This window comes from Bos grunniens, chromosome 3 (genome assembly GCF_055505025.1).
Source record: "Bos grunniens cultivar Pamir isolate PY7600 chromosome 3, Bosgru_T2T1.0, whole genome shotgun sequence".
Classification (NCBI taxonomy): Eukaryota; Metazoa; Chordata; class Mammalia; order Artiodactyla; family Bovidae; genus Bos; species Bos grunniens.
The window spans coordinates 76,658,234-76,730,322 of NC_141167.1; the positions used below are offsets into that span (position 1 = coordinate 76,658,234).

The 72,089-nt window shown below is 37.3% G+C and overlaps 1 long non-coding RNA gene across 1 annotated transcript; it reads left to right on the top strand.

Annotated features, from left to right (window-relative positions):
• The first annotated feature begins 41,014 nt into the window (after positions 1-41,014).
• Positions 41,015-59,250, top strand: LOC147375871 (uncharacterized). Its single transcript, XR_015160554.1, has 3 exons — positions 41,015-41,443; positions 41,540-41,626; positions 58,734-59,250. It is a non-coding gene; the product is annotated as an uncharacterized LOC147375871 (long non-coding RNA).
• The last annotated feature ends 12,839 nt before the right edge of the window (positions 59,251-72,089 follow it).

The following is a 72,089-nucleotide window of genomic DNA, read 5'->3' on the forward strand; positions in this document are numbered from 1 at the left end:
TGCTGTCATGTCCAACTCTGTGCGACCCCATAGATGGCAGCCCTCTAGGTTCCTCTGTCCCTGGGATTCTCCAGGCAAGAATACTGGAGTGGGTTGCCATTTCCTTCTCCAATGCAGGAAAGTGAAAAGTGAAAGTGAAGTCGCTCAGTCGTGTCGGACCCTCAGCGACCCCAAGGACTGCAGCCTACCAGGCTCCTCTGTCCATGGGATTTTCCAGGCAAGAGTACTGGAGTGGTTTGCCATTGCCTTCTCCGCAAGAGTGGTATAAAAGTTATTAAATAATTGAAGTGCTATAGTAGAGAAAAATTCAGTTACATTCAAGTACATTAAAAGCATTTGCTTAGACTGATAAAACATGGCAAAAATAAATAAGAGCTTTAAACATAGACAAATTGGTATTACATGCTGATGTAATCTCAGTTTTTGACAATACATCTCAAGTTGCTTTATTAGATAATCCCACTGGTAATGTTTTAGCTGTTTAAGCTCACTTTTTATACCTTTGTGTGGCATAAGTCTATTTAGACACAAAGAATTCTTATACTATTTTCAACTCTTTACAACCAATGTTGCAAAAAAATAAAAGCTGTAAAAATACATCAAGTTTTTATAGCAATAAAAGGTTTCCCAGGAGAGCTGAAACTTTCTGTATGTTAAGCAGAAATTATTAACTAGAAATCATAAATTTATTTTTTTATTAGAAAATAATGGACAAAGACGGTGGATCTTTAGATGTACAGAAAATACAATCATTTCTAAACTTCAAGAAATATTCAAATGACTTGTCTCACGCAAGTGGGATAGGAAAATATCACAGCTTGCCGTCTGGTTCTGTCTGATGGCCATCCTTGATTCTGTGCAGATAATCTCTCAATAACGTAACATGAATGTAGTAGAGAAATTCTTGATTCCTTCCTGGTAGGAATCTAGAAATGAATTTTAAAAGAGAAAAAAATATTTTCTTTAAGAAATCAAAAAATAAGCTTTCTATTTATTTAGAATTTCCTCTCTCCACCCCCTCCTTTTTTAATTTAAGATCAGAGCTTACAGGTTTAACTCTCTTCTTTTAAAATAGGAATTGCTTTTTAAATAAAAACAATAAGTTTAATTTTCCATTAGAAAAGAACAGTCAGTTCTATGTACATTCTCATGTTATTAATGAATAAATACATTTCTCCACCTTCCTTTCCAATCTGTATGCCTCTTTTTTGTTTTCTTGTATGTGGTACTGACTAGATAACTTGGTAAAACCTGCAGTAAACTTTGTAAGTAATGAAAAAACTTTTAGTATGTTCTCTTTAAGATAGAAACTAGACAAGAAGATCTACTAATCCTGCTGTGTTTGTCTTACTATTGGAAATTCTGACAAAGACTACAAAGAAGCAAAAAGAAATGAATAAAAAGCATTATAAGGTAAGACACGACACTGCCATAATTTGCAGATAATGTGAACATCTACTTATTAGAGATTTGACTTTCTACTATGACAATAACAAAATAGAAATGAACCTTAAGAGGGTAACTTTCACAATAGTAACAAAGACAATAAAATGCTTAGGAATTCCTTTGCTGTGCTGTGGTTAGTCCCTCAGTCGTGTCTGACTGTTTGTGACCCCATGGACTGTAGCCTGCCTGGCTCCTCTGTACATGGGGATTCTCCAGGCAAGAATACTGGAGTGGGTTACGATGCCCCCCTGCCTGGAATCTTCCCAACCCAGGGATGGAACCCAGGTCTCCCACATTGCAGATGGATTCTTTACTGCCTGAGCTACCAAAGAAGCCCAAGAATACTAGAGTGGGCAATGTATGCCTTCTCCAGGGGATCTTCCCAACCTAGGAATTGAACCAGGGTCTCTTGCATTCCAGGTGGATTCTTTACCAGCTGAGCTACCAAGGAAGGCTTAGAATGACACAAGATTTCTCTATAGACAAAACTTAGATATCTCAGATCAACACAGAAGGTGATCTGAATAAAGAGAGAGGCATCACTTGTTCCTGGATAATATGTCTCAATTCTGTAAACACTCACTACTTTCTAAATTAACATAAATGGTCAAGAAAGCCACAAACAAAAATTCTTATGTTTTTTGAGAAATAATTTTGAAAAAAAAAAAAAGACCAGCAAATAGTAAAGTCAATCTTTAAAAACAAAAGAGGGAAACTTGTTCTACCAGATATGTTAAGATAATCTACAAAATATACTGTACATTAAATGTAACATGCTATTGGTGTGATAACAGATAAATGAACCAATGACTATTCCAATGAGTCCTGACTGATCCATACATACTGATAACTTCACATATATTGAAGGTGCATGTGTGTGTGCTAAGTCGCTTCAGTTGTGACCGACTCTTTGCGACCCCATGAACTGTAGCTTACTGGGCTCCTATGTCCATGGGATTCTCCAAGCAAGAATACTGGAGTGGATTTCCTCCAGGGGATCTTCCTGACCCAGGAATCAAACCTGTGTCTCTTACATCTCCTGCACTGGCAGGAGGGTTCTTTACCACTAGCACCACCTGGGGCACCCCCATATTGAAGTTAGTACCATGAAACAATGAAGAAATCTATTAAGGCCAAATGTGACAGAGAATTTGATTCAATAGAAATTTTTATACCAGAGGAAGTATAAGGTGCTACAACAACTTTGGAATATAATTTGGAATAAACATTCTCATGTATTCTGATACAATAATTTTTGCACAAGTTCCCTAAGAGTCTTGCACAACTCATTGTGGAAAGAATATGGAAGCAACCCAAATGTCCATCAGTGGGAGAATGAATTTTTAAAAATTATGCTGACTCAAGTTGTAGTCACAAAACAGTATACATAGTCATAAAATGAATGAACTATAGGTATATACAGAACAAATGAATTTCAGAAACATGACGCTGAATGTAAAAAGCAGGTCCCAGAAAACTACATAATGTGTGATATCACATTTATGATAATACAAAACTAAACAATATATGACTTAGAGGTGTGTCTGTGTATGTGTGTGTGTGTTAAATATTTTTAAAGAATGAAAATTAAGTTCTATACAACACCTAGCCTGCCTTCTCCACTCCAGAAAAGCCCTCTAGGCAGAGAGTTGCAGACACTGGCAGTAAGACTTCATCTGCATTCACAAGACTGGTGAGTGCCAAGAGGATGTATGTAGGGCACAGACAATGTCTGCAACACACAAGAAAATAAAAACAAATTGAAGAGAATGATTACTTCTAGAGTGAGAACAGTTAGTAGGAAATATTTGTCACCTCCCTTCCTGTAACACAGGAGACCCAGGTTAGATCCCTGGGTTGGGAAGATTCCCTGGAGAAGGGAATGGCACCCACTCCAGTATTCTTGCCTGGAGACCTCCATGGACAGAGGAGCCTGGCGGGCTACAGTCCATAGGATTGCAAGGAGTTGGACAGGACTGAATAACTCACACACAGCGCTTAAGTTGCAGCTTACTTTGTGGTGTTCTTTTTATTATTATGCTTCCTATCCTACATATATTCTTTTAACACTTCATTAAAATGAAGAGAGGAAAAGTAAACATTTTTCTTGACATGAAAAAGTAAGTTAAAAAAAAAAAAAGTGTTCCCAATTAAGAAAAAATTTTTCCCAGCTACAAAAACCTGTTAATTGCACAGTCTGTTTTCTGTACAGTACAAATATGAAAATGTTTTATTTTTTCTTCCAAAATTGTTCTGTTTCATTTTCTTAGGCAGAATATGCAGCTCTGCATACATTTTCAGATATTAAAAATCTAGTTGATCAATTGTATCTCATAAATAATTCAGTTTCACCTCCTCACTGCCAGTACCTTCAAGGTATCAGGTGGAAAGAAAGTGCCAGGTAGAGGACATTTTCTGTCCTCTTGCCCCACAATATCTCTCTTCCTTCCAGCATCTGCAGGATTGGGAAAGGAGAAGACACTTTAGTCTTTCTAGCAAAAGTCTTCCTACTAGGATACCTTTATATTATAGAAGGTGTAAGTCTTCATAGCTATTATAGTCCATTCTTGGTTGATGATGTCCTAGGCACAAATAGGTACCTACTTGCGTCTTTTTGAGTACCTGGGAAGCCCCATGAGAAGAGTCTAATTGCCACTGCTCAGTTCTCTCATGTGGAAGATGCACTCTTATCTCCATCCCCCTCTGCTCCCATAGCCTTTAGTACACTCCATTATCACTGGCTGCCAGGCTCTCTCATCTAGCCATCTTCTTGAGAGGGCTGTTAGTTTGGTGTGCCAGTAAGAGCAGTGGAAACTCGGCTATCTGTCATGTCCATTTTATATGCCCAGGTTAGCATACTACATTGTATTATCTAATTTAATTTTCAAATCTATCCTAGGAAGTAAGTATTATTCTTTGCTTCATTTTACAAATGAGGAAAATGGAGCTCAAAGATATTGAAAAACCTGCACCTAACTATTGAATGCTGGGGCTGGATAGAACCAAAGCCCTCGGACTTTAGAACCTGAAACCAAATAATAATCAATAAGATGCTTGGAGGAAATGAAGTCCGACAAATGGAGGTAGTTTCAGCCAGGCCACATTCACATATGATGAAGCATTCCTGTCTACATCAGAAACTTTACTCATTGTCCTTAAGATTCAGTGTCCATCTTCCCTGAAATCTGCTGACAGTTAACTACTCATCTATAAATGTCACCACTCTGCTCTCTCAGTTTATTTCTTTTCTAAATGCCGTATCTATTAACGTTTTCTTCAGATATATTTAAAGACATCAGTTAGGTTACAGTTTTATCATGATTAGAATTTTGATTGTATTTTACTTTTTAATAGGGTAATCTCTTTTCCAACTCTAAAATTATTTGGAAGACAGCACCGTTTCTTACTTTTTTAACTACCCAAACAGTTGCAATGTTAAAATACATGATAATACATGTAGGAAAATAGAAAAAGTATACACAACATATTCTGGAACTAACGAGCATTTTTAAAGAATGATCTTGGGATACAAGGTCAATATATGAAAGTCAATCATATTCTTAATTACCAACAAAATTGGAATTAAAAAACTTTTAAATATCATTTATAATATTACTCTAAAATTCAAACTCACTGGGAATAAAGCTATAAAAGTTCATACTAAATCTATATGCTGAAAACTAAAAAGCCATTTGTGAAAGAAATCAAAGAAGACCTAAAATAAATGGAGAAACATCTTCTGTTTATGGATTGAGGATTCAGTATTGCTATGATGTAAATCCTTCTCAATTTAAAATATAGGTTCAATGTAATGCTTATCAAAACCACAGTTTTAAAATATTTACAAGTTGGATATAAAATTTAAACAGAAAGAAAAAGCAACAGAATAGTCAAAACAATTCTGAAAAGGATCAAAATAGATTAGATGACTTATACCACCTGACTTCAAGACTACATGTAAACTAGAGTGATGAAGAAAAGAACGTAGTATTGGTGAAAGAACAGAACAGATCACTGGATCAATGATCAATGGAACAGAATGGAAAGACTAGAAATAGATCCCGCACAAAATAGTCAAATAATTTTTGACATAGTGCAAAGGCAATTCAAAAGATAAAGCATAGTCTTTTCACCAAAAGGTGCTGTAACAATTGGATGACCACATTAAAAAAAAAAAGTTAAATTGACCTGTCACATCTAACACAAAATTATCTAAAATGGAATTATAGTTGTAACTGTGAACGGTAAAACTACAAAATTTCTAGGAAAAGTCTATATGATCTTGGGTTTTGCAAATAGTTTTTAGATATTACACTAAAATCACAATCCACAAAAATAATATTTTGGACTTAATCAAAATTAAAAATGATATAATAGTTTCTTGTAAAGCTAAACATATACTTAGCATAAAACCCCAACTATTCTGTTGCTAGATATATACCCAAGGAGTTAAAATTTTTTGTTCACACAAAATCTGTATGTGAATGTTTATAGCAGCTTTATTCATAATCACAAAAACTTGAAAACATGCAATTGTCCTTCAGTGGGTGAGTGGTTAAACAGTTATATCTATACAATGGAATTCTACTCAGCAAACAAAATTAATAAACTTCTGCTTCACATAACAAAATGGACAAACCTTAAGTGCATTTTGCTAAGTGAGATAAACCAGCTAAATAGTCTACATGTACATATGACATTGTCTGAAAGACTGTGAAAACAGAGGCAGGACAAAAGGAAGGGTTGATTAGAAGGAGCACACAATAAAATTCTGAGGGTGATAGAAATATTCTGTATGGTAGATAACATGATTATACATTTGTCAAAACCCATAGAACTGTACACCAAGAGGACATTTATGTTATAGGATTAAAAAATAATCAGAAGTGATGTTGAAAAGGACCCCAAACAGAATGCAGTTGGTGATACATGAATCTAACTGTAAGACAATTGTAGACACAATTACACCAAAGAGGATGTGAAAGAAAGGGGCTGACCTTTGTAATGTTGTCAAACAGTATTTTAAGTACATATTGTAAGGTTACAGACAAAAAGAACTACACAAACACTTTGGCTGGTAAAACTGTTTCTCAAAGAATATGACTTAAGTAAATCTGAATCTATGTTACATGTATAATAGGACTGAAGAAGTAAGATATTGTAGATAATGACAGCCAGGTTTCTCACCATTAAAAAGTAACATATAAGCAAGGTGTCAGGCTATAAGGAACCTTTTAGTATTTCTCCAATATAAATACACAAATATAATATCTCGAATATAATGTTACATTAGGGATAGCAGTACATTGATTTAATTTTATGATTTTGATTTCTAAGCACCATTTAAAAAAATAAAAGGTAGTACAACTTCTTGTGAAGTGGCTGAATATTGGCCTTGACCTGGGAAAAAATAAGAAGGGAGGTTGGAGCATTGTGCAGTGTCAAAAAGGAAAGAACTCCAAAGTGAAAAAAAAAATAGATTAAAAGGGAACAAGGAAGGAAGGAGCAGAGGGAAAGAGGAAGGGAGAAAAGGAAAGAGGAAGAAAAAGAAAGGATGGAGGAGGGAGGGAGGAACAGAGACATGCCAACCAAAAAGAGCCCCTCTGTGTCCAAAGCTGAACAATTTGAGCAACAATAACAAAAAATAACAATATCGGGTTATAACCCAACTTATAAAATAGGTATTCATGAGTTCATGTTAAAATAAATAAACTATTGACTGACTAAGTGAGAAGAGACAGCTTCTCTTTTCAGAGAAATTCTAGTTAATAAATGTAGACAATATCTTGCTAAACTGATGCATTACTTCTATTTATATTTTATAGATTCCATAGAACCTTGTGCATACATGATCATGTTGTCTGTGGATAAAGACTGATTTACTTATTTTGTTACAACCTGGATGCCTGTTATTTCTTTTATTGCCTACTTCATAGCCTAGAACCTCCAGAACAGTGCTTATTTAGGAGTAATGAGAGCAGAAATTCTTGCTTCATTACATGACAAGGGGAAAATAGCTTAGTCTTTAAACATTTAGTATGATGTTATCTGTAAGTTTTTTGAAGATACCTGTCTTAGTCTGCTCAGGTGTCTTCAAAACAGATAGTATGCTTAGTTTGCCATAACAAAATACCATAGATTGGGGGCCTGTCCTTTTTCTCTCTTTTTCTTTGTTGCTTATTAATTATTACTTAATATTTTGTTATTTTATTGTTTGAGTCAACATTTATGGAGTACATTTTTTACTTATCTACCTCTAAGGAATATTCTGCTTTACCTTGAGCATGTATTTCTTGCAACAATATCCTTTCATTTTTCCCTTCCAGCCTTTGTGTTGTTCAACATTTCCTTCTACATGTCATAAACCCCAACACACAAACAACCGTGGCTCTCATATGCTGTTGTTAATCTGGAAGCTGAAGATAAACGTATAACCCTATTTGATACTACACGTAAAAATAAATTCCAAATTTTGCAAATATTAAAAAATAAAGTAACAAAGTATGAAGAATACCATAGGTAAGTATATTTATAATATGGAATGAGGAAGATATTTCTAAGCATTTAGAGGAAATCAGGAGGCACAGAGAAAAACAATGCCTGATTTAATACATAAAAATGAACATTTTATTATGACAAGAAATCACTAGCAAAGTTAAAAAAAAAAGCCAGAGGGAAAAGAAGTAGCACAAAAGGAAGGAAATATTGTTATTTTAAAAATTAATTTTAAGACCAATAAGATAAAAAATGGGCAATGATTATGAACAGGCATTTGATGAACAAGAATATATAAAGGGCAATTAACATAAAAAATGCTCTATCTATTCATGTTCAGAGAAGGAAAACAGAATCACTGTAATTATTTCTAACAGGAAGAGCTTTATTACAGGGATTAAGTGCTTACATACTCACTGAAAGAGCCACAGGAAAAAGTCAGGAAATGCTACTCTGGCTCTGAGGTTCATCACCATGCTTCAGAAAACTAAGAAGTCACTCCTGTCACCAAGGCCAGGAACCATGGTAATCTATGTCCCTGATAATCACAGTTGCTGCAGGCAGAGGTGGGAGGTTTGAACTTTGGTTAAGGCTTGTGCATTTGCCTAACATTGACAGAATCAACTTCTGCATGACAGAATTTTAACTAGGATGCCTCTGGCAAAAGATTGTGACAAAGATCATCCTCAGAATTCCAGTCCAGTCTTACAGGGAGAAGACAGAGATGCTCAACTTTATGAATGCTAGATGAATCTGCATGGCAAAATGGGTGAGATATTTAAATAGTTTCTTGGTAAATTCCTTTTAAAAGCTTATATACACTATTGTTCATATACTCTCAGCCCAGACTGATGGCATAATCAAAGAAACAGCAAGCAAAAAACACTTGCAAAATAATTCTTTTCCTTTTTCGCCTTTCTTGAAAACTGTGAAGGTTACACATAGATCAAAGTTACATTCCTTAAAATCCTTTATGCTCCATTTCCTCAAATGCCGATGGTTCCATGCTTCTTTAAAACTCTTTCAAAACAAGCCTATGTGCAAAAATCTTGATTTTTTTATTTTTTTTTTTACTCAAACAGCCATGCCATGTCACAGTTATACATGACCAAATCTCAACCAATTTTGCAAGTGGTGGTTTTATAATAGTTCCAAAATATTCACTCTTTACCCCAGTCTTTATATGGGAAGTATATGGAAATATATGTATTTCCATAACCTACTGAAGTTGTGCTTGGCCATATGACTTGTTTTGGCCGATAGAATATATGATACATCTAGGGCTGAAGAGGCATCCCAGTGTTTATATTAATATGTGTGCTCTGAAGTAATTCCTTCCTTGACCATACTAAGAACATCACTGTGACAACTGCTGTCCTCAATCTGGGTCCCGATTGACCCAGAATCCTGCTATGTTACAGTATTATTCTAATTGCTTTACATGAGTTAAGCGAATTTTATACTCATAACAAACCTTTGAGCTAAGTAAGACTGTTGCCTCTATTTTACAGATGAGGAAGCTGAGGCCAAAATAAATAAAAACAAATAAAACTTTATTACCCAAGTTTATTGCAATAGATTGTCACCCTGCTTGTTTAACTTACATGGAGAGTACATCATGTGAAATGCCAGGCAGGATGAAGCCCAAGCTGGAATCAAGACTGTTAGGAGAAATATCAGTAACCTCAGATATGCAGATGACACCACCCTTATGGCAGAAAGTGAAGAGGAACTAAAGAGTCTCTTGATGAAAGTAAAAGAGAGAGTGAAAAAGCTGGCTTGAAACTCAACATTCAAAAAATGAAGATCATGGCATCTGGTCCCACCACTTCACAGCAAATAGATGGGAAACAATAGAAACAGTGAAAGACGATTTTCTTGGGCTCCAAATAGTGAAAGACTATTTACAGATGGTGACTGCAGCCATGAAATTAAAATATGTTTGCACCTTGAAAGAAAAGTTATGACAAACCTAGATAGCATATTAAAAGCAGAGATATTATTTTGCTGATAAAGGTCCGTATAGTTAAAGGTATGGTTTTTCCAGTAGTCATGTGTGGATGTGAGAGGTGGACCATAAAGAAATCTGAGTGCCAAAGAAATGATGTTTTTGAACTGTGGTGTTGGAGAAGACTCTTGAGAGTCCCTTGGACTGCAAGATCAAACCAATCAATCCTAAAGGAAATCAGTCCTGAATATTCATTGGAAGGACTGATGCTGAAGCTGAAGCTGAAGCTCCAATACTTTGGCCACCTGATGTGAAGAGCTGACTCATTAGAAAAGACCCTGATGCTGGGAAAGATTGAAGGTGGGAGGAGAAAGGGATGACAGAGGATCAGATGGTTGGATGGCATCACTGACTTGATGGACATGAGTTTGAGCAAGCTCCAGGAGTTGGTTATGGACAGGGAAGCTTGGCATGCTGCAGTCCATGGGGTCTCAAAGAGTCAAATATGACTGAGCGACTGAACTGAACTGAAATATAATCTAGCTTTATAACTGTTCTCTATGTGACATATTTAATACTGCTTTCATTTCCCAAAACATTTCAAATATCTTCTATATTTTATTCTAAAATATTTTAATAGTTTTATATTTCAGTTTAAAATTTTTCAGCTATCTAAGGAAAATTTGCTTAAGGAGTACGTCAAGGCTGTATATTGTCACCCTGCTTATTTAACTTATATGCAGAGTACATCATGAGAAATGCTGGACTGGAAGAAACACAAGCTGGAATCAAGATTGCTGGGAGAAATATCAATAACCTCAGACATGCAAATGACACCACCCTTATGGCAGAAAGTGAAGAGGAACGAAAAAGCCTCTTGATGAAAGTGGAGAGTGGAAAAAGTTGGCTTAAAGCTCAACATTCAGAAAACGAAGATCATGGCATCCGGTCCCATCACTTCATGGGAAATAGATGGGGAAACAGTGGAAACAGTGTCAGACTTTATTTTTTGGGGCTCCGAAATCACTGCAGATGGTGACTGCAGCCATGAAATTAAAAGACGCTTACTCCTTGGAAGGAAGGTTATGACCAACCTAGATAGCATATTCAAAAGCAGAGACCTTACTTTGCCAACAAAGGTTCATCTAGTCAAGGCTATGGTTTTTTCCTGTGGTCATGTGTGGATGTGAGAGTTGGACTGTGAAGAAGACTGAGCACCGAAGAATTGATGCTTTTGAACTGTGGTGTTGGAGAAGACTCTTGCGAGTCCCTTGGACTGCAAGGAGATCCAACCAGTCCATTCTGAAGGAGATCAGCCCTGGGATTTCTTTGGAAGGAATGATGCTAAAACTGAAACTCCAGTACTTTGGCCACCTCATGTGAAGAGTTGACTCACTGGAAAAGACTCTGATGCTGGGAGAGATTGGGGGCAGGAGGAGAAGGGGATGACAGAGGATGAGATGGCTGGATGGCATCACTGACTCGATGGACGTGAGTCTGAGTGAACTCCGGGAGTTGGTGATGGACAGGGAGGCCTGGCGTGCTGTGATTCATGGGGTCGTAAAGAGTCAGACACGACTGAGCGACTGAACTGAACTGAACTGATGATATGATGTAGAATTCTCTTTTAACATGGAATGCTAAAACTCCCCAAGTACGTGGTACTTCTTTTTCTATAGAAGGCAATCAAAAAAATCTATGGGGAATTAGAAGAGTATTTTCTTTGATGCTTGCATTTTTTGTATTTTAACACCATCATTTACAATTTAAGTAAAAACATATTGGCAAGTGTCCACTCCTGATTTTCTAGGGCACCATTGTCTTAATGTTTATCTACATAAGTAAATAAATGGATGATAATATTTATAGTATAGAAACAGAAACATATTGATACCTAATGCAGAAAATTTTTCCAGCTTTACTGCCCTAAAGTCACCCAATAATCTCCATCCTCAAATTCATCATATAAACCAGACCACAGAGGTTTTTTCCATGTGCTTGAAAGAATCCCAGCAAGGAAAACTAATGAGTAAATGCATCCATAAGTTATAATTGAACATCATTAAGAACTTGGAATGAAGTAGAGAAAGTAAAAGAGAGTAACTGAAATTGCTGACATGACGATTGTTCTTTATAAAACCCATTTACTAAAAGCTTATGCTTACTATTTTACTTCTGGATGACAATATAAAAGAAAAGTTTGATATATATTAGATCAGAGTGGGTTCAGCTGTCACTCAGTTACATTAAACTAATACTTGATTATAATACAAGAAAAATAATTGATCTTTTGCACTTACCATCACTTTTTTAATATGAAAAGATGAGCTGAAATATAATTTAGGTAATTTTTTAAAATCTTATTTTAAGAAGTACTTTATATGCAATATATCAGTGATTTTCATTGTGTCTGCTCTATATAAAAGATTAATGGAATTGTTCATGGAATATTCAAGGTTTGAGGGAACACAGCTTTATAATAAAAGTATAAACTCCATACTCTTAATTGATTATTTATTGTTTTGAGCTTGTCATAGCATTTACGTAAGTTACATGTTTAAGGAACTATGCAATTATTTCTAAATTTGCTCATCACTTGCTAATAATCTAGCTCAATATTTTCTTTATTTTATTTTATTTTTTTATTTTTCTTTTTTTAAATTTTATTTTATTTTTAAACTTTACAATATTGTATTGGTTTTGCCAAATATTGAAATGCTCATCTCCATTTAATATGAGGAAAATGTGAGGTTGGAGATTAAGTAAAGTACTTCTCACACAAAGTTAGAAGTTGTGGTAGGTTTATTATTTTTAGATTTCATAAGCTAAGAACTTCCTTCACTGAATTATAATTTACTAAAGTATAATGTGCTCTTCCTACTAAAGTCTGAGTGTTTCTAATGTTGGCATAGTATAGTCTCAAAAAAAAAAAAAAAAGATGTATTTTAGGAAGAAATGTTAACAAGTAAAGACCAAATTATGCCTTTAAATTTTTATATCTGTGCATGTGTTTGTATATGTGTGTATTACATCAACTATCCATTCCCAAGGATTCTTCCTCTTATAGCTCCATCAATACCACTATTCTAATAAGACTGCATGTTCCAGAACACAATGCAGAACATAATGTACAACCCTTCTAGTACTTCTAGCATTGTATCCTGGAAATCATACTCTCCTAATATACAGACAAATGTAGTGGATACTAGTGCAGATGTTGATGTGGTAAAGGGGTAAAGGCTAGGGAAGGAAACATTTATGTATGAAGTATCATCTGATGTTTTGATCAGAATGACCTTTGCAACCAAATGTTAAATGCTGCCTCTAGAAGTCATTCAAAGTCGTTATATCTTCTTTTGGCCCCTAATACTTTTCTGTTTCAGAAGACAGAGCATACATACTACTAGCTTATTCTTATGAAAACAAAATCCACAATGAAAATGCTGCTAGTAAAAAATATCTCCCAGGAAGGTCTATTTTTACTTTCTTTTCAAGCATACATGCAGGATTCCTGTGTGTGTATGCATGCATGTGTATGTGTGTATGTTTTCTGAAGGCCGTTCCTTTGAAAAGTCAAGGAAAATGTTATAGATCTCTCAGTCTGCTGCTTCAATAGTCCTTGTCCTACGTATTTTGAAATTGGAAATTTAGCTAAGGCTGAATATCAGCCTAATTTCTGGGACTAGATCTAAGGTGAAGTGTGCCAGTGAACAAGTAGAATATAAGGAGTTACCTTGTCTGACAGCAAATTGAAGGACCCGCATGGATCTCTTCCATTTGAAAATGAATAATGAGAAAACAAAACAAACAAACAAAAAAACCCAAAAACAATATTGAGTCTTTGAAAAGCATTTTGATGCCAAGAGAAAGGAAAAATCATTTAAAACATCCCAAGTCTGCAAGTGACTAGAAACAGAAGAAAAATTTTGAAACTTATCTTATATCTTCTATAAGCTTGAATAGGCATCTTCACAAGGTACCATAAGTAAGGGACCCTCTGCTAAGTCACTTCAGTCGTGTCCGACTCTGTGCGACCCCGTAGACGGAAGCCCACCAGGCTCCCCCGTCCCTGGGATTCTCCAGGCAAGAACACTGGAGTGGGTTGCCATTTCCTTCTCCAATGCACGAAAGTGAAAAGTGAAAGCGAAGTCGCTCAGTCGTGTCCTACTCTTAGCGACCCCATGGACTGCAGCCTCCCAGGCTCCTCCATCCATGGGATTTTCCAGGCAAGAGTACTGGAGTGGGGTGCCATTGCCTTCTCCAAAGTAAGGGACAGTTAAAGATAATAGCAGAAGTGAAAAATATATATGACTGAATGTGAAAACTGTTCAAGGAAATGCTAATGGGTTTACAGAACTAGGTCTGCACTTAAATAAGTAACAACATGTGCATGTGTGCATGCTCAGCCACTCAGTTTTTTCTGACTCTTTGTGACCCCATGGACTCATAGCCTGCCAGGCTCCTCTGCCCATGGGATTTATCAGGAAAGAATACTGGAGTGGGTTGCCATGTCCTCCTCCAGGGAATCTTCCTGACCTAGGGATCGAAACCACATCTCCTGCATTGGCAGACAGATTCTTTACTACTGAGCCACCTGGGAAGTCCAAGTAACAACATAGACACACCATAAAAATAAACAGCTGATATTGGGGGAGGTGAGAAAGACAAAGTAATTGAGAAAATGCAAGGAGCCATCATGTTCATCAGAAAGAGACTAGCAGAATGGGTGGGAGGAGGTGAAATCATATGTAGCAAGGTGACTCTTGCTACCTACCGGCACCTTCTTTTTTTTTTTTAATTAATTTTTTTCTTTACAATATTCTACTGGTTTTGCCATACATTGACATGAATCCATCATGGGTGTACATGTGTTCCCCATCCTGAACCCCCCTCCCACCTCCCTCCCCATCCCATCCCTCTGGGTCATCCCAGTGCACCAGCCCTGAGCACCCTGTCTCATGCATTGAACCTGGACTGGCGATTCGTTTCACGTGTGATAATTTACATGTTTCAATGCCATTCTCCCATATTATCCCACCCTCGCCCTCTCCCACAGAGTCCAAAAGACTGTTCTATATATCTGTGTCTCTTCTGCTGTCTCACATACAGGGTTATCGTTACCGTCTTTCTAAATTCCATATATATGCATTAGTATACTGTATTGGTGTTTTTCTTTCTGGCTTACTTCACTCTGTATAATAGGTTCCAGTTTCATCCACCTCATTAGAACTGATTCAAATGTGTTCTTTTTAATGGCTGAGTAATACTCCATTGTGTATATGTACCACTGCTTTCTTATCCATTCATCTGCTGATGGACATCTAGATTGCTTCCATGTCCTGGCTATTATAAACAGTGCTGTGATGAACATTGGGGTACACGTGTCTCTTTCCCTTCTGGTTTCCTCAGTGTGTATGCCCAGCAGTGGGATTGCTGGGTCATACAGCAGTTCTATTTCTAGGTTTTTAAGGAATCTCCACACTGTTCTCCATAGTGGCTGTACTAGTTTGCATTCCCACCAACAGGGTAAGAGGGTTCCCTTTTGTCCACATCCTCTCCAGCATTTATTACTTGTAGGCTTTTGGATCACAGCCATTCTGACTGGCATGAAATGGTACCTCATTGTGGTTTTGATTTGCATTTCTCTGATAATGAGTGATGTTGAACGTCTTTTCATATGTTTGTTAGCCACCTGTATGTCTTCTTTGGAGAAATGTCTGTTTAGTTCTTTGGCCCATTTTTTGATTGGGTCGTTTATTCTTCTGGAATTGAGCTGCAGGAGTTGCTTGTATCTTTTTGAGATTAATTCTTTGTCCGTTGCTTTGTTTGCTATTATTTTCTCCCATTCTGAAGGCTGTCTTTTCACCTTGCTTATAGTTTCCTTTGTTGTGCAGAAGCTTTTAATTTTAATTAGTCCCATTTGTTTATTTTTGCTTTTATTTCTAATATTCTGGAAGGTGGGTCATAGAGGATCCTGCTGTGGTTTATGTTGGAGAGTGTTTTGCCTGTTTTCCTCTGGAGTTTTATAGTTTCTTGTCTTACGTTTAGACCTTTAATCCATTTTGAGTTTATTTTTGTGTATGGTGTTAGAAAGTGATGTTGATTTTATATCCTGCAACTTTACTATATTTATTGATTAGCTCTAGTAATTTTCTGGTGGTGTCTTTAGGGTTTTCTATGTAGAGGATCATGTCATCTGCAAACAGTGAGAGTTTTACTTCTTCTTTTCCAATTTGGATTCCTTTTATTTCCTTTTCTGCTCTGATTGCTGTGGCTAAAACTTCCAAAACTATGTTGAATAGTAGTGGTGAGAGTGGGCACCCTTGTCTTGTTCCTGACTTTAGGGAAATGCTTTCAATTTTGAGGATAATGTTTGCTGTGGGTTTGCCATATATAGCTTTTATTATACTGAGGTATGTTCCTTCTACTCCTTCTTTCTGGAGGGTTTTTGTCATAAATGGATGTTGAATTTTGTCAAAGGCTTTCTCTTCATCTATTGAGATAATCATATGGTTTTTATTTTTCAATTTGTTAATGTGGTGTATTACATTGATTGATTTGTGGATGTTGAAGAATCCTTGCATCCCTGGGATAAAGCCCACTTGGTCATGATGTATGATCTTTTTAATATGTTGTTGGATTCTGTTTGCTAGAATTTTGTTAAGGATTTTTGCATCTATGTTCATCAGTGATATTGGCCTGTAGTTTTCTTTTTTTGTGACATCTTTGTATGGTTTTGGTGTTAGGGTAATGGTGGCCTCATAGAATGAGTTTAGAAGTTTACCTTCCTCTGCAATTTTCTGAAAGTGTTTGCGTAGGATAGGCATTAGCTCTTCTCAAAATTTTTGGTAGAATTCAGCTGTGAAGCCGTCTGGTCCTGGGCTTTTGCTTGTTGAAAGATTTCTGATTACAGTTTCAATATCTGTGCTTGTGATGGGTCTGTTAAGACTTTCTATTTCTTACTGGTTCAGATTTGGAAAGTTGTACTTTTCTAAGAATTTGTCCATTTCTTCCAAGTTGTCCATTTTATTGGCATATAGTTGCTGATAATAGTCTCTTACGATCCTTTGTATTTCTGTGTTGTCTGTTGTGATCTCTCCATTTTCATTTCTAATTTTGTTGATTTGATTCTTCTCCCTTTGTTTCTTGATGAGACTGGCTAATGATTTGTCAGTTTTATTTAACTTCTCAGAGAACTAGCTTTTGGCTTTGTTGATTTTTGCTGTGGTCTCTTTTGTTTCTTTTGCATTTATTTATGAGCTAATTTTTAAGATTTATTTCCTTCTACTAACCCTGGGGTTCTTCATTTCTTCCTTTTCTAGTTGCTATAGGTGTAGAGTTAGGTTATTTATTTGGCTTTTTTCTTGTTTATTGAGGTCAGCCTGTATTGCTATGAACCTTCCCCTTAGCACAGTTTTTACAGTGTCCCATAGGTTTTGGGTTGTTGTGTTTTCATTTTCATTCATTTGTATGCATATTTTAATTTCCTTTTTAATTTCTTCTGTGATTGGTTGGTTATTCAGCAGCGTGTTGTTCAGCCTCCATATTTTGGCATTTTTAATAGTTTTTCCCCTATAATTGACATCTAATCTTACTGCATTGTGGTCAGAAAAGATGCTTGGAATGATTTCAATTTTTTTGAATTTACCAAGGCTACATTTATGGCCTAGGATGTGATCTATCCTGCAGAATGTTCTGTGTGCACTTGAGAAAAAGGTGAAATTCATTGTTTGGGGGTTAAATGTCCTATAGATATAAATTAGGTCTAACTGGTCTATTGTATCATTTAAAGTTTGTGTTTCCTTGTTAATTTTCTGTTTAGTTGATCTATCCATAGGTGTGAGTGGGGTATTAGAGTCTCTCAGTATTATTGTGTTATTGTTAATTTCCCCTTTCATACTTGTTAGCATTTGTCTTACATATTGCAGTGCTCCTATATTGGGTGCATATATATTTATAATTGTTATATCTTCTTCTTGGATTGATCCTTTGATCATTATGTAGTGCCCATCTTTGCTTCTTTTCACAGCCTTTGTTTTAAAGTCTATTTTATCTGATATGAGTATTGCTACTATTGCTTTCTTTTGGTCTCTATTTGCATGGAATATCTTTTTCCAGCCTTTCACTTTCAGTCTGTATGTGTCTCTTGTTTCGAGGTGGGTCTCTTGTAGACAACATATGTAGGGGTCTTGTTTTTGTATCCATTCAGCAAGTCTTTGTCCTTTGGTTGGAGCATTCAACCCATTTACATTTAAGGTAATTATTGATAAATATGATCCCGTTGCCATTTACTTTATTGTTTTGGGTTCGAGTTTATACACTCTTTCTGTGTTTCCTGTCTAGAGAAGATCCTTTAGAATTGGTTGAAGAGCTGGTTTGGTGGTGCTGAATTCTTTCAGCTTTTGCTTGTCTGTAAAGATTTTGATTTCTCCTTCATGTTTGAATGAGATCCTTGCTGGGTACAGTAATCTTGGCTGTAGGTTATTTTCTTTCATCACTTTAAGTATGTCCTGCCATTCCCTTCTGGCCTGAAGAGTTTCTATTAAAAGATCAACTGTTATCCTTATGGGAATCCCCTTTACCCACACCTTCTTAAAGGAAACAAAAGCTGAAGAGCAAACTGAGTCACACAAAAACCAACTGCTGTACCAGACTTCTTTGTGAGTTAGAACTCCATCAAATAGGAAGGGGAAATGCTCTTTTTTGTTATTGTTCAACCCAGGTTAGCACAGTAAATGTAAGGATCAACAGTCCAGTTGGATATCAATGCAAAAAATTCTAAATAAAGTAGTAGCAAACAGAATTCAAAGTATATATTTTCCATGATAAAAAGTTAGTGCTAAGAATAGATGATTTAACATAAAGCAATCTATTATTATGATTTACTGTTTGATATATGCAAGGGGAAGAGAAATGACTATCTTCATAAAACTAAAAGGTATTAGATAAAATTCAAAACCATCATTTAAAAGATGCCCATTAGGGCTTTCCTGATAGTTCAGTAGTAAAGAATCTGCCTTCCAAAGCTGGAAACATTGGTTCAATCCCTGGTCTGGGAAGATCCCACATGCCATGGAGCAATAAAGTCCATGTGCCACAACTATTGAGCCTGTGCTCTAGAGCCCGGGAACTGCAACAACCAAGCCCACATGCCCTAACTACTGAATCCCACATGCCTAGAGCCTGTGCTCTGCAACAATAGAAGCCACCACAGTGAGAAGCCTGCACATTGCAAAGAAGAGAAGTCCCTACTCCCCACGACTAGAGAAAAGCCTGCAGAGCACTGAAGATCCAACTCAGCCAAAAATAAATGAAAAAATAAAATTATATAAAAAAAGATTCTTATTAAAATAGAAACAGAGAAATTCCTCATTATGGTTAATAAATATACACAACTATTTGTATGCATAATGTAAATCATTAACATGAATGTATATTATTGTGTACATGCATTAATCCAAAAGCTAATCTCAGATTGAATGCTTCAGCAATAGAAGCATTCATATTAAAACCAGAAAGAAGCAAAATGCTTATTATTGCTACTATCATTAATTAGTCTGGCAGATCTAGCCAAGATAACTAGCAAGAGAAAGAAACATAAGGCATAAACATTTAAAAGGAGAATGCAATATTTTCAAAAAGCAGATAACTATTATTTTGCCATAAAAATTTTGAGAATAATTTGTTCAGTTACTAAATACAGAGAGAGGACTCAGTAAATATGCTGGATTTATATATGTTGATTATATCTATATGTAAGCAGCAGTCTGTTATGAAATACAATGGAAATAAAAGTCAAACTTAAAAAAAATACCTTATATATGAGAAACTAAGGAATACCTTAATGAGAAAAGTAGTACATTTATATAACAAAAAGGAGTTGAATGTTACTAAAGGATATCAAAAAGATTTGTATAAATGCCAAGATTTATTATATTCCTGGGTAAGATAAGTTAACAATGTAAATATGGCAGTTTTTGAAATTTGAAAACTATGCAAACTAATTATAAAGTTTATATGGAAAAAATAATTTAGTGAGAATATACAGTTAATTTTGAAATATCAGTATTTTGAAATAACATTGATTTAATAAATATTAAACCCCCCAAAATTCTAAATTAAATATGGGAATATTTTCCCCCAGTGATCTTAGAATTAAATGCTTTAAATACATAAAAAAGCCTTGGTGGCTCAGACAGTAAAGAATCTGCCTGCAATGCAGGAGAAGTGGGTTTGATCCCTGAGTCAGGAAGATCCCCTGGAGAAGGAAATGGCACCCTACTCCAGTATTCTTGCCTGGAGAATTCCATGCACAGAGGAGCCTGGAGGGCTACAGTCCATGGGGTTGCAAAGAGTCAGACATGACTGAGCTACTAAAATTTTAAATACATAAAGCTCAAAAACCATGAGAGAAAGATTAATAAATTTGACTGTGTGAAAATTAAAATATCCACATAAAAACATAAAGTCAAAAGAATAATTTTGAAAAAAAATCAACATATTTGACAAATGGTTAATTTCTTTCATGTTTGTAGAGGCATTTCAAATCAATAAGGAAAACATCAGCAATTTAAAAAAAGGTAGAGGACAGTTCTCAGAAAATGAAAAATATTAAGTGTTTAAATATTTTTAAAAGTTCCTTTATCTTGATTATAGAGATATCTAAATAAAAATTAAGATATCACCTATTATTTTAACAAATGAAAAAATATTTGAAAGATCACACTATCAGAGTGGGTATGGAATAAAAGGCATCCTCAGACACAATCAATGGGAGCATACATTACATAAACCGTGTAGAGACTGATTTTGCAATGTCTATTAAAATTACAAAAGCACACAATCTTTTACCAGGTAGTTCCACTAAGTAATACCTGCAAGTATACTTTATGTTCTTGGGCTCCAAAATCACCATGGACGGGAATGATGCTGAGGCTAAAGCTCCAATACTTTGGCCACCTGTTGGGAAGAGCTGACTCATTGGAAAAGACCCTGATACCAATTCATAAGTTGAAGCCTTAATCACCAGTGTGATGGTATTTGGAAGTGGAGTCTTTGGGAGGTATTTAAATTTGGGTGAAGTCATGGAAGTGGAGGTAGAGCCCCCAATATGGGACTGGTGCCCTTATAAAAGGATGTAGAGACCTGAGTTCTGTAGCTGTCTCTGCCAAGTAAGAAAACCAGGAAGAGCACCGTCATCAGAACCTGACCATGCTGGCACCTTCAAACTTCTCAGCCTCCAGAACAGGGAGAAATACATGTTTGTTGTTTAAAACAATAAATGGCATTTGGCTTATAACAATCTGAGCTAAGAAACAATTCATGATTTAGATATTAAAAACAACACTTCAATAAATAAACTTATACATATATCATTAGGCAATAGTACCAGTATTGTTGTTGTTCAGTCACTCAGTCAGTTTCAACACTGCAACCCCATAGACTGCAGCACACCAGATTTCCCTGTCCTTCACTATCTTCTGAGCTTCCTCAAACTCATGGCCATTGAGTTCATGATGTTATGCAACCATCTTGTCGTCTGTCATCCCCTTTTCCTGCTTTCAATCTTTCCCAGCATCAAGGTCTTTTCTCGATGCATCAGCTCTTTGCATCAGATGGCCAAAGTATTGGAGTCACCTCTAGTGAATATCGGAGAAGGCGATGGCACCGCACTCCAGTACTCTTGCCTGGAAAATCCCATGGATGGAGGAGCCTGATAGGCTGTAGTCCATGGGGTCACTAAGAGTCAGACATGACTGAGCGACTTCACTTTCACTTTTCACTTTCTGCATTGGAGAAGGAAATGGCAACCCACTCCAGTGTTCTTGCCTGGAGAATCTCAGGGACGGGGGAGCCTGGTGGGCTTCCATCTATGGGGTCGCACAGAGTCAGACACGACTGAAGCGACGCAGCAGCAGCAGCCGCCAGTGAATATTCAGGACTGATTTCCTTTAGGACTGACTGGTTTGAGCTCCTTGAAGTCCAAGGAGCTCTCAAAAGACTTCTCTAACACCACAGTTCTAAAGCATTAAGTCTTTGGCACTCAGCGTTCTTTATGGTCCAACTGTCACATCCATACATAACTACTGGAAAAACCATAGCTTTGACTATAGGGACCTTTGTCAGCCAAGAAATGTCTCTGCTTTTTAATATGCTGCTAGGTTGGTCATAGCTTTTCATCCAAGGAGCAAGCATCTTTTAATTTCATAGCTGCAGTCACCATTTGCAGTGATTTTGGAGCCCAAGAAAATAAAGTCTGTCACTGTTTCCATTGTTTCCCCATCTATTTGCCATGAAGTGATGGAACTGGGTGCCATGATTTTAGCTTTTTGAATGTTGAGTTTTATGCCAACTTTTCCACTCCCTTCTTTCACTTTCATCAAGAGACTCTTTAGTTCCTCTTCGCTTTCTGCCATAAGGGTGGTGTGATCTGTGTATCTGAGGTTATTGATACTTCTGGCAATCTTGATTCCAGCTGGTGCTTCATCCAGCCCAGCATTTCACATGATGTACTCTTCTGATCCAGGAGATGGTAAAGGACAGGGAAGCCTGGCATGCTGCTGTCCATGGGATTGCAAAGAGTTGGACACAACCAAATGACTGAACAACACTTTGAATATAAGTTAAATAACCAGAGTGACAATATCCAGCCTTGACATACTCCTTTCCTAATTTAAACCAGTTCATTGTTCTATGTCCAGTTCTAACTGTTGCTTCTTTACCTGCATGCAAGTTTCACAGGAGGCAGATAAGGGGATCTGGTATTCCTATCTCTTTAAGAATTGTCCACAGTTGCTGGATCCACACAGTCAAAGGCTTTTTCTGTCAGTGAAACAGAAATATGTGTTTTTCTGGAATTCTCTTGCCCTTTCTATGATCCAGTGGATGTTGGCTATTTGATATCTGGTTCCTCTGTCTTTTCTAAATTCAGCTTGAACATCTGGAAGTTCTCGGTTCACGTGCTGTTTAAGCCTAGCTTGCTCAGGAATTTGAGCATTACTTTACTAGCATATGAAATGAGTGTAATTGTGTGGTAGTTTGAATATTCTTTGGCATTGCCCTTCATTGGGATTGGAATGAAAACTGACCTTTTCCTGTCCATGGCCACTGCTGATTTTTTCAAATTTGGGGCATACTGAGTGCAGCACTTTCTCAGCATCGTCTTTAAGGATTTGAGATAGCTCATTTGGAATTCCATCACCTCCACTAGCTTTATTCTTAGTGATGCTTCCTAAGGCCCACTTGACTTCACACTCCAAAATATCTGGCTCTAGGTGAGTGATCACACCATTTTGGGGTGTGTCACAATTCTTGAATCTATCACTGATGACTCCGATTTTCAACTTCTAAAATTCTTAGCCATTATCTCTTTCTTTCCTCTATTTGAAGACTTTAAATACAAATATTTTAGGTTTTAAAAAATATCATTTCCACCTGTCTTTTAGACTCTTTTCTTAATTTACAATCTTGTTTGTCCTCTCCATGTTTCAGCCCAGATATTTTCTATTAACCTTTCCCCCAGTTTACTAATGTTATCTTCACATGTCTTTAAAGTGAAAGTGAAGTCGCTCAGTCGTGTCTGACTCTTTATGACCTGTGGACTGTAGCCCACCAAGCTCCTCCGTCCATGGGTTTCTCCGGACAAGAATACTGGAGTGGGTTGCCATTTCCTTCTCACATGTCTTTAATATACTATTAAATCAATCTATTGATTTCTTATTTTAATTATTTTATTTGTGCTTTCTAGATTATCCATTTTGTTCTTTTTATGGATTTCAGTTCTACTATAAGTATCTACTTTATCATTTTTTAAAATATATTAATCAAAGTTATTTTCAGTGCTAGTCTAATAAGTTCAAAATATTTATTACCTGTGGTTCTGTTTATACTGCCTATTTTCTCTTACTTTCAGTTATTTAATACTGTGTCCCACCATATAAGAATTTTGTTTTGTTTTTAATGCCAGTGTGTACACCCACATTGAAGCTTACATGAGTTTCTTTGAAGTTACATGACATCTTCTTTTTTCAGATTTACATTTGTTTCTGGCTGTCAGCCTTCTATGGATCACCTTAATCTAGTATGGACTGAGCTGTTGAAAAACTGAATTTCAATCTTTTGTGAGACATGGTCAATTTCCTTTTATTATTATTCCTAGGATGTAACATTTCAGGAATCCCAACTATAACTTCCAGAGGTTTCATCCTTGGCAGAACCTGAACTGAATTTTGTCCTCCTCACACCATGAATGTTGACATTCTGCTGGGCTTCTCAGCGTTTTATTTGCTGCTTTCTGCTTGACTTCTTATTCTTAGCTATCATTTACAAACAACAAACACTTCAAGGGAAATAGTGACACCAAATGTTAGACTAAGCTCAATGCATAATTTTTTCCCTTAGGGATCCTGGTCTCTCAGTTTCTGAACATCTTGGTCATTCTCTAATGCTTATGAACAGTTTTAAATTTTTATCTATAAAGCTTTTTCATTCACTGTGAGAATATTGATTTGACACAAGTAGAATCTTAATAGCCAAAAGTAGAATTGTGAATTAGGTCTTTCTAAGGTGTTAAAATTTGGGTAACTTTATTTCTCCTGTAATCACACACACACACACACACACACACACACAAACAATAAATTCCACTTATTTCATGGAAATAAGTATGTCTCTATAGAAAATATATTTAAATGTTAGCTATGGGAGAAAAACATTTGCAGGTGACTAAAAAGGTATCGTTGGATGGACAGAGGTAAAACCAAGAGAATGTGTAATAATGGAAGTCAAGAGATTATTCAAGACTGTAGAAAATACTAATGCATTGGCCAATACGGTGAAGTTAAAATAAAGGTTAAGATAATAAAAAGGGAAATGGGTAAGGATAGATATGTTTATTCCAGATATTGATATTAAGCATTAAATCACAATATTACAAGTGAGGTATAGGTGTCAGATATATCAACTGAATAAAATAAAAAAGCTCATAAACACAAAAGCTACGTAATTATGAATGTCATTAGTTTGTCGTAAATGTGGTCTTTGGAGTCAGTGAAGAAAGAAAGATTGATTAAATAAATAGCATGTAAATCTCCAAGTACTCTTAGTAGGGAAAAAATTTAGATTCTAATTCACATATCATATCAAAACAAATTCCAGATAGATCAAAGACAGAAATCATATAAAATATCATATAATGTAGAGATAAAGAGACTTCAATTATTTTCTTATTTAACAAAGAAAATATTAATAAATACGTATTTATGAAGACAGTATTTTAATTTTTAAAAAACTCTAGGGAAAACAATTTAAAAATAAGTCATTTATAATATACATATTAAAACTAGAAATCAGGAAAACATTAGAATTACTAATAAATCCAATTACAAAGAGAAAGAGAAATGAAACATAGCATGAAAAAGCAAGTAAGTTAACAATAGTTGGTTGTTTTAATTTAAAAGAATATATGTATAAACTAATATATCTCAACGGAATAGATGTTTTTGTAGAAATGTTTAAAGTGCCATAATTGACACTAGAATATACTTACTAGTTAAACAAACTATTTATATAAAAGAATTTGGGGGAAATATTGTATATTGATAAATATCACTGCTCAAAACGTTCTGTGCCACATAGGTTTGTGGATGTGGGCTTTCAATATTTTAAAGAATAGCTATTTCTGATCCTAGCATAATTTATTCCAGGCCAAGAAAAATGAAAATGAGCTGCCCAATTAATTTGATGATTCTAGTATCATTCTAAACTGAAATCAACAAAGGATGAAGAAAAGAATTATGTAGACAATTTTATTTAAAGTTTAAAAATAAAATAAAATTGGAAGAAAAAAAAACAGATTTAGACATTTTAAATACATTGTTTTTAAAACAAATTCAGCAATTTATTTTAAAAAGAATTTTCTATAATCAATAACTTTTATTTATTTTAATTGAAGGAAAATTGGTCTACGGTGTTACATTGGTTTTTGCTGTACAGTATCTATTGGATGTGCATGCATGCTCAGTCGTTCAGTCCTATCTGACTTTTTACAACCCTATGGGCTTGTAACCCCCCTAGGCTTCTCTGTCCATGGGATTCTCCAGGCAAGAATTCTGCAGTGGGTTGCCATTTTCTACTCCATAGGATCTTCCTGACCATGACATTGAATCCACGTCTCTTACAACTCCTGAATTGGCAGGCGGGTTCTTTACCACTAGCACCACCTGGAAAAGCCATCAGTCATAATTATTTATATATATACACATGGCCTTTTGCTTAAGTAGGTATTCAATATCATTCAAAAGCCATTTCTTATTTTGAAAATGGTTTTAAGAAGTACTAAATGTATTCTTAAAAATAAGGAAAATCTTTCACCAATAGTAAAATCTTATTTATGAATAATTTTAATTGTTTCTGCCATTTATTGGGTATTTATTTATATTAAACATTTTAAGAATACTAGAAGATGAGTTATTGTCCAGATTTTAAAGAAGCTTTTACTTTATACAGATATTAAATGGAGAAACTAGAATAGGAAGACTCTTAACCATTATAGTGAATAGTAGGGGCATTCCCATCCATTGTGGGCATAACAAAGGTTTGCTTCATAAACAATAAAATTTCATGCCAGAGAACACCAAAAACAAAAATGAAAGGTCAGTGCATTCTTGGAAAGATATTTGCAGCTCATCTGGTAGAAAATGGGTTAATATCATTAATATAAAGTCAGGGAGTTTTTTTTTTTTTTAATATATTTTTTAAAAGGGTCATCAACTCACATCTTTACTTCTTTATTATAACCATTTTTTCCTTGATAACGATTATAGCTTTCTGTCCTTTCTTTAGTTTATTGCCTTTTCTGGAAAGGGAGACAGAATAAGCATTAGAGAAATTCTTCATAAAAATTACTCTGTATTTAACTTCCATGAAAATGCATTATCTTTGATAATTCAATCTGCTTTGACTTACAACTACTTTAAAAATATTCATGGAATTCATAGTAAGATACTATCATATTTGCATTTTTTGACTCTTCAAAACAAGCAATTAAATTTTCTCACTTTCATATATTGATTTCATTCTTAGCCTGAATATATCCTAATTATGTATTTCAGGAGATTCTGACTTTAGTCATTGAGGAAATTTAATTCCCTTTGATCAGCTAACCAGGTTAAACAGTTTCATCAGGAGACAAAATTTTAATTAACAGGAAATGCTTTGGAACTAAAAGTAAAAGTTGCTAAAACAAACTGAATTCAAAATGTTATCCAGTTTTATTCATTCATGATAAAAATATTAGCTGACTACTTATGATGGAGGAAGTATTAACTACCTTCTCATTTTTCACAGTCTTTGCTTCACTTATTTTAAATATTACAAATAGTTGGCCAGAGAATTAAAATATACTTAATTTTTAAAGGAGACATTCCTAAAATTATTTTCATTCTTATTTTCATGGAAGTTACAGGCAGGATTTCCATGTATTTACATGGAAAATACAGGCAGGTCCTAATCAGGGCTTCATAGGCTGTAAGTCAACTTAACTTCTCTGTTCTCTCAGCTCTTTAGATGCTAGCACCTGTGGCTGTCTGTCAGTCCAACAGCATCATTCCCTGGCTCCACCTGCAACCTCAAACTTGGAGCCAATATTAAAAGAACATTCTTACATTCTCATATAGTTTGCTATCATATTTATCCTTCCTATCCTGGACAGTTGAATTTAATGTCAAATCGCCATCCAAAAATATTTGGTGACTGTCTGGAAATTGGTCATAGGAATTTCTTGTACATTTCATTTATGAGAAGAACATCTGTCATTTTAGACAGTGAAGTTTACGTTTGGGGTTCCACCACTACATTTTTATCTGTCTGCCTCCCTAGGTATTTGATAGTAAATTCTAATCCTATAGTCTCTTGCAGTGTATCTACATATTATACTGTGTTCTGGATGATACCTCATTTGTTCCATTGTTCATCACGTATTAATTAATTTATTAATTGTTAATCAATTTATTTTTAATTGAAGGATAATTGCTTTACAGAATTTTGTTGTTTTCTGTCAAATCTCAGTATGAATCAGCCATTGGTATACATATATCCTCTCCCTTTTGATCCTTCTTCCAATCTCCCTCCCCATTCCACCCCTCTAGGTTGATACAGAGCCCCTGTTTGAATTTCCTGAGATGTATAGCAAATTCCCATAGGCTACCTATTTTGCATAAGGTAATGTAACTTTCCATGTTACTCTTCCACACCTCACCATCTCCTCTCCTCTCCTCTCCCCATGTCCATAAGTCTATTCTCTATGTCTGTTTCTCCATTGCTGCCCTGAAAATAAATTCTTCAGTACCATTTTTCTTGATTCTGTATATATACTTTAGAATATGATATTTATCTTTCTCTTTCTGACTTACTTCACTCTGTATAATAGGCTCTAGAACTGATTTAACTGACTCAACACCTCATTAGAACTGACTCAAGTGCATTTCTTTTTGTGGCTGAATAATATTCCATTGTGTATATGTACCAAATCTTCTTTATCCATTCATCTGTCAATGGACATCTAGGTTGCTTCCATGTTCTAGCTATGGTAAATAGTGCTGCAATGAACAATGGGATACATGTGTCTCTTTCAATTTTGGTTTCCTCAGGGTATATGCCTTAAGAGTGGGATTGCTGGGTTAAATGGTGCTTTTATTCCTAGTTTTTAAAGGAATCTCCATATCATCTTCCATAGTGCCTGTGTAAATTTACATTCCCACCAACAGTGCAAGAGTGTTCCCTTTTCTTCACACCCTCTCCAGCGTTTATTGTTTGTAGGCTTTTTGGTGATGGCCATTCTGACCTGTGTGAGGTGATATCTCAATGTAGTTTTGACTACATTTCTCTAATAATAAGCAATGATGAGCACCTTTTCACATGTTTGTTAGCCATCTGTATGTCTTCTTTGGAGAAATGTCTGTTTAGGTCTTTTTCCCACTTTTTGATTGGGTTGTTTGTTTTTCTGGTATTGAGTTGTATAAGCTGCTTGTATATTTTGGAAATTAATCCTTTGTCAGTTGTTTCATTTGCTATTATTTTCTCCCATTCTGAAGATTGTCTTTTCACCTTGCTTATAGTTTACTTTGCTGTGCAAAAGCTTTTAAGTTTAATCAGGTCCCACTTGTTTACTTTTGTTGTTATTTGCATTACTCTAGGAGGTGGGTCATAGAGGATCTTGCTTTGATTTATGTCGTCGAGTGTTCTGCCTATGTTTTCCCCTAAGAGTTTTATACTTTCTGGTCTTACATTTAGGTCTTTAATCCATTTTGTGTTTGTTTTTGTGTGTGGTGTTAGGAAGTGTTCTAATTTCATTAATTTACATGTAGCTGTCCAGTTTTCCCAGCACCATTTATTGAAGAGGCTGTCTTTGCCCCTTTGTCTTTGCATATTCTTGCCTACTGTGTCAAAAATAGGGCACCCATGGGTACATGGGTTTATTTCTGGGCTTTCTGTCTTGTTCCCTTGGTCTATATTTCTGGTTTTGTGCCAGTACAATACTGTCTTGATGACTGTAGCTTTGTAGTATAATCTGAAGTCAGGAAGGCTGATTCCTCCAGCTCCATTCTTCTTTCTCAAGACTGCTTTGGCTACTCAGGGTCTTTTGTGTTTCCATATGAATTGTGAAAGTTTTTGTTCTAGTTCTGTGAAAAATGCCATTGTTAATTTGATAGGGATTGCTTTGGTAGTATAGTCATTTTCACAATATTGATTCTTCTTACCCAGGAACATGGAATATCTCTTCATCTGGTTATGTCATCTTTTATTTCTTTCATCAGTGTCTTTTAATTTTCTGTGTACAGTTCTTTTGTCTCCTTCAGTTCAGTTCAGTTCAGTGGCTGAGTCGTGTCCGACTCTGCGACTACATGAATCGCAGCACGCCAGGCCTCCCTGTCCATCACCAACTCCCGGAGTTCACTCAGACTCACGTCCATCGAGTCAGTGATGCCATCCAGCCATCTCATCCTCTGTCGTCCCCTTCTCCTCCTGCCCCCAATCCCTCCCAGTATCAGAGTCTTTTCCAATGAGTCAACACTTCGCATGAGGTGGCCAAAGTACTGGAGTTTCAGCTTTAGCATCATTCCTTCCAAAGAAATCCCAGGGCTGATCTCCTTCAGAATGGACTGGTTGGATCTCCTTGCAGTCCAAGGGACTCTCAAGAGTCTTCTCCAACACCACAGTTCAAAAGCATCAATTCTTCGGTGCTCAGCCTTCTTCACAGTCCAACTCTCACATCCATACATAACCACAGGAAAAACCATAGCCTTGACTAGACGGACCTTTGTTGGCAAAGTAACGTCTCTGCTTTTGAATATGCTATTTAGGTTGGTCATAACTTTCCTTTCAAGGAGTAAGCGTCTTTTAATTTCATGGCTACAATCACCATCTGCAGTGATTTTGGAGCCCAAAAAATAAAGTTTGTCTCCTTAGGTAAGTTTATTCCTAGATATTTTATTCTTTTTGTTGCAGTAGTGAGTGGGATTGATTCCTTAATTTCTTCTTCTGATTTTTGATTGTTATTATATAGAAATGCAAGTGATTCCAGTGTATTGATTTTGTATCCTGAAACTTTGCTAAATTCATTGACTAGCTCTAGTAATTTTCTGATACTATCTTTAGGATTATCTATGTAAAGTTTCATGTCATCTACAAGCAGTGAGAGCTTTACTTCTTCTTTTCTGATTTGGATTCCTTTTGTTTCTTTTTATTGTCTGATTGCTATAGCTAGACTGCCAAAACTATGTTGATTAATAGTGGTAAGAGTGGATACCCTTGTCTTATTCCTGATCATAGGGGAAATGCTTTCAGTTTTTCACCACTGAGGATAATGTTTGCTGTAGGCTTATCATATATGTGGCCTTTGCTATGTTGAGGTAGGTTCCTTCTATGCCCATTTTTTTAAGAGTTTTAATCATAAATGGGTGCTGATTTTGTCAAAGGCTTTTTCTGCATCTATTGAGATTATCATATGGTTTTTATCTTTCAATTTGTTAATATGGTGTATCAATTTCCTTATATTGAAGAATCCTTGCATCCCTGGAATAAACCCAACTTGATCATGGTGTGTGAGCTTTTTGATGTCTTGCTGAATTCTGTTTGCTAAAATTGTGTTGAGGATTTTTGCATCTATGTTCATCAGTGATTTGGCCTGTAGTTTTCTTTTTTGTGTTGTTTTTGTCTGGTTTGGGTGATGGTGGCCTCTTTGAATGAGTTTGGAAATATTCTCTCCTCTGAAATTTTTTGAAAGACTTTTGTAAGGATAGGTATTAGGATAGGTATCAAACATCTCTAGATGTTTGATAGAATTCTCCTGTGAAGCCATCTGGTCCAAGACTTTTGTTTTATGGGAGATTTTTTTATCGCAGTTTCAATTTCAGTGTTTGTAATTGGGTTGTTCATAATTTCTATTTCTTCCTGATTCAGTGTTGGAAGATTGAACTTTTCTAAGAATCTGTCCATTTCTTCCAGATTATCCATTTTTTTTACATACAGTTTTTCATAATAGTCTCTTTGTATTTCTGCATTGTCTATTGTAACCTCTCCTTTTTCATTTCTAATTTTCTTGATTTGATCCTTCTCTCTTTTTTTCTAGATGAGTCTGGCTAAAGGTTTGTCAATTTCATTTATCTTCTCAAAGAACCAGCTTATGGTTTTATTTATCTTTACTATTGTTTCTTTCATTTCTTTTTCATTGATTTCTGCTTGGATTTTTATGATTTCTTTCCTTCTACTAATTTGGGGTTTTTGTTTGTTTGTTTTTCTTTTCCAGTTGTTTTAGGTGTAAAGTTAGGTTGTATATTCAAAGTTTTTCTTGTTTCTTGAGGTAGGATTATATTGTTACAAATTTCCCTCTTAGAACTGCTTTTGCTGCATCCCATAGGTTTTGAGTTGTCATGCTTTCATTGTCATTTGTTTCTAGAAATTTTTTTAGTTCTCTTTTGATTTCTTCAGTAATCTGTTGGTTATTAGAAATATATTGCTTAAAAAAAAGAAATATATTGCTTAATCTCCATGTGTTTCTGTTTTTTACAGTTTTTTTACTTGTAACTGTTATCTAATCTCATAGCATTGTGGTTGGAGAATATGCTTCATACGATTTCAATTATCTTAAATTTATTGAGGTTTGATTTATGACCTAAGATGTGGTCTAACCTGGAGAACATTCTATGTGTACTTGAGAAGAAAGTGTATTATTTTACATTTGGATCAGTTCACTTCAGTCACTCAGTCGTGTCCAACTCCTTACGACCCCATGAACCACAGCACGCCAGGCTTCCCTGTCCATCACCAACTACCGGAGTCCACACAAACCCATGTCCATCGACTTGGTGATGCCATCCAACCATCTCATTCTCCGTTGTCCCCTTCTCCTCCTACCCTCAATCTTTTCCAGCATCATAGTCTTCTCAAATGAGGCAGTTCTTCACATCAAGTGGCCAAAGTATTGGAGTTTCAGCTTCAACAACAGTCCTTCCAATGAACACCCAGGACTCATCTCCTTTAGGATGGACTGGTTGGATCTCCTTGGAGTCCAAGGGACTCTCAAGAGTCTTCTCCAACACTACAGTTCAAAAGTATCAGTTGTTCAGTGCTCAGTTTTATTTATAGTCCAAATCTCACATTGATACATGACCACTGGAAAAACCATAGCCTTGCCTAGATGGACCTTTGTTGGCAAAGTAATGTCTCTGCTTTTTAATATGCTATCTAGGTTGCTCATGGAGAAAGCAATGGCCCCACTCCAGTACTCTTGCCTGGAAAATCCCATGGATGGAGGAGCCTGGTGGGCTGCAGTCCATGGGGTTGCTAAGGTTCGGACACAACCGAGCAACTTCACTTTCACTTTTCACTTTCATGCATTGGAGAAGGAGATGGCAACCCACTCCAGCGTTCTTGCCTGGAGAATCCCAGGTATGGGGGAGCCTGGTGGGCTGCCGTCTATGGGGTCGCAAAGAGTTAGACATGACTGAAGTGACTTAGCAGCAGCAGCATCAGGTTGTTCATAACTTTCCTTCCAAGGAGTAAGTGTCTTTTAATTTTATGGCTGCAGTCACCATCTGCAGTGATTTTGGAGCCCATAAAAATGAAGTCAGCCACTATTTCCCTATCCATTTGCCATGAAGTGATGGGACCAGATGTCATGATCTTAGTTTTCTGAATGTTGAGCTTTAAGCCAAATTTTTCAGTCTCCTCTTTCACTTTCATCAAGAGGCTCTTTAGTTCTTCTTCACTTTCTGCCATCAGGGTGGTGTCATCTGCATATCTGAGGTTACTGATATTTCTCCTGGCAATCTTGATTCCGAATTGTGTTTCCTCCAGCCCCAGAGTTTCTCATGATGTACTCTGCATAGAAATTAAATGAGCAGGGTGACAATATACAGCCTTGGTGTACTCCTTTTCCTATTTGGAACCAGTCTGTTGTTCCATGTCCAGTTCTAACTGTTGCTTCCTGACCTGCATACAGGTTTCTCAAGAGGCAGGTCAGATGGTCTGGTATTCCCATCTCTTTCAGAATTTTCCAGTTTCTTGAGATCCACACAGTCAAAGGCTTTGGCATAGTCAATAAAGCAGAAATAGATGTTTTTCTGGAACTCTCTTGCTTTTTCTATGATCCAGCGGATGTTGGCAATTTGATCTCTGGTTCCTCTGCCTTTTCTAAAACTAGCTTGAACATCTGGAAGTTCAAGGTTCACATATTGCTGAAGCCTGGCTTGGAGAATAATGAGCATTACTTTACTAGCATGTGAGATGAGTGCAATTGTGTGGTAGTTTGAGCATTGTTTTAGCATTTCCTTTCTTTGGGTTTGGAATGAGAACTGACCTTTTCCAGTCCTGTGACCACTGCTGAGTGTTCCAAATTTGTTGGCATATTGAGTGCAGCACTTTCACAGCATCATCTTTCAGGATTTGAAATAGCTCAACTGGAATTCCATCACCTCCACTAGCTTTGTTTGTAGTGATACTTCCTAAGGCTACTTGCCTTCACATTCCAAGATGTCTGGCTCTAGGTGAGTGATCACACCATTGTGATTATCTGAGTCATGAAGATCTCTTTTTGTACAGTTCTTCTGTGTTTTCTTGCCACCTCTTCTTAATATCTTCTGCTTCTGTTAGGTCTATACCATTTCTGTCCCTTATGAAGCCCGTCTTTGCATGAAATATTCCCTTGGTATCTCTAATTTCCTTGAAGAGATCTCTAGTCTTTCCTGTTCTATTGTTTTCCTCTATTTCTTTGCATTGATCTCTGAGGAAGGCTTTCTTATCTCTCCTTGCTATTCTTTGGAACTCTGCATTCAAATGCTTATATCTTTCCTTTTCTCCTTTGCTTTATGCTCCCCCTTTTTCACAGCTATTTGTAAGGCCTCCTCAGTGAGCCATTTTGCTTTTTTGCATTTCCTTTTCTTTTGGATGGCCTTGATTCCTGTCTCCTGCACAATGTCACGAACCTCATTCCATAGTTCATCAGGCACTCTATCTATCAGTTCTAGGCCCTTAAATCTATTTCTCACTTCTACTGTATAGTCATAAGGGATTTGATTTAGGTCATACCTGAATGGTCTAGTGGTTTTCTCCACTGTCTTCAATTTCAGTCTGTATTTGGCAATAAGGAGTTCATGATCTGAGCCACAGTCAGCTCCTGGTCTTGTTTTTGCTCACTGTATAGAGCTTCTCCATCTCTGGCTGCAAAGAATATAATCAATCTGATTTTGGTGTCGACCTTCTTGTGATGTCCATGTGTAAAGTCTTCTCCTGTGTTGTTGGAAGAGGGTGTTTGCTATGACCAGTGCATTCACTTGGCAGAACTCTATTAGCCTTTGCCCTGCTTCATTCTGTACTCCAAGGCCAAATTTACCTGTTACTCCAGGTGTTTCCTGACTTCCTCCTTTTGCATTCCATTCCCCTATAATGAAAAGGACAACTCATTTGGGTGTTAGTTCTAGAAGGTCTTGTAGGTCTTCATAGAACTGTTCAACTTCATCTTCTTCAGCATTACTGGTTGGGGCATAGACTTGGATAACCGTGATATTGAATGGTTTGCCTTAGAAACAAACAGAGATCATTCTGTCGTTTTTGAGATTGCATCCAAGTCCTGCATTTTGGGCTTTTTTGTTGATTATGATGGCTACTCCATTTCTTTTAAGGGATTCCTGCCCACAGTAGTAGATATAATGGTCATCTGAGTTAAATTCACCCATTCCAGTCCGTCTTAGTTCACTGATTCCTAGAATGTCGATGTTCAGTCTTGTCATCTCCTGTTTGACCACTTCCAATTTGCCTTGATTCATGGACCTAATATTCCAGGTTCCTATGCAATATTGCTCTTTATATCTTTGAATCTTGCTTCTATCACCAGTCCAATTCACACCTGGGTGTTGTTTTTTTGGCTCCATCCCTTCATTTTTTCTGGAGTTATTTATCCACTGATCTCCAGGAGCATATTGGGCACCTATTGACCTGGGGAGTTCATCTTTCAGCGTCCTATCTTTTTGCCTTTTCATACTATTCATGGGGTTCTCAAGGCAAAAATACTGAAGTGGTTTGCCATTCCCTTCTCCAGTGCACCACATTCTGTCAGACCTCTCCATCATGACCTGGCCACCTGGGTGGCCCCACACAGCATGGCTTAGTGTCACTGAGTTAGACAAGGCTGTGGTCCATGTGATCAGATTGGCTAGTTGTCTGTGATTATAGTTTCTGTCTGTCTGCCCTCTGATTATCTCTCTCAGTACCTACCGTCTTTCTTGGGTTTCTCTTACCTCGGACGTGGGGTCTTCATGGCTGCTCCAGCAAAGCATAGCCACTGCTCCTTACCTGGGATGTGGGGTAGCTCCTCTCGGCCAATGCCCCTGCCCTTGGGTGTGAGTAGCTCCTCTCAGCCTTGCTCGTGCATTTGGATGGAATGTCCTAAACATATCAATGAGATCCATCTCATCTAATGTATCATTTAAGACTTGTGTTTCCTTATTAATTTTCTGCTTTGATGATCTGTCCATTGGTGTGTTTGGGGTGTGAAAGTCTCCTACTATTATTGTGTTACTGTCAGTTTCTCCTTTTAAGTCTGTTAGTGTTTGTCTTATGTATTGAGGTGCTCCTATGTTGGAGGCATAGATATTTACAATTGTTATGTCTTCCTCTTGGATTGAGCGCTTGATCATTATGTAGTGTCCTTTCTTATCACCTGTAATATTCTTTATTTTAAGGTCTATTTTGTTTGACATGAGGATTACTGCTCCAGCTTTCTTTTGCTTCCCATTTGCATGGAATATATTTTTCCATCCTCTCACTTTCAGTCTATATGTGTCTTGAGGTCTGAAGTGGGTTTCTTGTAGACAGCATATATATGGGTCTTGTTTTTGTACCCGTTCAGCCAGTCTGTGTCTTTTGGTTGCAGCATTTATTCTGTTTACATTTAAAGTAATCATTGCTATATATGTTTCTATTGCCATTCTCTTAATTGTTTGGGGTTTGATTTTGTAGATCTGTTTTCTTCTCTTGTATTTCTTGACTATATATGTCCATTTAACATTTGTTGTAAAGCTAGTTTGGTGTTACTGAACTCTCTTAACTTTTGCTTGTCTGAAAAGCTTTTTATTTCTCCATCGATTTTGAATGACATCCTTGTCAGGTAGAGTAATCTTGGTTCTAGCCTTTTCCCTTTCAGTACTTTAAATATATCCTGCCATTCCCTTCTGGCCTGCAGAGTTTCTGCTGAAAGATCAGCTGATAAACATATGGGATTTCCATTGTATGCTACTTGTTGCTTTTCTCTTGCAGCTTTTAATATCCATTGTGTTTAGTCTTTGTTAGTTTGATTAGTTTGTGTTTTGGCATATTTCTCCTTGGGTTTATCCTGTATGGGACTGTTTGAGCCTTTTGGACTTGATTGACTATTTCTTTTTCCATGTTGGGGAAATTTTCAGCTATAATCTCTTCAAAAATTTCCTCATACCCTTTCTTTCTTTCTTCTTCTGGGACCCCTATAATTTGAATGTTGGTTCGTTTGATATTGTTCCAGAGGTCTCTGAGAATATCCTCAGTTCTTTTCATTCTTTTTACTTTATTCTGCTCTTCAGAAGTTATTTCCACCATTTTATCTTCCCATTCACTGATTCATTCTTCTACTTCAGATATTCCACTATTTATTCCTTCTAGAGTATTTTTTATTTCAGTAATTGTGTTGTTTCTCTCTGTATGCTTATAGTTTAATTCTTCTATGTCTTTGTTCATTTATTCTTGCATTTTCTCCATTCTGTTTTCAATGTTTTTGATCTTTACTATCATTATTCTAAATTGTTTTTCAGGGAGTTTGCCTATATCCTCTTCATTTATTTGGACTTCTGTGATTCTAATTTGTTCTTTCATTTGTGTAGTATTTCTCTGCCTTTTCATTATTTTTTTTTAATTTATGGTGTTTGAGATCTCCTTTTCCCAGGCTTCAAGGTTTAATTCTTTCTTCCTTTTGGTTTCTGCCCTCCTAAGTTTGATCCAGTGGTTTGTGTAAGCTTCATATAGGGTGAGATTTGTAATGAGGTTTTTTTTTTTTTTTTCGTTTATTATTCCTCTCATGGGCAAGGCTGAGTGAGGTGGTAATCCTGTCTGCTGATGATTGGGTTTGTATTTTTGTTTTGTTTGTTGTTTAGATGAGGCATCCTATACTGGTGGTCAAGTGATGCTGGATCTCATATTCAAGTGGTTTCCTTTGTGTGAGTTGTCACTATCTGATATTTCCTTCAGAGAAGGCAATGGCACCCCACTCCCTTACTCTTGCCTGGAAAATCCCATGGACAGAGGAGCCTGGAAGGCTGCAGTCCATGGGGTCGTTGAGGGTCAGACACGACTGAGTGACTTCACTTTCACGCATTGGAGAAGGAAATGGCAACCCACTCCATTGTTTTTGCCTGGAGAATCCCAGGGACGGGGGAGCCTGGTGGGCTGCCATCTAGGGTTAGTTCTCTCCTAGTCTAGGGTCTTGGATCAGTGCTCCCACTCCAAAGGCTCAGGGCTTGATCTCTAGTCAAGAATGAAGATTCCAGAAGTGGTTTGCTATGGCATTAAGTGAGATTAAAACAAATATCCAAAAATGAGAAACCAAAGATGCTGCTGCTGCTGCTAAGTCGCTTCAGTCGTGTCCGACTCTGTGCGACCCCATAGAAGGCAGCCCACCAGGCTTCCCCGTCCCTGGGATTCTCCAGGCAAGAACACTGGAGTGGGTTGCCATTTCCTTCTCCAATGCATGAAAGTGAAAAGTGAAAGTGAAGTTGCTCAGTCGTGTCTGACTCTTCGCGACCCCATGGACTGCAGCCTACCAGGCTCCTCTGTCCATGGGAAACCAAAGATGAACCCCATACAAATGGCAGTTACAAAATCAGGCAAATAATAATTAAAATAGTGGAATGTACACATATACATATACACCTGTAAGCAAAATCAAAACGTCCAACAAAAATAAAATACAATAAATTGATGTGGCAAGACAGGAAACCAAAAATTATATCTACCAGTTAAGAACAAAACTAATAAAGCACAAACTGGAAAACAAAACTAAAGCAAGGTACCAAGTGGGGAATAAAGCAATGAAAACAAAACTAACAAATATGTTAAGAGGAAAGGAAAGAAAGAATAGATATGCAAAGTTAAATGGAGGTAGATAAAGATTTTTTATACATTAAAGATTAACTGCAAGGGGAAAAGAACAGAAGGAAAAGCAAACAAAGGAATAAATGTAGACAAAATAGTAATAGGTTTTTAAAAAATTAAAAATTAAGATTAAAAAAAGAGACAAAAAACAGGAAGTAGAAAGAAAAAGAAAAAAAGGAAAACTCATAGAACTGCAAAAGCCCAACATGGAGGCAGGGGTTTATAACAACAATGAAAAGTGTGATTGAAAAAAAAAAACTCAAAACCTTAATTAGATTTCATAGTGCCAATAAAATCAACAACTACAGTGGCGGGAGTTGGGGCCAGGGGAGAAAAAGAAAATAGAAACAAATCCAAAAGAATCCACAGAACAAGTCAAAATGAAAGAATAATAAATGTTTTTCTTGAGTCACTGCTGTCAGAGTCCTTTCCTTCGCTGGAAGTCACATTCCGCCTCACCTCCATAGGATGCCCTCCAACACTGTGCTGGTCTCTGGATCTACTATAGGGGCAGCTCAGATTCTAATCTGGTCTTACTCCTGTGTGTTCTTGCCTCCATTATCTCCAGCTATCAGAACTAGTGCATTTTCTTTTGTGAGAGCTCTCAATGTCCTTTTATATAGTCCATAGACACAGAGTCTGGCTAGTTGATCATGCGGATTTAATCTGCAGCTTATACAGCTAGTCGGAAGGTTTTGGGTCTTATTCCTTAGCCACACTGCTCCCGGATTTCAATTATGGTTTTATTTCCACCTCTGCATGTGGGTCATCCACTGGGGTTTGCTCCTGAGGCTGCTCTGGTGGACTTGGGTTTGCCCCTGTGGAGGGCCAGGTGTGGAGGTGGTGCAAACTGCTTGGATTGCAGGGGTTCTGGCAGCACCAGGTACTCAGGGGAGTTGGTAGCTAAGGCAGAAGGAAATATAGTGGTCTAGGAGAGTATGACAACCAGTACTGGCCAATACATTCCAGTATTCTTGCCTGGAGAAACCCCTGACAGAGAAGCCTGGCAGGCCACAGTTCACAGGGTTACAAAGAGTTGGACATGACCAAAGCACCCTGCATGCTTACATGCAAGACTTTTTTTGCCTGTGATAGCTCTGCCCCAGTGAGGGTTGAGTGTGAAGGTGGCACAGCTGCTTGGATTTCAGGGACCCTGGTGGTGCCAAGCGTTCAGGGACACAGACTGCCTCAGTGACAGGAGTTATGGCCTTATTAGAGTCTTTTTTCAAGCCTCTTGTAGCTGGCAATCAGAAGACCTCTTTGGCCAGTCTTTCTCCATAATTCCGTCTTTCAGTCTTTCTCCATTCAGGCACTTAGAAAGCTCCCTTGCCTGGGGTCCTACTCTGTAGTTCAGTGCTACAGGTGTTTGATGGGCCAGCCTCTCTGTTGTTCAGGTGCCAATGCTGGCATGTGGGGAGAGAGAGGCTATGGTGATGGCTCCACCTCCTATGTGTGACTCAGCAGTATTGCCTTGCTTCCATGGCTGCCTGGCTTTCCTCCACAGGCATTTCCCACCACAATCTTCTCCTTTGTATTCACTTGATTCGTCTCTCAGCAGTCAACAGCTGCCCTCACCCTGGGATTGCTCACAACTCCTAGACTCAATCTCCCAGCCACTGTGCCTTCTAGAGGACCTGCATCCCTATCCGGGGTATATATGGCTGTGGCAAGGACTGTCTTATGCTCATTCCATTTGGCTGCCACAGATCTGCTGTTTCACTCTCAGCCTTAAATGTTTCTCCTCTGACTCAGACGATTACCCCGATGTGGGTGTTGGACCTGTGCTTCAGTTGCCCCACCTCCTGAGAGGAGGTCCAGTCCTTCTAACACTCCTGTTTTTCCCCCTAGTTCCTACCGAGTTTTGTATGGTTGTATGTATCCTCTTCTACTGGTCAGGTACCCCTGTCCACTCTCAGTTGGTGTTGTGCATGCACTTCTGTGTCTGAAGGTGTATTCCTGATGTATATGTGGAGAGAAATGTACTCCACATCCACCCACTACTCCCCATGTTTTCTGTCCAAGTATTTATTGAGTGTTTAAATATGTATCTGACATCACACAAATGATTGCAGTTATATGTAGAAATAAGGCACAATCCCCTGTCTATATCTCCAGTCTTCTCACCCCTTAGGTTACACTCTATGCTCTAATAGAACTAATTGTCCAGGCCATCACCTCTGCACCTGTCCTCATCTGTCAAGATTAAACTCAACTTCCATTCAAGCATCCTTTTCTCATGTCTTTTTTAAAAATTATTCTTTCCTGCCAGAGACTTGACAAATTGTTTCTCTTCTGGGCCTATTAGTAGCCAGGTAATCATTGTGTTTGTATTTCATTGTATTGAAAACATCAGGTTACAGACCCAGTTTACAAGAACAAAATTGCATCATAGTCACCTTTATAACATCAACATCTGACTGGTTAGAAATAACAGTCAGTCTATGAGTGTTCATTGTACTCATATCAACTGTACTGAACTGAGTTTCGTGGATGAGTGACATCTCCAAATATAATAGAAACATATCTGTCAAAGTAGCAAATATAAACAAGATATTGCAAAACCAGAATGTAAAGAAGGAAAAGGTAACTAATTCTGTGTGCACATTGTTTAGCTGTTATCTCTTGGCTACAGATTCACTCTTTCATACTTTCTCTCTAACTCAGCCTGGGACTGTATTTCATCTGAAGAAGAAGATAAGAAGAGAAGCAGGAGGAGGAGACAAGGGACTTCCTCCTTTGTATGTTTCTTGCTGAGCTTGGCAGTGTTTCTTAGCAATGGAGTGTTGCCACAGCAGCAGGCATTGGTTTCAGCTTCTAGCTACTTTCAAGACTCCCACACCATATTCATCTTGGTCCTTTATAAGAGCCATCAGCAGCCAGGTGGGTTCCATCCATAGGACTCAAGCTCAGTTCCATAGATCGATACATCTATGCTTTTAGGTTCTGAATACTCCTACTTTGTCTCTGTTTTCCCAGGTTTTGTGTGGTAGCTTCTTTCTGAAGATACTATTTCTTGGTAACCCATATCCTGTGGTTTTCATGTGTTGGCCTTATACTACCTAGGTAACTATTTCTTTCTATTACATTCCATTTATGACATCGCTTGGTTGGGGTTTTGGTTTGTTTTACTCTACTGGACCCTGAGACTAATATATTTTGTTAGATGCTTTCTTCTTACAGAAAATATGGTACTAGAGCTGATTTATAAAGAATATGTCAGAAAGCTAGAGAAAACTTTAGAGACCTCAAAAAACAAAAAATGAGCTAAATCAGTCCCCTTCAATCAAGTTACTAATGTCTTAGGGTGATCTAAGTCCAGCTGGAGCTTTGTAAAAATTCATTTGAATGGGGAATTCCTCAGCTTAAAAAAAAAAAAAAAAGTTTGAGAAATATTGCCCTAATCCAAAGATGTAAACCTGACTGGGAACAATTATATTCAATCCTATTTATATATATATATGAACCTATGTGGTTCATGTGTATGATCCACTTTGATCTTTTCAGTAAACTGTGTAGCTATTTTAGATAAGTTTTCTAAAGTCACATCGTTTGTAAGAGACAGATTCCAATGTATTATAAAATCCAGTATATCGTTCACTCTACCACATGGGCTTTAATTGCAGACAAAAGCTGTTTGGAGGCAGAGAGTTCTGTAGTCCTGTCATGTTCCCATGGGGTCCTCTAAACATAGGCATGGCATTCTTTACATAGTAATAACTAGTATTCATTTGGTACTTACTGTTTGCAAGGCATTTTCCTAAGTGTTTCTCATAGGTTATTTCGTTCAATTCTTCCAACTATTATTATTTCCACTTTAGAGATGAGAAAACTAGAGCTTGAAGATGTTAAGTAATTAGCACATAGTTGGGAAGGGACAAAGTCAGAATTTTATAGCAGGCATGCTGAATCCAGAACCCACATACTTAATCACAACACTCTAATATCCCCTGCTGCTGCTGCTTAGTCACTCCAGTTGTGTCCGACTCTGTACGACCCTATGGACTGTAGCCTATCAGGCTGCCCTATCCATGGGAAGAGTTGCTGGACTGAGTTGCCATGCCCTCTTCTGGAGGATCTTCCCGACCCAGGGATCGAACCCAGGTCTCCTGCTTTGCAGGCAGATTCTTTACTGCTGAGCCACCAGTTCAGTTCAGTTCAGTTGCTCAGTCGTGTCCGACTTCCTGCAACCCCATGAATCGCAGCATGCCAGGCCTCCCTGTCCATCACCAACTCCCAGAATTCACTCAGACTCATGTCCATTGAGTCAGTGATGCCATCCAGCCATCTCATCCTCTGTCGTCCCCGTCTCCTCCTGCCCCCAATCCCTCCCAGCATCAGTCTTTTCCAATGAGTCAACTCTTTGCATGAGGTGGCCAAAGTACTGGAGTTTCAGTTTCAGCATGATTCCCTTCAAAGAAATCCCAGGGCTGATCTTCAGAATGGACTGGTTGGATCTCCTTGCAGTCCATGGGACTCTCAAGAGTCTTCTCCAACACCACAGTTCAAAACCATCAATTCTTTGGCGCTCAGCCTTCTTCACAGTCCAACTCTCACATCCATACATGACCACAGGAAAAACCATAGCCTTGACTAGACAGACCTTTGTTGGCAAAATAATGTCTCTGCTTTTCAATATGCTATCTAGGTTGGTCATAACTTTTCTTCCAAGGAGTAAGCGTCTTTTAATTTCATGGCTGCAATCACCATCTGCAGTGATTTCCCTGCTGAGCCACCAGGGAAGCCTCTAATATCCCCTATAAGGAAGTATTGTTAAGCATTATTGTGGCGAAGGGTATTTTCATCTTAAGGGTCCAAATGAATAAAAACGTTTATATGTTATGGGTTAAAAAGAATTGATACAGTCATTTCCATGTCACTAAGTTTGAAACAAATTGGTTATAATAGAACATTTTTAAAGTTGGAAGAAACAATTGAATTCTTACACTAAACTGAAATTGCTTCATTTTTCTAAAGTTTTACTGAAACTTACTATCACTGGAAAATTGGGATTACCTATATATTAATTACTTAAGTGAATGCATAAACGTTCATAATTATTCTGAATGATTATTTTTCTTTTGTGAATTTAAAATGTGATACCATGTGAAAAAGTTAATTCTGTTGAAAAGATTGCTATTATTTTTCAAAAGATTTTGACTTTATTATATACTCATATACTACAGTTTGTACCACCTTCAGATTCTACTTTTCTTTTTCCATTTATAGATATTAATGAAAGGCAAATGCCACTTCACTTTCTCTCACATGATCTGTCCATAATATTTCAATTCCTAAAGCACTAACATCAATTACTTTTTAAAAGCTACTCAATTGTCAACTGAACTGACAAATAATATCAAAATAAAATATGAGTCACTGCTTTTGTAGTCTAAATTGATTTTTTTAAACACTAATAAAGAAAACCTTTATAGAAAATTTCTTTTTGAAATACAAATGAATGCCCAGTAATTGCATCAAATAACAATGTAAGTCATGAAAATGTTTTTGATAAAAGTTTTTTTAATAGTCACAAATGGAAATTGTCATATTTGGAGTATGTTGATGTGAAAAACTTTAAAAATTAGTCTTACAGAGCATGAGAATAAAAGGTATTCATTTTATCTGTCTGGTATGTTGACTTTTATTTATTTTTAAAATAATTTTATTTATTTATATTTGGCTGTGCTGGGTCTTTGTTGCTAGACAGGGCTTTTTTCTAGTTGTGATGAGTAGGAGCTACTCTGCAGTTGTGGTGCTGGGGCTTCTCATTGCGGTGGCTTCTCTTGTGAAGGGGCACAGGTTCTAGGGTGCCCTGACTTCAGTAGTTGCGGTTCCTAGCCACTAGTTTAGTTGCTCTGCGGCATATGGGGTCTTCCCAGACCAGGGATCAAACCCATGTCTCCTGCCATAGTAGGCGGAGTCTTTACCATTGAGCCACCAGGGAAGCCCAGTATGTTGACTTTTAGATCAAACCATATTCAGTGCTATCAGCTACCTTTTCTTCTAAGCTCAGTGGCAGTGAAGCTACTCAGCCGAATAGAATTAGCCCCATAAACCAGCAGGTTTTGGAAACTGTCATCACTGTTCCTGAGCAAGAGTCTAAAGCTCAAGCAGCTAAATCTGGCAGTTTCTTCCCAAGCTCCTACAGAACAGCTGGGGTTTTTGGCCCAGGGTTCTTAGATGTTTCATTTTGCCATCTTTATCAGGAATATAGGGTTTCCCTGGTGGCTCAGGCAGTAAAGAATCTGCCTGCAATGTAGGATACCTGAGTTCGATCACTGGGTTGGAAAAATCCCCTGGAGAAGGGAATGACAACCCACTCCAGTATTCTTGCCTGGAGAATCCCATGGACAGAGGAGCTTACTGAGTTTAAAATCCATGGGGTTACACAGAGTCGGACACAACTGAGTGACTAGCAACTTTCCCCTTTTCATCAGGATTATAGGAGAAGCTCTTCCTCAGCCTCCAGTTCTCTGAATTCACGTTCCGCATGCTAAACCTTGCTTCTTCTTTTCTTAGTCGTCTGTGGGGACAGAATTTCTAGAATGACATCCTCAGTTCTGTATCTTGCACACTTACAATCTGTATTCAGCAACTGACACATGTAACAATGTCGTCTTATATAGCTTTTTTCATTGGTAGCTATTTAGTCAACTTTTTAGGTCATAGTGTCTATGCTAGTTGTGTATATTTTTGCCTTTTCGGTTTTCTTTGGCATTCTCTTGTAAACATTGATCATTAATGTTTTGCCAGGAGCTATCTCTTTTCTGCATTTTTTCAAATGTGCAGCCATAAAGTTCATGCAATATTCTTTTATAATTATCTTAACCTCCTGAGTTAAGATATAACCTCCTGGCTATTCCTGTCATTCTTAATCTTGTGTGTTTGGTTTTCTCTCTTTTTTACCATTCCAGTGAGGAGAGTATCTGTTTTCCTTAGTCTTTCACAAAGACTTTGTATTTACTTTGACTCTGTCCTACTGTTTTGCTTTTAACTATTTTAGATTTTATTATATACTTTCTTAATATTATTTTTTATTGTGTACTCAACTTTTAAATTCAATTGGAGAATAATTGCTTTACAATGTCGTGTTCGTTTCTGCCAAAGAACATGAATCAACTGTAATATACGTGTATTCCCTCCTTGAGCTTCCTCCCACCCTACCCCATATCATCCAACTATCTTTACGTGTGTATTCAATTATTTTGTTCTGTTCTCTACTTTTCCTCTCTTCTTTACTTATAAAGGTAAACAAAGCCAAACATTTCCTCATGAATACAGACTTCCCTGGGTCTGCAGATTTTGGTGTAATGTCTTCTTTCATTGCTGTCTTAGTCAGCTTGAGATGATATAACAAATATATCATAGACTGTTGCTTAGTTGCTAGGTTGTGTCCAAGTCTTTTGTGACCTCAGGGACTGCAGCATGCCAGGATCCTCTGTCCATGGGATTTCCCAGGCAAGAATACTGGTGTGGGTTGCCATTTCCTTCTCCAGGGGATCTTCCTGACCCAGGAATTGAACCCACATCTCTGCATTGCAGGTGGATTCTTTACCAACGAGCCACCAGGGAAGCCCATACCATAGACTGGGTGGCTTAAACAACAAACATTTATCCTCATAGTTCTAATGCTGGGAGGCTCTTTATTTCTCTTCTTACAAGATAAAAATCCCATTTATGAAGATTTCCCTTCAATGACCTAATCACCTCCCAGTGGCCCATCTACTATTACCATCAAAGTGGGGTTTAGAATTTCAACACACAAATTTTGGGAGTACACAAACATTCAATCCACAGCAATTGCTTTCTAGATAGTTTGCTGTTTTCTTTTAAATCTCTTTTAAATTTATCAAAATATTGTACAGTGTTCTAATTTGTAAGCAATTATGGTTTTTGTATATTTCTTTTATATCTAGTTTTACTCATTCAATCAGAAATGCTTACTGTGTAGCTACTATATGACCAGAAAGAAATTCATCAGTGAACAGATTCACTATGCAATCCCACTACTGTTTATCCTATAATCATTTTGAAATCTCTCATGCTTTGTTTCTAGGTCTATTCCAAAATTTGAAGAACAATATATGATATTTACATACTAGGGCCATAGAAATGTGATTTACCTCAAAGCAAGCTTGTATGCTGAAACCAACAAAATTCCAATATAAGAAGACACTCCAGACCAAAAGGATTTTCTTTCCTTATACATTATTCATTTTCAAATACTTTACTATATTTTACTTTTCTGGGAATCTGTACCACAAGTACCTTATACAGTTTTACATTTTCTCTTGTGTTTCTTCTTATTGGGAGAAAAAATATATGCCTTACTGCTCATAACATCTGTACCGAAAGTTTTACTCATACTCTATGTTTCTTGCCATCTACTTCACTGTTCTTCCTTTAGTTTTGGTGAAGTCGCTCAGTCGTGTCCGACTCTTTGCGACCCCATGGACTGTAGCCTACCTGGCTCCTCCCTCCATGGGATTCTCCAAGCAAGAGTACTGGAGTGGGTTGCCATTTCCTTCTCCAGGGGATCTTCCTGACCCAGGGATCGAACGCGGGTCTCCCGCATTCCAGGCAGACGCTTTAACCTCTGAGCCACCTGGGAAGTCCAGATGACCTTACTTACCCAGATCACTGTTCTTCCAGATCACCTTAAAAAAAATTTTTTTTAATCCAGTGATTTTCTAATCTAATTATGGCAGGTACTTTATAAAAGTGCCATCTCTGGGATCCTTTTTACTGGATTCTTGGGTTAGTTTCATCATTTGTTTCAGTGAGTATTTTCCTTTTCTTGTTTTTCTGCTTCCTTTTGTTCAGACTAATCCCCAAATAGTTAATTGATTCTTTCATTTCAGGGAAGACATAATTTGTCTACTTATTTTATTAATAGTTTGGGTATAGAATTCAAGGTTAAAAATAATTTTAATTAAAAATTTGGGAGATCTGCTTTTTTGCCTTCTAGAATTTAATTTTGCTGATGAGATATTAGATGCCAGTCTAAATCACATTCTTGTATAGCTGGCACTTTTTCTTCCTCTCTGCTACCTTTTAACACTATTTCTTCATCCTTGGTGCTCTGAAATTTCATGATAGTATGTCTGTCTCTGGATTTCTTTTATTATGTTCACTATGAACATCTTAATATGAAGATCCATGATTCTTTTCTACCCTGGAAACTTTGTTTCCATTTTCCCTGAAAATTTATTCCTCTCTATTTTTCCTCTCTCTCATTTTGGAATTTATAAGACTTAGAACCACCTGCATTTATTATTTATGTCTGATTACTTCCTCCAAATTTCTTTGTTATTTTCTCTATGTTAAGAAATAATGACTTAACATAGTCATTTTTAACATACTTTCAAAATAAGCATTTTTTAAATTATTCAATTACATGTTTACTTTCTGAGAGCTTTTTTTTTCCCTCTGATTATCTATTTTGAAGATTTTTTTGATAAAATACCTTCTCAAATATTTTCAAGTCAGTTAGAGTAGTTTTGTTTTTATTTTATATTTTTTCTTATTTTTCTCTGTGTTATCTAGATATTTTTATTAAGTAATTTGCTTTGCTAGTATGTCTTCTCTTTTAAGCTATTATATTCATTCTTTAAGCCATTATATTATTTCAATGTATATTTTTTAATGGAGGACTTGATTTTTGTTTTTCATTTTTTGATGTATAATTGACTTAGGACTTCCAAGTTGGCTCAGTGATAAAGAACCCACCTGCCAATGCAGATGATGCATGTTTGATCCCTGGGTGGGGAAGATCCTGTAGAGAAGGAAATGGCAACCCACTCCAGTATTCTTGCCTGGGAAATCCCATGGAGGGAGGAGCCAGGTATGCTACAGTCCATGGGGTCACAAGAGAATTGGACACAATCAGTGACTAAACAACAACAACAAAATTGGCATGCAACATTATATTCGTTTCAAGTGTACAATACTATAATTCACTATTTGTATATTTGGCAAAACTCAGTTGACTTTTCTGAATAGCTGATATGGGTTATATTTGTAGGCTTGTTCTTTTCTCTCAGGTCCCTGTGTTGAGGGGTCCCTAAAGACACATTCAGTTCAGTTCAGTTCAGTTCAGTCGCTCATTAGTGTCCAACTCTTTGTGACCTCATGAATCACAGCACGCCAGGCCTCCCTATCCATCACCAACTGCCAGAGTCTACCCACACCCATGTCCATTGAGTCAGTGATGCCATCCAACCATCTCATCCTCTGTCGTCCCCTTCTCCTCCAGCCCTCAATCTTTCCCAGTATCAGGGTCTTTGCAAATGAGTCAGCTCTTCACATCAGGTGGCCAAAGTGTTGGAGTTTCAGCTTCAATGTCAGTCCTTCCAGTGAACACCCAGGACTAATCTCCTTTAGGATGGACTGGTTGGATCTCCTTGCAGTCCAAGGGACTCTCAAGAGTCTTCTCCAACACCACAGTTCAGAAGCATCAATTCTTTGGCGCTCAGCTTCCTTTATAGTCTAACTCTCACATCCGTACATGACTACTGGAAAAACCATAGCCTTGACTAGACGGACCTTTCTTGACAAAGTAATACATTCAGGTTTGGTAATTCAATAGAGTTAATCACAGAATTTAGCATGTGGCCATATTCACAGATACAGTTCACTATGGTAAAACGATACAGAGCAAAATCAGAAAAGGGAAAAGGCACATGGGGAGATGTCTAGAAGAAATCAGGCACAAACTTGCAAGAGGAGTCACATGACAGTTAATTTTTCCAAAAATGATTTGAGACAACATTTTCAATGTCTCTCAGGAAATCTCAATAGAGACTTAGCACCCTAAATTTTTATTGGAATATGGTCACATAGCATACTCTGCTAACTGTTCCACAATTCCAGACTCTCAGGGGAAAAGACAGACAGCATAAACTGCATTGTTCATAAAGTTCAGGCACAGTGAACCACCCTTATCAGGTAACTATTGACCAAAAACACTCTGAGAGCCAATTTCCCAGATGCCAGTAAAGGGCCACCCTTGCTATCAGGCTTTTCTAATACTGATAGTCCCAGGCCTTCTAAGTTAATTCTTTACCACACATTTTCTCTTGTGAATATGGTGTCTGCTTCAGAACTCTGTAAGCTGGGCTGTTAACATTCGCATTATGACAAGTAGGTTGGGAATTGGCCTGAGGCCAGGGAAAGTGAATACACATGCTAGAAAAGGGGGCGGGGTGCAAACACTGAAGCACTGGCATTGGTCTTAGTACCAACATTTATCCTCAGCAGTGCTTTATATCTTTGGAGAAGGACCCTGTATGAGACCCATAGCTCCCAAGAGGTCTCTGTACTTTCAAATCCCTCTAAGAGCTTGTTTTCTCTGCCTAGGTGCTAGACCCCCACTTCTTCACTTAGAAATGTCCCTCACGTTTAGTTGTTATTGTTTAGTCACTAAATCATGTCCAACTCTTTTGCAATCCCATGGACTGTAACCCACCAGACTCCTCGGTCCATGGGATTTTCCAGGCAAGAATCCTGGAGTGGGTTGCCATTTCCTTCTCCAGGGGATCTTCCTTACCCAGGAATTGAACCTACATTTCCTGTATTGCAGGCAAATTCTTTACCACTGAGCCACCAGGGAAGACCCCTTGTGTTTAAGAACTAGCTAGTAATAATACCTCCACTAGAACTTTCTCCATTTCCACTAGTCAGAATTATTTCTTACTTAAAGGATTCAACAAAAATGTTCTGAATGCCTGGTAGTACACTAGGAGATGAGACTTATTTGAAAAATCTCAAAGCATCAAAGTTGCTGCACCCACAGAAGTTATAAGTGCTGTAATTTTATTACTAACATGTGTTTGCATCATGCTACAGATCCAAATGTCTTTCTCAATAATAGTGATTTCTTTGACTTTCTGTTATTTATTTTTGTGTCCACTGTAGCAAAGAATGCACTCACACAATAGATAATAAATGTAAAACATTTTTGACAAAGGCAAATACATGCCAATACAGTTAAATAAGTGTATTGGGATACGTAGAGTATTTCAATCTGCTATGTATATATTTGGCTGTGTGTATTAACTTTGAAACTGAAAAAAATAAAAAAGAAGATAACACATTGAAGGAATTTGAATAGAGCGAATGGCAGTGTGTTCACATCTGGGTGTATATTACATTAACTCTAAAACTTAAGAGAAAATAAGAATTCTGCCCAGCACTCAGAAAAACCTTTCTCTAGTTCTGACATCAAAACATCCCAAGTCTACTTTCATTTTCTGGGATGAAATGTTTCTAATGTTTTATCTTTGAATGAAAGACATCTTTGTAAGTGACAATCCAAACCAAATTGGTTTTGTACAAGGCTGCAATTATGGTTTCTTTGTTGTTTCCACTATCATTCTGATAATACATCTAGGTGAAATCAGAATTGAAAAACCTGAGAACCTGGAATTGCTCATAAACATCTCCTTGGTGAATATATTGAGCAGAAAAGTTAAAGAAAATCAAGTTTCTTTCAGGAAAGGGAAATGTGGAAGCCCTTGTTAAGCTTTGTTTTAATATCAGGTTGTCTGACTTTTACATTTATTTTATTTTGGACTTCATTTTAGACTTTGAGACTTTTATTTTATTTTAGTGTTAGTTTGAAAGACATTCAAATTTGCCTTAAAGCTACTTCACATATTTTATTAACTTATCCAAAGCAATCAGCTTATTTTTGTTTTCACAGAAGCAAATATACAGATGTAGGATAGACTTTTTCCTTTTATAAAACTAAAATACTTGTTATTCTACTGACTCTAATATTGAACATTGCATAATTTTAGCATAGAGATTAGTTATCCTCACAGAGCATATCCGTGTTTGAAAATGGTAAACCTTTAAAAATTATTACCTTTTAATTCACTGGTTGCTCTTTCTTTTTTTGTTAATTCTCCTTCATCTCCCTAAACTAAACATTGGAGTACCATAGATTCAATCTTCAGATTTCTTTTATTTTACACATTTGGCAAGCTCATTAAATCTTAGAGCTTTAAATGCCATCCCTATGCTTGTGACTCACATTTTTTTATCTCCTGACTAGACTTTCCTTGAAATTTTAGCCACAATATCTAACTGCCTACTCAACATTCCCACTGTGATATCTAATAATTCTCTCAAATTTAACATGCCAAAATTTGAACTCCTGATTTCTACCCTTCCTCAAACATACTTATTACATATTTTCTCATCTCAGTAAATAGCAATGCCATTCCTCCAACTACTTATCCCCAAAACCTTTACAGCCAGCTTTTTCTTGGGCATGAATCCATGGCCCATTCGATTGTATTCTGGAAAGAAGGACTACATAACCCAAGTCCTAAGATCTAATTGGATGGAAAATCCAGTTGGTTAAATCTTCAGGATTTATTCAGCAATCCACCACTTCCTCACTGTTCTCAGCAGCCATCATCTTTTGCCTCTGTGTGTGTGTGTGTGTGTGTGTGTGTGCACATGCACTCAGTCTTGTTTGACTCTTTGCGACCCCATGGACTATAGCACACCAGGCTCCACTGTCTATGGAATTCTCCAGGCAAGAATACTGACGTGGGTTTCCATTTCTATTTCAGGGAATCTTCCTTACCCAGGGATCAAACCAGGGTCTCCTGTGTCTCCTGAATTGGCAGGTGGACTCTTTGCCACTGCAAAAGTCTCCTTACTGGTGTTTCAGTTTCCATCTTCACCATCCTAAAGTCTTCTCTTCGCACAATCAGATCAGATCTGTCAGTCAGTCGTGTCCAACTCTTTGCGACTCCATGAATTGCAGCACGCCAGGCCTCCCTGTCCATCACCAACTCCCGGAGTTCACTGAGACTCACGTCCATCAAGTCGACGATGTCATCCAGCCATCTCATCCTCTGTCGTCCCCTTCTCCTCTCACCCCCAATCCCTTCTAGCATCAGAGTCTTTTCCAATGAGTCAACTCTTCGCATGAGGTAGCCAAAGTACTGGAGTTTCAGCTTTAGCATCATTTCCTCCAAAGAAATCCCAGGGCTGATCTCCTTCAGAATGGACTGGTTGGATCTCCTTGCAGTCCAAGGGACTCTCAAGAGTCTTCTCCAACACCACAGTTCAAAAGCATCAATTCTTCGGCGCTCAGCCTTCTTCACAGTCCAACTCTCACATCCATACATGACCACAGGAAAAACCATAGCCTTGACTAGACGAACTTTTGTTGGCAAAGGAATGTCTCTGCTTTTGAATATGCTATCTAGGTTGGTCATAACTTTCCTTCCAAGGAGTAAGCGTCTTTTAATTTCATGGCTGCAGTCACCATCTGTAGTGATTTTGGAGCCCAGAAAAAGAAAGTCTGACACTGTTTCCACTGTTTCCCCATCTATTTCCCATGAAGTGATGGAACCGGATGCCATGATCTTTGTTTTCTGAATGTTGAGCTTTAAGCCAACATTTTCACTCTCCACTTTCACTTTCATCAAGAGGCTTTTGAGTTCCTCTTCATTTTCTGCCATAAGGGTGGTGTCATCTGCATATCTGAGGTTATTGATATTTCTCCTGGCAATCTTGATTCCAGCTTGTGTTTCTTCCAGTTCAGCATTTCTCATGAGGTACTCTGCATATAAGTTAAATAAACAGGGTGACAATATACAGCCTTGATGAACTCCTTTTCCTATTTGGAATCCAGTCTGTTGTTCCATGTCCAGTTCTAACTGTTGCTTCATGACCTGCATACGTATTTCTTCACACAATAGTTACAGTGATTCTTCAAAATGTAACAGATTCTTTTGCTCAAATCAGTCTCTTGATATTTTTCCATCATCCCCAGATTAAAAACCAAAAGCCTAGGTGATCTGATCCCTGACCACTTCTTTAATCTCATATTTATCAATCTTCCCCTTACTTACCTCCATGACATTGTCTAGAACTAAGCTGCCACAGGTTTTCATATTACTATTCCTTCCACCTGGAATGCTACTCTCCAAGTGTGTCATTTCTCCTGTCTTTAAGGTCTCTGCTCAAATATTACTTTATCAGAAAGGGCTTCCCTGATTATCCTACAAAACAGTAAATTCCTCAACATTAATTCCCTCATCAAACTTCATTTCTTTTCTTGTGCATACAATCACTTGATATACTTTGCATTTATTCTTTTTTAATTGTTTGATTCCATCTACTAAAATAGAAGCTGCAAAAAGGTGGAGCTTTTATGTCTCTGTTTTGTCTGATGCAGTAATCCCAGCACTAAAACTTCAGTCTTTCTAGTTATAGATGCTCAACAAGTAATTATTAAAATTGCAATAATTTAAAAGTAAGTAAAATTGATTTTATTTTTACTATATGTTAATATAATGAATACTATCAGCTGCTTCTCAGTGTGGCTCAGACCATAAAGAATCTTCCTATAATGCAGGAGACCCAGATTTGATCCCTGCGTTGGAAAGCTCCCCTGGAGAAGGGAATGGCAATTCAACTCCAGTGTTCTTGCCTGGAGAATTCCATGGATAGAGGAGCCTAGTGAGCTACAGTCCATGGGGTCACAAAAAGTCAGATGTGACTACCACACACATACACATCAATGATAAAAACTTTAAAACATATATATGATAGTTATAGTATTAACAAGAAAACTATTCTTAGGCTTAGTACTAAATATTTCATGAATCCTAAGCCTAAAATTCTCTTCTGAAGGAAACAACCACAAGCCACTCCTTCCAAATAAATGTGCCAAGCCTTGGGTCACAGGATTTTCTCTCCCAGGCCACAACTAATAGGGTCGGAGATTCTGCTGAAGGTAAACAGTGAATAAAGGATAAACAGGGTTGACATTAAGAAGGTTATCAGGAAATTATGTCTTGATACTCAGAAACTGGCAAATCATCCCAAAGAGACCTCTTTTGGAAATTCTGAAATTGAGATTCACTTTGAGTGAAGAGTAAGTAACAAGCTTGTACACTTCACAGAGTCTAGAAGAAGATAACAGTCAGAGGTATTGAGCTAATAAAGCTCCTGTCATCTCCAGGATGATTACGGACACTTAATACAACTTTTTCTGAGGCTGACTGTATTCTGACTTGGAAGCATTGGGACCTACTTACTGAGATGGTCTTCTTTGTTTATTCATCTCTCCAAGTGCATTTATAACAGTAATATTTTTAAATTAAACATGTTAACAAGCATCACAAACTGTTTAGTGACCAAATTTATTGAGGAAATTCTAGGCTTTTCTAGAATTTTCTTTACTATCAATTGAGAATTATAAAATACATTTCTTTACCACCAAATAAGAAGTATAGCACATTAGTTAAAAGCAGGGATTTTTGATGCATTCTGCCCTGGAATGAATCCTGACTCTGCTATTTACTAGCTGGGTAATCTTGGGGAATTAATCAATCTTATATTCCTCAAGAGATCCCTAGTCTTTCCCATTCTGTTGTTTTCCTCTATTTCTTTGCATTGATCGCTGAAGAAGGCTTTCTTATCTCTTCTTGCTATTTTTTGGAACTCTGCATTCAGATGTTTATATCTTTATTTTTCTCCTTTGCTTTTTGCTTCTCTTTTTCTCACAGCTATTTGTAAGGCCTCCCCAGACAGCCATTTTGTTTTTTGCATTTCTTTTCCATGGGAATGGTCTTGATCCCTGTCTCCTGTACAATGTCACGAACCTCATTCCATAGTTCATCAGGCACTCTATCTATCAGATCTAGGTCCTTAAATCTATTTCTCCCTTCCACCGTATAATCATAAGGGATGTGATTTAGGTCATACCTGAATGGTCTAGTGGTATTCCCCACTTTCTTCAATTTAAGTCTGAATTTGGCAAAAAGGAATTCATGGTCTGAGCCACAGTCAGCTCCTGGTCTTGTTTTTGCTTACTGTATAGAGCTTCTCCATCTTTGGCTGCAAAGAATATAATCAATCTGATTTTGGTGTTGACCATCTGGTGATGTCCATGTGTAGAGTCTTCTCTTGTGTTGTTGGAAGAGGGTGTTTGTTATGACCAGTGCATTTTCTTGGCAAAACTCTATTAGTCTTTGCCCTGCTTCCTTCCGTATTCCAAGGCCAAATTTGCCTGTTACTCCAGGTGTTTCTTGACTTCCTACTTTTGCATTCCAGTCCCCTATATGAAAAAGACATCTTTTTTGGGTGTTAGTTCTAAAAGGTCTTGTAGGTCTTCATAGAACCGTTCAACTTCAGCTTCTTCAGCATTACTGGTTGGGACACAGACTTGGATTACTGTGATATTGAGTGGTTTGCCTTGGAAAAGAAAAGAGATCATTCCGTCGTTTTTGAGATTGCATCCAAGTCCTGCATTTCAGACTTTTTTGTTGACCATGTTGGCCACTCCATTTCTTCTGAGGGATTCCTGCCCACAGTAGTAAATATAATGGTCATCTGAGTTAAATTCACCCATTCCAATCCATTTCAGTTCACTGATTCCTAGATGGGCTCGATAAAGGACAGAAATGGTATGGACCTAACAGAAGCAGAAGATATTAAGAAGAGATGGCAAGAATACACAGAAGAACTGTACAAAAAAGATCTTTATGACCCAGATAATCATGATGGTGTGATCACTGACATAGAGCCAGACATCCTGGAATGTGAAGTCAAGTGGGCCTTAGAAAGCATCACTATGAACAAAGCTAGTGGAGGTGATGGAATTCCAGTGGAGCTATTCCAAATCCTGAAAGATGATGCTATGAAAGTGCTACACTCAATATGCCAGCAAATTTGGAACACTCAGCAGTGGCCACAGGACTGGAAAAGGTCAGTGTTCATTCCAATCCCAGAGAAAGGCAATGCCAAAGAATGCTCAAACTACCGCACAATTGCACTCATCTTACACGCTAGTAAAGTAATGCTCAAAATTCTCCAAGCCAGGCTTCAGCAATACATGAACCGTGAACTTCCAGATGTTCAAGCTGGTTTTAGAAAAGGCAGAGGAACCAGAGATCAAATTGCCAACATCCACTGGATCATGGAAAAAGCAAGAGAGTTCCAGAAAAACATCTATTTCTGCTTTATTGACTATGCCAAAGCCTTTGACTGTGTGGATCACAATAAACTGTGGAAAATTCTGAAAGAGATGGGAATACCAGAACACCTGACCTGCCTCTTGAGAAATTTGTATGCAGGTCAGGAAGCAACAGTTAGAACTGGACATGGAACAACAGACTGGTTCCAAATAGGAAAAGGAGTTCGTCAAGGCTGTACATTGTCACCCTGTTTATTTAACTTCTATGCAGAGTACATCATGAGAAACGCTGGACTGGATGAAACATAAGCTGGAATCAAGATTGCCAGGAGAAGTATCAATAACCTCAGATATGCAGATGACACCACCCTTATGGCAGAAAGTGAAGAGGAACTCAAAAGCCTCTTGATGAAAGTGAAAGTGGAGAGTGAAAAAGTTGGCTTAAAGCTCAACATTCAGAACACAAGAATCATGGCATCCGGTCCCATCACTTCATGGGAAATAGATGGGGAAACAGTGGAAACAGTGTCAGACTTTCTTTTTCTGGGCTCCAAAATCACTGCAGATGGTGACTGCAGCCATGAAATTAAAAGACGCTTACTCCTTGGAAGGAAAGTTATGACCAAGCTAGACAGCATATTCAAAAGCAGAGACATTACTTTGACAACAAAGGTCCGTCTAGTCAAGGGTATGGTTTTTCCTGTGGTCATGTATGGATGTGAGAGTTGGACTGTGAAGAAGGCTGAGCTCCGAAGAATTGATGGTTTTGAACTGTGGTGTTGGAGAAGACTCTTGAGAGTCCCTTGGACTGCAAGGAGATACAACCAGTCCATTCTGAAGGAGATCAGCCCTGGGATTTCTTTGGAAGGAATGATGCTAAAGCTGAAACTCCAGTACTTTGGCCACCTCATGGGAAGAGTTGACTCATTGGAAAAGACTGATGCTGGGAGGGATTGGGGGCAGGAGGAGAAGGGGACGACAGAGGATGAGATGGCTGGATGGCATCACTGACTCGATGGATGTGAGTCTGAGTGAACTCCGGGAGTTGGTGATGGACAAGGAGGCCTGGTGTGCTGTGAATCATGGGGTTGCAAAGAGTCGGACACGACTGAGCAACTGATCCGATCTGATCTGATATTCCTCAACTGACTCATCTGTAAAATGGAGATAATAGTATTACTTGCCTCAGGGCTGTTGCTAGAATTAAATAAGTTATTATGTGTGAAGTTTTTAGAGATGTGTCTGTCACAGAGTTGTATGCTATAAGTACTAGATACTGTGATATATTACCTCATGCAGTGCTTATAATTCCATGACATCCATTCTGTTTGTGTAGGAGAGAATGAAACTTGGAAACAGTGAGCAATATGTCTCTGTTTGAGCTAGAATTTCAACCCAAGTGTTCTCTCCCACCCATGTGGCTAAACACTCCATACTCCCAAGAATGCATTCGACTATGAATTTCTTTCTCTCAAGACCTTGCAAGAAACTCATGCTCTATGGAATACAGTGGACAGTGCTAACTTAGGGTAAATAGGCTTAGGGGCTATAGAGTTTTGGGGTCTTCCTCAGAAACATTTTAATATGGTTCATATTTTAGAGTTAACAATTCAGCATATTTTTCACTCACTGTGTTTCACAGCCATCAAACAAGCAAGAATTGTTAACTTTTATCTACAGTAAGAACTACTATACTTTTCAGTTAAAAGAACTAATAAATCCCCTTTTTTATTCATCAGTATTTGTTGGGTTCTTTCTTATTTTCAACAGAAAACACACCAAGTGCTACCATAGAGATATTTTGAAATGTTGTCTTTCCTTGATATCACCTTGAACAAAGCCTAAAATAGTATTTCTACATTTTAAATTTGCCTTCTTATCAAAGGAAAAAAAATCAGTTTTTTTAACTTCCCAAATTTTAATTTAATAAAATTTAAATATTAGAACATTAGAATTCTGTTCAGAATTGTTAATCATCAATAATTAAATTAAGTAATTCTAGGAATTCTTATAAGTGTATATGAAAACAGATTAAGCACAGGGGAAAATCAAATATGCTTTGGTTACTCAACTCCAGGTTTGGAATTCAAAACTTGGATAGAAATTACTTTTGATTCAATAAATAATATAATTACAGTAAGGAAATTCTTTTTTAAATAATTAACTACACTCAAGTCATTTGTTCTTTAGCTAACTTCCCATTTTTTTATTCCCTCAACACAGACAAGCAAAAATTATATTGATTCCTGAGAGACGGCCCATCCCTGAGAGGTTACGGCAGCTCTTCCTTTTTTTTGTCCTGTCATCCCACGAGATCCCCCTGGGGCCCACTGCACACGTAATCTGTTTCTCAATCAGCACTCTGCCGGAAGAGTGTCTGCAAAGAAGTAAACAAGGCCCAGAACCATGTCCTTGAGAACTAAGACTAAAATATTTCATGGCCAGCTTGAGGAGATGAAGACTGTGACAGAGAATGAGAAACAAAGAAAAAGATGAATGAGAGGATCAGGCAAGTCCGGTGTTGATTCAGTTATGCTTTCCAGTAGAAGGCGAAAACCTAGCTCAAACTAACAAGCAGTGGTTAGTTTGACTGACTCTCTTGAGTTAAAAGTCCAGATGTACAGAAAGCTTCAGGCATGGTTCTATCAGGATTCTCATTCTGTTTCTTGGAGATTCTCTCATGGTACTGTTTCCACGGGATTGTTTCACTTCTATGCTAAATGAAGTTCATCAGAACACAGACTGTGTCCTTCTCCATTTACTTCTGAGGGAGAGAGAAGACCACTTATAGGGATCGCTCTTCAGTGTGACCATGTGAATGTCACTATGGGCATAGGTCTCAGATCTCAGATCCATAGCCAGTACTGAATAAATTACTGTGGCAAGAGCAAGGAGACTAATACATACCCACTCCTAAAACTGGGTTGGTTTAGTCCTACCTAAACTTCACCTATGCTATATGATGAGAGAGGGATGGAGTGGATACCATACAACCAAAATGTCTTTTGCAGTTGTCATGGGTATCAGGGTAGGTAACTGTATCAAGAATGAAGAAGTTATCAACTATATTTAATTTTATGGAGTTGGATGGGCAGAAATCCTACTGGAGAGGACAGAGGTGTGAAGTGTGGTACAGAAGAAGGATGGTGTGTACAGGTGATTATACTAACATGGTTTGGATGGGAGCATAGCAATGCAACTGTAGTTGTAATAGCGTATAGGATCAATGGATGATTTTTTTTTAGAATAGGAAGCTTTACGCACGTTTTACACTTTGGGGAATGATCTAGTTATGAGAGAAAAAGGAAAAAAAAAAAAAAACCTGATAAAGCTGAAAGAAAAAGACCATAACTGATTGTTATGGTCCAAATTCATATGCTGAACCCTTAGACCCAGAACCTCAGAACATAACCGTACTTGGGGTTAAGGTCTTTAGAGAGGTCATTAAGTTATAATGAGATAATTAGGATGGGCCCTAATCTAATATGACTGATGTCCTTATAAGAAGAAGAGATTATGACACAGGTACAGAGAAAAGACCAGGTAGAGACAAAGGGAGACGAAGACGATCTATAAGAGAAAGAGAGAGGTCTCAAACCTTGCTCACATTCTATCTAAGGTGTCTTGCCTCCAGAACTGTGAGAAAATAAGTTTCTATTGTTTAAGCCACCTAGTCTGTGGTATTTATTATGGCAGCCCTCACAAGCTAATAACAATGTTAAATTAAAGCCAGTGAGACCGTGAGAAGGCTGGGAGACAGAAGCATATGAGGAGGAACTAGCTCTTTGTAAGAGGAAGGCTGTTTCTTCACAACATACAGCATCATGTATCTGCTGGTGGAGGATGGTTAAATTTCCATCAGATAGTTTCCTTTTTTTTTTTTAATGAAATATGATACCAGTTAGGTTTTTGTTGTTGTTGTTTCTGTTAAGGGTAGGCTGTCAGCCCTAGAGGTTTCAAAAGAAAAGGGAAAACATGAAATAATTGCTTCTATGAGTGAGAAATCAAGAAGGGTAATTACCTGACAATTTAACTGAATACTTGTTTTTGGAAAATAACCATGTCTCACTTTAGTTCTTACATAATGTATGCTTTAAAAAATTTTTAATTTAAAAATAGGAAAAAGGGAAAAGCCCAAATCCTTCACAAGTAGCCACAATTTATTAAGTGTTGGTATTTAGATAACTATAATGTCAGGATTTAAAATGACTTTTTTTTTAAAGAAAACTTTTAAAAGTTAAAAAATTCTAATCTAATGAGGAAAACAGATATTCCTTTAAGAATGGAATTGTTCATTTCACAATTCATGGTCAATTGCAATCATTTTAAACATCCTCCTTGTCAGCAACGCTACATGTTGGTCGAAGAGATGGGTCAGCTGTATTAAAAAAAAAAAAAATCTGAGTGAGAGAAACAAATATTAGTTATGACTATCCAAGTACTTTCTAGGGAATAGAGAGTCTCAGCCATTGAGCTTTGAGTATGTTAAATTTCAATGGTGAGCTAACCTTGCTGAGACAAATGTATCAAGTTATAGTTAATGACTTCAAACTTTTCAGTTGCCTGGGAAACACTACCTTATTATAAACTGAATATATTAGAGTGTCTTTCTTAGCCTAATGCTATTAAACAAATTATTTCTAACTTCCTGTAATCTAATTTCAACTTCAAAACTCACTTTCTCATATCTGTATTGGTCTGCCAACATGGACAGACTCCACTGCCATGAGAGACAGATCTTATAGTAAATCAATACAATTGCGTCTTATTGTAATTTGGAATCTTCTGCTGCTTCACTTCAGGGAGAGAATGTGCTGACCATGGTAAAATGTGTATTTTAGGACAGTGTCCAAATATATTTAAGGATAGAATCAATTGAATCTTTTGGTATGTTGGATGATGGGATGGGAGGAAAGAAAGGGCATTGCATCTGGATTTCTGATTTGGGTAACTAGTTTGATAGACATGCCATTTGCTGTGATAAAGAAACTAGAAGAAAATATAATGGAGAAGATAATAAATTAAAATTCAAAGTTAACATAAAGCATGGGAAAATATTTTAGTAAAATAATTTTTATTTCTGGGCAAATATTCAGAAGGTAAAGAAAATTCCTTTGTTACCTCTTATTAAGGGCAGAACAATCATCTAAGAAACTTTTGTCATTTTCACAGAGAGAAAACCAAATTCTAGTTTTATATCAATGTAATAACTGATACTAAAATTTCTTTTTAAAATCTTATAAATAAGCCCATAATCTTAGCCAGGTTTTTACCACAGAAATAAAATTCCTTTCCTATAAGCTTTCTAACTTTCTATGTTCATTCAGACTTTATCTAGCCCTTTCTTATTCCTCATTCTGAAGCAACTAATAATTTTACTTTAGTGTAAAATTATCTTTTTTTTAAACAGAAACACAACCTACATATTTTGCATAATTAATTTAGCATAAACCTAGGGTTTTAAGTTACCAAAAGACAGTAGAAACTACCTTCAAGTTGGCACACTACATGTAGAAACTAATTATTGTTAAAATAAAGTTTTTTCAAGAATAAGTTCAGTTTCAATAATTTCTGAGAAAATCAGAAACATTAAAAGGTGTTAAAAAGGAAGAATGAAGAACAGGGATGATCGCTTAGATAAGCCAGTTTGAAGGTTGTCAAGTTCTCCCAAGAGGCAACTGAAGTTCTAAATAGCCTTTTGGGAAATTTGGCTCTTTCTTAAGATATTAAACTGAATCACTGCCGGAGTAGAAAGCATGTAGTCTCATGCTGTCAACAGAGAATAAGAGGGAAAAAATGGGCCTTATAGAATGAGAGTTATACATGGTATTAACAGAGGAACAGAGTTTGAGGGAACCCTCACCCCCAGCACACACACACACACACACACACACACACACACAATCTTCTTGGTTCTGCTGCTGCTGCTGCCAAGTCACTTCAGTTGTGTCTGAGGAAATTCCCGCATTCCAATCCCAGTTTAGAGGATCCAAGGGAAAACAAAAGAAGCTCCCAAAAGGGGGCAAAGAAAAATCTGCTTGCCAAAAAGAATAAAAGTAACTCTTCAATACCATGCTACAACAAACAAATTTCCTGAGCACTGGATTGGATTAGGAGTTGTGATTCTTCACCAGGGATCCTGATTTCTCTAACTAGAAAAAGACACAGTGGGCCTGAGAAGCCACTAGGAATACCAGGATGAAGGCAAGGGGGTCCAAGGGGCAGTCAACACTACATCTGAAGCATGGCACCATTAACTGCCAAATGATATACAACTCTTTAGTAAAGAGAGATTTTATTTAAAAGGATTATTACAAGGTAGAAGAAATGACTACTGCAATACAGGGAAGGGGACTTTTGTAATAGGGAGAATTCTTTGACTACAGATCTCTAAGTATCTCTAAATTCAACTTTAGATATGCTACCTTTGAGGATTCTGAAAAAGAAGGCATTAGAGGAAGTCATCAAGAGGACATGACTTCCTATTGACCCTAGAACTGGACCTGGACAATCAGAGACTCTTTACCCCTCTACTGTACTTGGAATGTACATACCACCCACCATTCTCACAGTGGGAACTGTCTTTAAGGATGTAGCCTTGAGAAAACAATGTGTTCTTGTGATAATCTGGACAGTACATGGGACTGAACCCAGTTAAGATCTCTATATACACTTTTAAGATTATGCTGTGTGGGTACAGAGATCTACTCATTTTGCAGCTGCCCAAGACAAACCTCCTATGTAAATTCTCTTACTTATTAAACCTGCCATTACCAACATGGAGTGATCTACTTCTTTCTTGGGTCTCTCCTTCCTCTCTGTGTGTATGGCCCATTTGGGTTTTACTCAGGAAATTTTCAAGGTTTTAAAACAGAAAGGTGTCCTACAAACAACTTAGATTTATTCATCTGAAGCTTAGAAGAAAAAAATCTGAAAGTATAAGGTTTAATAATTATTGGTATATAAAAGAAATTGAAGCACTTTGACTGAATAACGTGACCTAGGAAGAGTGTATAAACAGAGTAAAGATAAAATTCTGAGTAGTACTGACTCATAACAATGAGCTGAGGAAGTGCCTCAAAGAGAATAGAAAGGCTCACTGAGAAAGTGAAGGGAAAATCAGGAGCATAGTCCACAAAATCCAGGCAAATAGGTCCTTTCATGAAGGAAACAGAGATGGAAACTTGTGGGATCAGTTCACTCACTCGGTCATGTCCGACTCTTTGTGACCCCATGGAATGCAGCATGCCAGGCCTCCCTGTCCATCACCAATGCCTGGAGCTTCCTCAGACTCCTGTCCATCGAGTCAGTGATGCCATCCAACCATCTCATCCTCTGTCGTTCCATTCTCCTCTTGCCTTCAATCTTTCCCAGCATCAGAGTCTTTTCCAATGAGTCAGTTCTTTGTATCAGGTGGCCAAAATATTGGAGCCTCGGCTTCACATCAATCCTTCCAATTGAATATTCAGGACTGATTTCCTTTAGGATGGACTGGTTGGATCTCCCTGAAGTCCAAGGGACTCTCAAGAGTCTTCTCCAACACCAGAGTTCAAAAGCATCAATTTTTCGGTGGGAAAAGAAGGTTGAATAAAACTGCAATGCAGATCATGGATACTCATGAATAAACCAAATATTTTTCTAATGCAAATAAAACAAACAAAATCCTGCAATGGACTGGAATACAACAAAGGGGAGAATGACTGTAGCCGTGATCAACCAGCCATGATCCTAGTTACCAGCCATGATCCCATCTACCAGCCATGATGATGCCATCTACTTAGTAAATACTTAATAAATTAATGAATGAGCTGCCTCCATCCTTATTCCTTGTCATCCTGCACACTAGTGTAGGTCCCCTACACTATCTGCAAAATGTGACACATGATGGATCAGACACTATCTACCAGGAATTTTAAACTTGAGTGAACTAGAAGGTTCATCTTTTTGGTTGAATTGCTTTTTATGGATGATTATTTCTTACCACTCAGTAATACAAGTTGTCTTGGGATCAGTTTATTATATAACACTGTGTTTGCTATAACATAGTCTATGCCAAGGGCGCCCTCAAATACCTAGCCTTACCCAATGAGTAAGGTCCACTCCTTCCTTTCTCTGGATATCGTATTTCCCCTGTTTTTCTAAAACTAACATATTTGCAGTGTTCTCTGAAGAAATTTTCAACAATCCTTGGATCAAGGATTCATACGGTAGGTATGGAGAACACTCCTAGTGTTCATTCACTATCTTGCCAACCAATCCAGATGTTTCCAGATTAAAAGCTAAAATTTCCAGACTACTCTGCAGCTAGAGATGACCTTGTGACACTGATCTAGCTAACAATGTGTAAGTTGATGGCTGCTTGTTGGGGCTTCCAAAAATACTATGTCTTTTCCTGATTAAAATAAAAAAGATAGACTGATGACATTCACAGTTTATTCTTTGTCTTTATCACTTCTTCCTAGTTGGAATGTAGACTCAATGCACAGAAGTAAAGTTGCCATTATGAAATGATGAAAATAGAAGCTACATGATAAGACTGCCAAGCAGACAGTTAGAAGAATCTTCTGATCTAGCCACCTAAAATTTGGAATGCTTCCATGGACTTCTTATAGTCTAAAAATGTTAATAATAATAGTAACTCCTTACTCATTAAAGTTACTCTAGACACTATACAACCACTATAGACAATATATACAGCCTAAACACAATTTAACAGACAAAATATTCAAGATACTCTCATGCAAGTGGTATCTGTTGTCATGACCCCAACTTGACTAACATGACTTTCTAGCTTTTTCTCTCATTATCTCTATTCCCCCAAATTTCTGGAGAATGCTGCTCTTTATTTCCATGCCTTTGCAAATTCAATCTTCTCTTCCTAGAACTCACTCCTCAGCTCTACATCACAGTTACCTCACCTAGGTAATCTCTGTTTTCTACATAACTTTCTACTTAGATACTTTGTCCAAGAAGCCTTCTCAGAACTAACATATCTAGGATGGGCACCTCCTTTACGTGTTCCCTGAGTACCTTCTACCTATCCTCTATGATCCTGATCACACTATATTGTCATCACTTGCTTACTTCTCTGCCACCCTGTCTAGACAGCAAACTCTTCAAGGGCAGTCCTGTCAGTTTTGTTTCCCTTTGTATCCCCCAAACCAAGTATATTATATGGCTCACAGTATATACTGAACACTGTTCATGGAGTGAATGAATGAAAATATATAAACATATTAATATATACATGCATACATACTCACATACAAACAACAAATGGTGCCTTGGGAAGTTTCTGTCTTTAAAGAACTTTTGTGTTTTAAATTTCAAGTATACTGAAAGATATGTGAAATAGTAAAGGAGATGTTTTGTAATTATAGCTGGGTCTACATTTCAGATTTATCACTCATACCCCTGTGACTTGGGGGAATTTACCTATTTTTTTGAGCTTCTATATATTAATTAGTATAATGATTTAAAACTATCTTATGGGTTATTTGTGAGTACACAAAGGGATGATATATGCAATGCCTACCACAGTAGACTCTCAAGAATGTTAGTCCTCTTCCTTTCCTAACATGCAGCCTCTCCTTCAATTAACACAAGCATCTGCTCACACGTTCATTTAAGGGATCCACCTTTATACTGAATTCAACATGCTCCTCTATATGTGAGCCCTTTTCATTCCTTCACTTAACCAATCACAAAATTAATATAATTTTTAAAGTACATAGAAAAGAAGAGGGTAAAAGAGAGTAAACAAAACTAATTTTGTTTAAATTCCTTTACAAACATAATAAATTTAAAGAATATATACATAAGAAGAAAGTATTATGGTTTCAAGCTAAAATTTGTGAGTCCAGGTTTTATATATGACAAATGGCTACCAACTAACTATTCTGATGGAAATATTCTATATCATGATTTTGGTTGGGATTATACAGTTGTATATAATTATAAAAATTCATCTATTTGTATATTTAAATTTGGTGAAATTTATTGAATGTTAATTATACCTTGGAAAGGCTTCCCATGTGGCACCAGTGGTAAAGAATCCACCTGCTAATTCAGGAGACATAAAAGATGTGGGTTCGATCCCTGGGTCAGGAAGATCCTCTGGAGAAGGAAATGGCAACCACTCCAGTGTTCTTGTTCCATGGAGAATTCCATGGACAGAGGAGTGTGGTGGGCTACAGTCCATGGGTAATAAAGAATTGTACACAGGTGTCCTGCATTGCAGGTGGATTCTTTATCACTGAGCCACCAAGGAAGCCCAAGATTCCTAATAAAGGGAAGAAGAATTGCATGCAGGCAGAAGTGAGTGGGTCTGTGTTTGAAAACTGGAGGCTTTTGTTTCTTTATTTTTTATTTGTAAACTAAGAGATAAAGTCATCTGTTGAAAGTGAGGAAGGAGTTTATGCAAGCTGGGTTCAGAATCTTCTCTGAACTTTTAAGTGACCTCTGACTTTTGAAATAACCAATGCAGTGAGTAAGAAGGAAAACTGAATAAAGAAACACTAGAATAACTGAGCATTGGTGAGAACACAGTTGAGATGGGTAATTATGAAGTTGCTAAAAACACGTTCAATATTTCTCTCTTTCAATAGTACTCAGGTGTGAATACTGAGAAAATAACCAGTTGTAATTGTCACAGTGAGGGTATCAGCACCTGTGCGTTCTAAGTCACTTCCGTCATGTTTGACTCTTTGCGACCCTCTGGACTGTAGCCTGTAAGGCTCCTCTATCCATGGAATTCTCCAGGCAAGAATACTGGAGTGGGTTGCCATGCCCTCTTCCAGGGGATCTTCCCAATCCAAGGATGGAACCCTTCTCTCCTGTGTCTCCTGCTTTGTCTGTGCTGTGCTGTGCTTAGTCACTCAGTCGTGTCCGACTCTTTGTGACTCCACGGATTGTAGCCCACCAGGATCCTCTGTCCATGGGGATTCTCTAGGCAAGAATACTGGAGTGGGGTTTGCCGTGTTTTCCTCTAGGGGATCTTCCCAACCCAGGGATGGAACCCAGGTGTCCCGCATTGCAAGCAGATTCTTTACCACCTGGGCCACCAGAGAAGCAGCAGGGGGGTTCTTTGTCACTAGCATCACCTGGTGAAGGTGTTAGTTAAGTTGTCAGTCGTGTCTGACTCTGTGCTCCCATGGACTGCAGCATTCCAGGTTGTATTAGAGGCACATACAAAAGAAGAAAAAAGGGACAAGAGGACAGATTGCTAGAGTAACAGAAATAAAGGATCAGGAAATCCAAGCTGAATGATGATATATTAGAGAGAAGTAAAGAGATGACTATCCTGATGGTTCAGTGAGACACAATAATGGTCATGAGATAGTAGAAAGAATAAGCTAGATTAATAGAAGGTTGTATCCAGGAAGCACAATGTTTAAAGCACAGTGTTTTTGGTAGCAGAGAAGCTTTTTAAAAAATTAAATATTTTAGGGGAAAGGGGGAAGGGAAAAATTGGGAGTTTGGGATTAAGAGATACCAGTTTCTATATATAAAATAAGTAACCAACAAGGACCTATTGTATAGCACAGGGAACTACATTAAATATCTTGTAATAACTTATAATGGAAAAAAAGAATCTGGAAAAGATTTTATATATACATATAGATATATCTATATATACATCTAAATCATTTTGTTGTATATCTGAAACTAACACAGCATTGTAAACCAACTATACTTCAATCATATGTTACTTGTTTTGAAAAACTTAATTCTTTATAAAGCATGACAACATGAAGGCATTCTCTTTTAAATTTTGGAGAAAAGCCTAAATTCTTACATGCATTTACATAAAGGCTAAATCACCTTTGGCCACTCACATCCTCTCCTCCTCTCCAAAAAGGTGATTCATGATCTTGGTTTGATGTTTATTTCACATACATACACAAGTACCCACACAACATATTATTGATTTGTGTATATGTATATAGATTTATTACTAAAAAGTGAGAGAGTTCCAGAAAAACATCTATTTCTGCTTTATTGACTATGCCAAAACCTTTGACTGTGTGGATCACAATAAACTGTGGAAAATTCTTCAAAAGATGGGAATACCAGACCACCTGACCTGCCTCTTGAGAAATCTGTATGTAGGTCAAGAAGCAATAGATAGAACTGGACATGGAACAACAGACTGGTTCCAAATAGGAAAAGGAGTATGTCAAGAGTGTATATTGTCACCCTGCTTATTTAGCTTATATGCAGAGTACCTCATGAGAAACGCTGAACTAGAAGAAGCACAAGCAGAAATCAAGATTGCTGGGAGAAATACCAATAACCTCAGATATGCAGATGACACCACCCTTATGGCAGAAAGTGAAGAGGAACTAAAAATCCTCTTGATTAAAGTGAAAGAGGAGAGTGAAAAAGTTGGCTTAAAGCTCAACATTCAGAAAACAAAGATCACGGCATCTGGTCCCATCATTTCATGGCAAATAGATGGGGAAACAGTGGTAGACTTTATTTTTCTGGGCTCCAAAATCACTGCAGATGGTGATTGCAGCCACGAAATTAAAAGACGCTTACTCCTTGGAAGGAAAGTTATGACCAACGTAGACAGCATATTAGAAAGCAGAGACATTGTCCACAAAGGTTCGTCTAGTCAAGGCTATGGTTTTTCCAGTGATCATATATGGATATGAGAGTTGGACTGTAAAGAAAGCTGAGCACAGAAGAATTGATGCTTTTGAACTGTGGTGTTGGAGAAGACTCTTGAGGGTCCCTTGGACTGCAAGGCGATCCAACCGGTCGGTCCTAAAGGAGATCAGTCCTGGGTGTTCATTGGAAGGACTGATGTTGAACTGAAACTCCAATACTTTGGCCACCTGATGTGAAGAGCTGACTCATTTGGAAAGACCCTGATGCTGGGAAAGATTGAGGCAGGAGGAGAAGGGGACGACAGAGGATGAGATGGTTGGATGGTATCACTGACTCAATGGACATGATTTTGGGTAGGCTCCAGGGGTTGGTGATGGACAGGGAGGCCTGGCGTGCTGTGGTTCATGGGGTCGCAAAGAGTAGGACACGACTGAGTGACTAAACTGAACTGTTGTTTATACATAGTCTGCTACTTGCTATTTTTATTTGATGTTTTATTTAACCATCATATCTGACTTTGTTGATAAATGGAGCTGCTGTTCATTTCTTTAACTACCATAGATCATTTCATTACAGGAATATATCATAATTTATTGAATCATTTCTTTCTTGGATGTGCATCAGTCGGGGTTCAGTACAGGAAACAAATAGCTATATGTATATTAAGCATGTACAAATAACATATAGGGAATTGGGGCTTACAAAACCATTAGAAAAGCTAAAAAGAGAAAGTTCTCATCAGGTATTTCAGAAATATCTTCCAAAACAATATGAAATTGGCCAACTAAGGTAGACACTACCTTGAGACCACTTCTGAAGCTGTACCCAAATCAGTTTGCCAACACTGTTTCTACTGCTTCCACCCCAACTTTCTCAACACCTAGGAAGCCAGGGAATAGATCCTGGAGTAATACTACTCTAGAGACAGTCAGTCAAACAACAACAGCAGTAGGCAAAACCTGTACATTTTCACTGCTTCGCTTCCTTTTAGAAATTACCAAGTAAAAGCAGAAAGATGGTTTCCACCTCACTTCCAAACCCCATGTGAACACATCTAAGTAATGAAACCAATTTGCGCTCAAAGTTCTAGCTGCAGTAGTGTCTAGTTAGCTTTCTGATTTCAAAGAATAGGAGGTAAACAAAATTTGAATAAGCTGATCCACAATATACAACACAGAAGAAGGTTACTCAGATTACTTCCAATTCTTTTCAATTATAAAAATTCTATAATGAGCATACCTGTATGTGTCTCTGTGTTTTTATCTAGAGAAAAGACTTAACTGGAATTTCTGAGTCAAAAGTATCACATTAATCAGCTCAGCTTGCTATAGCAAAATAACACAGACCGGATGACTTAAATATCAGATATGTATTTTCTCGTGGTCCTGAAGGCCAGAAGTCCAAGGTCAAGATGCTGTCCGGGCAAGCTTCTTATGAGATCTCTGTGCCCAGATTACAGAGAGCCATATTCTCATTGTATTCAAACAAGGTCTTTCTTCTGTGCACAGGAGGACGCAGACAATCATTTGGGGTCTCTTTATTAGAAGGACTTTTATTATAAGGCCATCAGTCTTATAGGATTAGGGCCCTAATCCTTGTGACCTCATTTAACCTTTATTACCTCTTGCTGCTGCTAAGTCGCTTCAGTCGTGTCCGACTCTGTGCGACCCCATAGACAGCAGCCCACCAGGCTCCCCTGTCCCTGGGATTCTCCAGGCAAGAACACTGGAGTGGGTTGCCATTTCCTTCTCCAATGCATGAAAGTGAAAAGTGAAAGTTAAGTCGCTCAGTCGTGTCTGAATTATTACTTCTTGATAGGCTCTATTTCCAAATATTGTCATATTGGGGATTTGGGCTTCAATGTATGGATTTTTGGATAAAGGCAATTCAGCCCATATTATATATGTAAAATTTTTATTTGCCAATTATTTCTAGGTTTCTTTTTTCTAATTACTATCAAATTGAGTCAAATATATCAAACTCTCTAAACAACAATGTTTGAAAAATTTTAAAAACTTTGAGATCTTAGATAATTACATAGATAAAAAATGAACTTTATCTATTTTTTTAATTATTATGTTTGAGTATCTTTTTAAATACTTAAAGTCCATTCACACACACACACACACACATATATTTACATATACACATTTTTCTGACAAAATAATTGAGTTGAAATGGTCAGAAAGTCTTCAGTGTTATAGAAGATAAAGAACTTAGAAATAATCATGAAGAACACATTTGCTCAGGATGGCTGTAGGATTTTGAATATAAGGAAAAACTGTAGACCTAAAGCCAAAATCATGTCTTTAGGGAAGAGATAGATAAGTAAATGGATGGCATTACCAAGAATGGGAGGAGTACGCTCTATCCCCATGCCCTATGCCTGAATGGCTTTTGATATGCAGGTTCACCCAGCTAACAAATACTCTCTAGATTCATATGAAAGACTATATGCCAAGGTTTCTGCCTTCAAAGAGTATGTAGTCAGAGCATTTACCAGTATTGTCACAATTAAATCACTCTTTTGATACAACCATTCAAAAGAGAAATATTCTTATCTGAGACTTCTACACATAAAATTATTCTTATCTTTAAAAAAATAGTTCTACCATATAAGATCAAACATTTACATAACATATTTAAAGCAATATTCAGTCTCATGATAATAACTGCAATTTTTTTCAAAAAGATAAGGTCAAGGTTAAAATTGTTGTTTAATACTTATAAATATTCAATAGTGTTGCTTCTGTTCTCAAAGAATATTAATAATTCACTGCAATTTTTTCTCTTTTTTCCTAGAGCTATTAAATGTGAGAGTTTTAATGTACTTATTTATTTATCCCTCTTTTATGCATTTATTTGACATCATCATTTTTCATGGCCCAGGTATATTAAAGAGTTGATTTTTCAAACAAACACTCTTTAATTTTAAGAAACTGTATCTAATGTAGGTCATATAAA